Source organism: Scatophagus argus, chromosome 23 (assembly GCF_020382885.2).
Source record: "Scatophagus argus isolate fScaArg1 chromosome 23, fScaArg1.pri, whole genome shotgun sequence".
Lineage (NCBI taxonomy): Eukaryota > Metazoa > Chordata > Actinopteri > Scatophagidae > Scatophagus > Scatophagus argus.
Window position 1 is genome coordinate 15955779 of NC_058515.1, and position 66455 is coordinate 16022233.

Consider the following 66455-nt stretch of genomic DNA (forward strand, 5'->3'; position numbering starts at 1 on the left):
ACACCTGGACACACCTGGACACACCTGAACAAGATGCTGCAGCCTGCTGTGTTGGTGCTCAGCTGTTTGCTGCTGCGTTTGGGTTCCTCAGCTTCAGTAAGAAACTTCAGCTTGTCTTTGTACTTCTCATTTACTTTTATTTTTGGTATTACTACAACTGCTGATATTCTGCTAAAATAACTTTGGCCACAGTGACAGTAAACCATATGAACCTATCAGATCAGATCAGATCTGATTTGATTTGATTGCCAATAAAATAAAGTAATTGAAAAATGTGCCACTTTGGCCCTGAAATCAAAGTAACTAAAGTAACATAAATGCAGTGCAGTAAAAGTACAACATGTACCTCCAGAATACAGTGGAGTTGAAGTAACAGGAAATGGAAATATTTAACTAAAGTAAAAATAACTAACAATTATGATGTAACAACAGACAGAACAGCTCTGAATACTTACAGTACTTCTTCTTGATTATGTGTAATATTTTGTAGTACTGTGTGTGTACTTTTAGGGAAAGAATCTGAATGTACTGAACTTATTTTCCTTCAGAATCGGCTGTCAGCATTAATTCTGTTTTAAACTGACAAACATGTAGACTCAGCAAAGCCAGCAGGACGTCAGTGTGTGTGTGTGAGAGACTGTGTGTGTGTGTGTGTCTATATTTGCAGGCTGTGTTTGACATTCAGTGCACTGATTAAGAACAGTCAGGAAACACACACACACACACAGTAGTTTGTAGGGAGCTGGTGGTGTCATGGCGACCACAGACTTTCAGAGTACTAGTACGAGTTTAACCACCAGATACTTCAGATACTTTAAAACTCTGAAAGTCCAGACTGAGTGAACACACAGACATGCATGTTGACATCATTCAGAGTGATGTCACTTCCTGAAGACATCCAGGAGTCCACCTAAAAATCATGATTATGTTTTCAAGTTTGCCTCAGTATCACAGTAACCCAGTGATGGTTTGGACATCCATGGCTACACTGGAGCGGCTAACAGGAGCGGCTAACAGGAGCAGCTAAGAGGAGCCGCTAACATGAAAAGCTAACAGGAGCAGCTAACATGAACAGCTAACAGGAGCGGCTAACATGAGCAGCTAACAGGAGCTGATAACATGAGCAGCTAACAGGAGCGGCTAACAGGAGCAGCTAAGAGGAGCCGCTAACATGAAAAGCTAACAGGAGCGGCTAACATGAGCGGCTAACAGGAGCAGCTAACTGGAACTACTAAGATTAAATGTGGAGAACAAATTTCTGTCCATCACGTGATTGTGTGTGATAATAACTTATCGTTTTTGTTATGATATTTTAACTTCTTGCTCTCTTTTGTAGCTGTTTTCACACGGCGATTCTTCCTCTGATGAAGACCTCCAGGTAACACACACACACATCACTGCAGAGGTGTGACACCTTCATCCACCAACAGCCACAGATCTGAGTATGTCAAAGGTCTGGGGAGATACAGTCTGGTTTCTTTTTAAATTTGTCATAATAAATTAATTTAGATTTTATAAATGTATTTTAGTATTGATTTGTGGACCCTGTCTGTGACTGCTAAGTCAACAGAAAACCCAACCTCTTGTTGTTTCCCCAGCTGGGGCAGTCGTGGATCAGCGGTTAGGCTGGTTCGATTCCCCGTCCCGGTGTCCATGGCTGAGGTACCCTTGAGCAAGGTACCTAACCTAACCTACCTGGAGGTTGAGGACACAAAAACAAACATCTGGCTTAGTTTTGCCATCTTCATCGTCCCTGAGGAAGAGAAGGATGGGACAGATGGACGAGGAAGGTGAAGACGACTGGTCCATCTCCTCTTTATTGTTTTCATTCATTTTTAATTTATTTCTTTGCCTCCAAATCAAGCAGTGAGAGCGATGAAGAAACCAAAAAACAAGAAATCCAGTCACTTCTTCCCACTGAGACAGATTCCAGCAGCCAACCAATGAAGAAGGAGCTCAGTAATCACATGACTGATGAGCCTGTCATCAGAAGAAATGCTGGGCGATCAGTCGATGTTTGTCTCTTCTGATGAGGAGGCTGATCATGTTAACAACACTGTCCATTTGCACAAATCGCTCTCTGATGACTCTGATGATTTTAACAACAGCACAGAAAGCACAGAGATAAACAGTCAGTCCACAAGAACCATTTTTGATTACTTTGATGACAGAAACACCAGTTCAGATGATCCAAAGCCTTGGTAATTCATTGTCCTCTGAAGCCACTGAACTCAGCCGAAACCTTCAGGGTATCACGTTGAACCCAGATAATCCAAGACACAGCAGCAGCCAACTTGTTCTGTGTACTGCAGGAGGTGCTGAGTTCAAGCTCAGAGGAAAGTAGCTTGACCAACCAGGACAGGATCAGTTCTAGCTGTCAGACGGGTTTCAGTTTGAGCTCTGATGAGACTGATGAAAGTTCAGAAACATTCGGTCAAGTCACCTTTGACCAAATAAATCACACTGGTGTTAGTTCAGGTCCTGGCAGTGATGAGAGCTTGGAGGACACCAGCTACAGAGTCCAGCAAGGCACCGTGTCTAGAGATGCCACACAACAAGTTACTGGTCCTACCACAAGGTCAGTCCCTGACTTGATCAGTTCAGATCCCGATAGAAAAGAGGTTCAAGACACGTCTGCTCTGTCCATCCAAACAGGTGACACTGCTGGTTTAAACCCAGTCATTCTGGATCAGGATGTGAAACCTCCAGTCCTGAGTATGCAGAAGAATGCTTTGTCTCAGATGAACAGCGAGGAGAGTGCCAGGTCCGTCTCACAGGTGAAGTTTAGTTCAAACCCTGACAGCTCTGAGGAGAGTCAGGAATCTGCTGGTGCACAGGAAGTCACAGGTTTGATGGCTTCTGGCGGGGGTCACTCCAGAGTCAGTAGTTCAGAGGTCAACTCCAGCAGTGAGGAGGTAATGCTGACTCTTGCCTCCTCATCCTGTCCTCTTCTGGTTTCCTCACCTGTACCCTCCACCCAAACCCCAACTGAGTCTGTAAGTTACAGCTCAGAATCACAAAAGTCTGACTTATCAGGACCTGATTCAGAGAGCAGTTCAAAGAACACAAAACGTAATCCCAATGCTCTCCCAAAATCAGATTCTAATCTCAGTCCGGGGTCCAACTATAATCCCAGTTTTGATATGAACTTTAGCTCAAGCTCTGAAATCAGTCGGGGACAGTCTGAAGAACTGTCAAACACGAAGTCTCTGCAGATGCTAAGCCGGATGCTATCAGAGCAGCTAATCCCACTGTAGACTATGGGACTCTCACTGCTAGCATAGCTGCCAGCTCTGAAGCTAACATGATCATGAAACTTGAGAATGGTGTAAAAGAAGCTGAGGCAGATTTAACTGATTCTGGTAACAATGTTAGCACTGATGCAGAGCCCACCACTGCTGCTGTGTGTAGCACAAGTCTTCCCAGCATCCATGTTAGCTCTGGAGTGAGTACAGACGCTAACACAGAAGCTACTGCAGAACCTGCTGTTAGCATGAAACCAACCGTCACCACTGAGTACAGAAGAAATCCTCCTGACTCCAGAGCTCACACTGATGCTCTCACTAATGTAAAAAGGGACCCAGCAGGTGCAGATGTTAGCACAGAGGCTAACTCAGATGCTAACAGCCCAGGTCCAAACCAGTATGCTAGCAGTGAGGAAAACATAGCCTCTCCTCCTCCTGCTCCTCGTCCACGCAGAAAGAGACCTCATCGCTTTGGTTTCCTCGGCCTCATCAACCATTCACACGACACCCGAGCTTCATCTCACGCCACCGCCAGGGAAACATTAGCAGTTCATCAAAATGTATACTCAAAACCCCCTCCCAGCTTGTTTTACAGTCAGTACAACACAGACAGAGAGCGCCGCCAACAGACGGTCAGTCAGGCGGGAGGCACATGAGGGTTAGCAGAGCAAAGGCGGCTAATCGAAGAAACCACCTCGTGGAGATACTGTGCTTTCCTGTCAGCTGAGCTCGGTGTGGTGGTTGTTTTAAGATGCTGGCACACACACTTTACCAAATTCTTAGATTTTTTTTTTCAAACTTTTATAAAGTTTATCAGTCGTCGTGTCATTCTGGTCAGAAAATATGCCCACACTGCTGGAGCAGGATGAAAAATGTCTTTATTCCACTTGTTTGCTCCTGAATGCAGCAGGTTCATTTATTTACTCCTAAGATTCATGGATAGGATGCATATTTTTTCCAGTATTTTATTTAATTGAAATTTGTAGTTTTTCTAAAATGTGTCTTCAATGTGAGGATTGACACAAATTCAGACAGAAAATGTAAAAACTATTTTCAAACTGCTCAGACAAAATAAATTCAGTCAAGATGTAAAAGTTCCCATCAGGTCAAAAGTCTTCATTAAAAAAGGATGTATATTAAATACTGACGCCTCATAGTGTGTCCACTGTTTAAATTCTGTATAATCTTTTTATTAACGAACAACTTATTTAACTTTGATTTAACCGGTTATGACGAGTTAACGAGTTAAAACCTGAAGATCAGAAACAGTCTGATGTCTTGTGTTTCATTCCACAGCTCAGATGAAGCAATCAAACAGTATCTGCAGCTTTAATCAATCGATCTGCTTTATTTTCACAAAAAAACCAAAACAATAAAATATAATTTTGAAACGAACGACCTGCCCAGACGTGCCACTTCCTGTCAGTGTCCAGAGTTCAGGACAAGAAGTCACATGAGATGGGGAGATCACCCACAATCCTTTGCTTTGGCTGTATCAACCAGTCACATTCACAGAAACCATGCTGTCCAATCAGATTCATTTATTCTTCTCGGTCCACAGTCCAGCCCTGTTGACAGGAGGGTGACTTCCTGTGATGCATCGGTGACCTCACTTCCTCTGGGCGGAGCCTTTGTGGAAGAGATAGACTGGTCGATGGTTACCTGAAAACACAGAGACAAAGTACAGGTAAGACTATCATTATGTGTACCTGTGTGTGTGTACCTGTGTGTGTGTGTGTGTGTGTGTACCTGTGTGTGTGAGCAGCCTGTATGAGGTGAAGCCCACGGTGTCAGTCAGGTAGCAGGTGAACTGCTCAGGTCTCAGTCTCACAGTCCGGTAGTGACGATATGTCGTCTCCTAACACACACACACGCACACACACACACACACAGTGAACTTTGTGTGTATTTCCACACGTCAACATGTTCTGTACACACTGATGTGTGTTACCGAGGCCCTCTTGCTGCGGCTGTAGCTGCTCCACAGTTGTGGCTCCAGGATGAATAATCCGCCCGGCAACAGGCTCTGATAGGCCCGTCGGAACAGTCTGACCACACCTGTGTCACCTGACTGAAGCTGCACCCACTTGGTCACACCCAGGCACATGATGACATCATACTGACCTTGCCCAGGCCACGCCTCCTGCTCTGAAGCAAAGTCACCCTGTGGGAGGAGTCACAGCAGTGATGTCAGCAGGTTGATGTCACAGTGCCGAGGTCTGAGGACAGAACAGGTGGACTCACCTGTATGAAGGTGATGTTGTTGGGGAACCTGGAAAATGACGTTGATGGGGGGCGGAGGAGGGGAGGAGCAGAGAGAGGACCTCGACTGACCCGAAACGAAAGGGGGAAGGAGAGGCGAGACAGAGCCTGCTGGAACTCCTCCATCACCTCCTCAACATCCTCCTCCTGCTCCTTCCTCTCCTCCTTTCCTTTATGCTCCTCCCCTCCCATCTTCTCTTGGTCTTTCTCACTCTCCCCCTCCTCCCTCTCTCCTCCCCCTCCTTTCCTCCTCCTTGGAGAAGAGGACAATGACTTAGCTGACATTCCTCCCCCATTCCCCCTCCTCTCTTCCACCACTAGGTCATGTGACAGGAAGTGCCTGACATTCTGCTTGGCAGCATGGACCAATCGCTCATCCAGCTCCACCCCCAGGATATGAGTGGGGTCAAACCTCCGTGCAATGATTAGCGTCATGTGACCAGTGCCACAGCCCACATCCAGCACCTTTTTGTCTCTGAACCAATCAGCTTCCAGGAGGCGGAGCCTTGGGTCCTCCTCTGCTCCAACCCGGCCCTCCCACCCATCTCCATAGAAACCATGGTAGTTATAGTAACAGCTGTGGTTGCCATACTGATAGCGGTGCTTGTCCTTCTTCTCTGGTGGAGTCGAGACAGGATGCAGTCCTCCACACCTGCAGGGGGCAGCACAGAGGTCATGTGACCAGGCAGAAAATGAGATTACAACGTTTTAATTCACATCAGGGACACCTTCATCATCAATAAAATATCTAATTATATGGAGACGGTGGTGCGTTGAACACCCTGCAGAATTTTCCTGCACGCTGCTGCTGATAGGGCAACAGCTCTGACACGCCCACCAACACCAGAAGTCTACAAACCTGTTAACACACGGTTTCACACAGTTTCCAGGAAACATACTGTTCAACTCGGAAAACTGTGAACCCACCTGCCAGCTTTTGTCCCTCCCACCAGCGGTGTCTGGAATTTGGTTGGCTGAGCCGTGGTTGTCACGGTTGTTGAGGTGGTGCGGCGACGTTGGTGACCATCACGCTGGTTACCGGGTTTGTGGGTGTGGCCTGGTGGAGGATGGGTGTGTCTCCTAGGGAGGATGGGGGGCGGTGCTACATCATCTCGACAGGTGATGGCCGTGTTGAGTTCACAGGGGAGCGGAGATGCTGAAACACTGCCCTCTGTGGTCAGCAGAGGAACTGCTTCACAACAAAACAGAAGAACTGGATATTAGCTTGCTGTTAGCAGATACTGCACACTGATTCCTGCAGCAGTATGAAGTAGTATGTCATCGGCGGGTTCTGAAGGTACACAAGCCTTGATTCTTCTGATCAACTCAACTGCCTCCCCCTGCATCCACCGTTTTCCTCTCCTGAAACTCATTTCTGACTCCTTTGCTGCAGTATCCACCAGGTGTCAGTGCGGCTCACCTGTCAGTCCCGCGGAGGAGAGAAACAGTCGAGCTGGTATCACCGCCTTCTCTCCTCCTGCTGCGCCGCCTCCATGCTGTCTGTTCCTGTGTCGCCTCCTGGACTTCAAGGGGGACAGCAGGAGTCCACCTTCTCCTTTCCCGTCCTCACCTCCTCCCTTCAGGTTCAGGGGGTCTGTGATGTCACGGGGAACCAGGATCTCTACAGGATCTCCGCCTCGTGATGGCAGGGGTGAGCACTTTGGTGTCTCCTGATTGGTTGCCCTGAGGAGGAAAAGAAGAGTTTGATGTTCATTTAAGACTTAACAACATTTTCAGAATAATAAATTGATATCTTTTCATAAAAATTTATTTTATTTATCAATCAATCAATCAAACATATTGCATCTCACTTGCTGACATCTTCATCCAAGAGCGAGTTGAGGTTCAGTGGGTCAAAGATGTTCCCACCCAACAGGAAATGACTTGGCAGAACAGGCTCTGATTGGCTGTCACTGTTGGTACGGCGACGCCGCTTGGCCAGCCCCTTGAAGCCAACGCCCATGGAATATCGTCTCTTTGTGATTCGCTGTGTGGGGGGAGCGGACGCAGCGAGTCGGGGCTGAAGTCCGTTATTAGGATGGATTGGGCGGGGCTTATCCAGCTGTGGCTGCTCTGATAGGCTGATGGTGGTGGGGAAGATGGGGCTGACCTTGTGAGGGAGGACAGTGTCTTTGTCCAATGACATCCTGATCATCCTCCACCTTGGAAAAGACCGACCAATCACAATGATCTACAGAGAGAGGAGGAGTTAGTTTGACTGACAGGAGGCACAGCCAGTCAGGTTCTCCGGTTCATCATAATACAGAGAGATGAAAGAAGTGATTGGATAAGCTCTGTAAATAACTTTAACATTGTTGTCACTGACAGTTTCAGTCTCTTCCTCTGACAGTCACAGTCAGCTGACGAACTGTTTTTAATCGCCATGACCGCGTCTGCTGCTATCTTCATGTGAGATAACATGAGGATGTTGTTGTTCAAATGTTATCTGGCAAATCCAAATCAGCAGTAACTAATTCAGACTACATTTATAATTACAGCATGTCAGCATCGCAGGCAGCAGGTCCAGGTGAGTCTCATTCTTCTTCTGTTTTTCATTATTTTGTGTGACATCTTTATGATTCTGACGAGTGACACGTTTCAGGGGACAGCAGTCAGATCAGAGCTGCAACAACCAATCAGCTGTGAGGCCGCCAAACAGTTTGAATGAAATAAAAACTAATTGATGGTTCTGTTTTGTCACATGACAATATCTGCTGATTTCACAGGTCGTTTTGCAGGTCACTTCATTGTTCAGGTGTAACTAACAGTTAGTTACATTATCCATTAACCTGACAATTATTATTGATTTGTGCTTTTCATATACCCAAAAGGCCTGCAGATCTTAATCTGAAAGGAGCCCTTCTGCTTTACTCTGAGTGACAGAGTATTTCAGCTCTGTGGTATTTTCTCCTGTTACTTAAGATCTGACTACTTCTTCCACCTGTCAATGAGGTACCTCATCAATAATCAATCAGTCATACTCACTCTGTCGTGCAGTCCACTTGTCGTCCACCTCTCAGTGTGTGTGTGTGTGTGTTGTTGCCAATATTATCCACACACACATAAACAGGCCTGTTTATACTCCCCCTCCCCCTCTCTCAAAGCCCGCCCTTGGCGCTCACTCCACCAATCGCAGAGTGTCGTCATGAATAATTCAACCAACTCAAGAGACAAACTGGTAAACAGTTAGCTTCTCCAACTAGCCACGTCCGGCTACCATGCAGGAAGTAGCTAGCGTGAAGCTAACACACGCCCCCTAAAGAAGACAACTACCAAAACATCCCCGAAAACCCGATGCGTGAAAGCGACCCCCCTTCGAGCACTCCGTGTGCGTGTGCGGTTCGATGAGTCATGACTTCAACTAAGACGGTAGCTTTTAGCCGACATTAGCTGCTAGCTGGTGGTGTCTTCTCACTGTGCTCCAATTCCAACCCCGAGACTTTCTATGCCAGCCGCGGGGCCACGTGAGGGACGACAGAACTCACCAATCGAGTGCCGAGCTGAGTCCCCGCCCCCCCGAACAACATCAAATAAGAGCGCCGCTTGGTTCGATCAACTGTTTGATTGGTCACACATCGGGGAGGCGGGAGAATGGTCGCCTGGAGGCGTCCTGGTCAGTGCCTGACTGAAAGACGAATACTGTTGAAAATAAACCGTTTAACGATATGAATAACCATTTCAAAATATTTACCCACTGTGAATCTGAACACACACGATGAGTGTGTTAAACAGATTTTAAGACGAGATATTTGATTTTCAGCTCCTTCGAGCCCCACAGACGGCGCGAACCCGGGCTGCTCTTCAGGTCCTCAGACGAGCTTTACAAACAGCGTACCGTGTAACCTCCGCTCTGGTGACCACCGAGTGAGACTGAAGTAACTATCAAGTTCACAGTTCACCAGAATTGATCCTAATATAACAACAAGTCAGTCTGAGAGGTATAACTCAGGGCCCCACCACAAACCATCCATCAACAGTAAGGTTATTGATCTTTCAGTTATCAGTATGTTGATTCAAGATGTGTTTTAAATTAACTCATTATTGTAAATGATTGGCCCAGTTACTCAACAATCCTCACGTATTTCTGTCATCCCCTGCAAAGACAAGTGATGTGGGATGTTCTTAACTAATGGTGATGAGGGACCACAGGTGATGAAGGGCCACAGGTGATGAGGGGCCACAGGTGATGAAGGGCCACAGGTGATGAGGGACCACAGGTGATGAGGGACCACAGGTGAGGGTTGTTAAAGAGCTGAGGAGGTGGACCTGAGTTTGACATCTGACTGTCAAAATTAAACTGAAACAGAAAATTAAATTTTAATCTTTTAGTTTTCTGTTTTAAGATAAGATGAACTTTATTGATCCCGCAGTGGGGTAATTCACTTGTGGCAGCTCACAAGGACAGAAGAGGAGTGCAAAAAGTGTGCAAAAACAGAACAAAAGAATGTAGAGGTAAAATAAATTAATAATTTACAAGGTAAGTAAACACAGTACACTATACAGCTATATGCAAGTCCTCATAAGGGAGGAAAGAGGACTAGACTGTTGAGCTGTACAGTCTAACAGCAGTGTGAATGAAGGAGCTGCTGTAGCTCCTTCCTACACTGAGGGTGTAGCAGTCTGCTGCTGAAGGAGCTGCTCAGAGCCTCCACTGTCTGATGCAGAGGGTGAGAGGTGTTGTCCATGATGGATGTCAGCTTGGCTAACGTCCTCCTCTCACCCACCTCCTCCACAGAGTCCAGTGGGCAGCCCAGGACAGAGCTGGCCCTCCTGACCAGCTTGTTCAGTCTCTTCCTGTCCCGGTCCCCAACAGACCACAGCGTAGTGAATAGCAGAGGCTACCACAGAGTCATAAAAAGTCCTTAGGAGGGGCCTGCACACTCCAAGGGACCTCAGTCTCCTCAGAAGGTGGAGGCGACTTTGGCCCTTCTTGTACAGGGCATCGGTGTTATGTGACCAGTTTATGGTTGAGGTGGACACCCAGATACTTAAAACTGTCCACCATCTCAATGTCCGAGCCCTGGATGTTCACTGGTGTATGTGTTAACGTCCTTCTCTGGAAGTCAGTCACCATCTCCTTTGTTGTACTGGTGTTTAAGCACAGGTGGTTGCACTCACACCAGTCCACAAAGTCCACGATGACTGACCTGTACTCCGTCTCATTCCCCTCAGACACACAGCCAACAATGGCTGAGGCGTCAGAGAACTTCTGGAGGTGACATCTGCTGGTGTTGTAGGTGAAGTCCGAGGTGTAGAGAGTGAAGAGGACAGGTGAGAGCACCTTGTGCTGCAGACCACCACCTCAGACACACAGTTACGCAGTCTAATGTTTAATGTTTATTTTTTCTTTAACTTTATTTCTTTTTTCTCCTCCTCATTATTAGCACCTGTCATGTCCATATTGTGATTATGATTGTGTTTGTCTGGTCCTGATCAAACATACTAAAAATCATTCAGATGAAGTTTGACAGAGCTGTCAATAAAACTGTGACTGACAGCATCGTCCAATCCGGTGATCTGACCGCTGGGTGGGGGCGGGGCTACTACCTGCTGTCCAGAGGGCAGATTAGGACTTCATTACCCAGCATGCAGCGTGTGTGTTTGTAAAATCCCTAAAGAGGATTTATGTGGATCAGAGGGACGACATGCCGCTGAAGAGAGAAGGTGAGATGTTTTTATCGACATCATCGTCCTCACACACACCCAGAGTGTGTTTAGTGTGTGTGTGTGTGTGTGTGTGTGTGTGTTGTCTGCCCTTGTCCACACTCTCCACTCTGTTTCATCTCACACTCAGTGATATGTTTTGTGTTTTTGGTGGGTGATGTTGCACTCTGTCCTTTGACCTCAGATGGCAAACAGGAAGAAGAAGAAGCTTCGTGTTTTTAGTTCAGTGTTTGTTTGTTTGTTTATCAGGCAGCTTCCCCTCATCATGTGGCCTGCACTCTGCTGCTCATGATACTACAGTCACTACTATCACTGCTGTTAGTACTACTGCGTACTGAGCTACTGCGGCTGTGTATTCAGTGTACCCGAGTCCCAGAGTGCTGCTCAGAAGAAATGAAACGTAGAAACGTAAACGATAAAAACTCCTGGTGGTCGACTCGCATTTGGCAGCTTTGTCTTTATTCTGACAGCAACTCCACTTAGAGACCAGCAGAGTCCAGTCAGGTCCAGCAGAGTCCAGGCAGGTCCAGTCAGGTCCAGCAGAGTCCAGCAGAGTCCAGGCAGGTCCAGTCAGGTCCAGCAGAGACCAGCAGAGTCCAGTAAAGCCTGTCCTGGTTGTTCTCCTCAGATACTGAACGTGCTCTGCAGGTGATGGAGGCCTGTCAGGCTGGAGCAGCTGAAGGGGTCAAAGGTCGTGCGGAGAAGCTCCTGAGCATCTTCCAGAGTGACCTGTTCCAGGCCCTGCTGGGTAACACACACGCTGCTCTGTTGGCATGGCAACAAACACAACCACATGTATCACAAACTGAAGCTGTTCACTGATCTAGAACAGGTCGCAGCTCACAAACCGGCTGTGACGTAGACCTCCAGTACCTGCCAGGTGTGACAGAGCTAATGTTAGCATGCTAACACCTGACATGGAGCACCGTCAACATGTCTGAGCTGAAGCTGTTTGATACTGATTTAAAATGCCAAACTAACTAAATGAGCAAACAGCAGTTAGCTTTGTTAGCTTAGCACGGTCACCATCATAAAGTGTGTGAAGTCTCACCATATGAAGTCAAACAAAGAGCGACGGCTCTAAAAGATTCACTTTGAGCCTCTGATCTGTCGTTTTGGAGGTTGTGCTAACTTGATGCTGCAGCGACATCCTGTTTGTGATGGCGGCTGATTGGACAGAAGCAGCTGGTCTGTGTTCACACCTGATGAAGAGGTGCAGTGCTGTTTAGCTGCTTTAGCGATGGATTAGTCCTGTGTGTGTGGTTTAAAACTCCAAGGGCCAATTAAAATTAAGTTCATCAACAGATACAACTTAAATATTACTCTGAAATCCTACGCATATTTGTACATGTTCATGTGTATTAAATACACACAGTATTTATTGTGGCTATTCCTGAATAAACTCAGTGAAGTAAAAGTACAACATGAACATCTGAGAGGTACAAGTACTCTCTTAATGTACTTAAGTACAGAAGTGGAGTAAATGTACTTTGTCAGAATATAACAACTAATGTGTGTCTGTGTGTGTGCGCGCAGACATTCAGGAGTTCTACGAGCTTACGGTTTGTGAGAACCAGACAACAAGCCAACCACGCACACCTGGACAGGTACGAACACAACACACACACACTTTGCTTGCTCTGTCTCTCTAATCCACATGGCAACACCCATCACTGTTACCTAGCAACAGCTGCAGCACCATTACCGGGGCAACAGCTGCATAACACCATGGCAACAGGAGCCCTACCCCCTCCTCCCCCTCCTCTTCGTCTTTTTGTCGTCTACCAGCGAGTGACTGGAGGTGTGCACCCCCGCCTCACCTCCAAAAAAAAGAAAAACACACACACACACACACCAGCCTTCATCTGTCTCGCTCGCCCCTCTCTCTCTCTCTCTCGCTCGCTCGGTGCTGATAGAGGAGGCGAGCGAGTGAACGACAGACGAATGAGGACAGAGAGAGAGAGAGAGAGGGGGAGGGAGACAAAGAGAGAGATCGAGGATGAATGTGTGAGTGTGTGTGGAAATGTGTGTGTCTGAGTATGTGTGTGTGTGCGTGTGAGTGTGTGTGTGTGTGTGGATATGGACTGCCTCTGCATTGTCACCACCAAGGTAAGAGCAGATCGCCAGCATGCAGCCGCTGCAACACACACACGCACACACACACACACACACACGTGTGTGTCCTCATAAAACATCACAGTCAGTTTTCGTGTGTGTGTTTGCTGCTTCGGTCATGTTTTCATGTTTTTGACCACCTCGAGTGTCTCTCTTCACGTGTGTGTGTGTGTGTGTGTGTGTGTGAGACCACATTAGCACATATGTTAGCTCAGGCTAACTCCAGCCTGCAGCTGTTAGCGTGGACGTAAACATGACGTGGAAACAGGATGTGGTTTTCTGAAGCTTCCTGTCATTCAGGTGTGAATGAAGACACGAACGTGTGGTCCGTCCTGATTGGTCTGACTGACGGTGGGGGTGCAACAGGTCGTGTCTGTCGTCCGGCTGTCAGTAAAATGCCGTGTCACTCTGATCTGCTGCTGTCAGTCAGTGAGTTCTCAGGCTTCATCAGTCGGTTGGAGGCGACTCTGAAGGGACTTCAGGAGCTTCACATCCTGGTTTCAGTTCAGACCGTTTGCTGACTTTGTGAAGTCCGACGTCACTCAGACCATCAGGTCAACAGTCTGCAGGCTGCGTTCACATTCACTCAGAAGTGAAGCCTATGTGACTTTGTGATGTTGTTGCACAAGTTTATAACTTCTTTGAAATCGTATTACGATGTCCACATGATCTATAATCCTGATTATATTATATTGATCACATTATTAACTTGTAATTTCTGCGTCCACACAAGTTATGTTTGCACACATTTTTCTTTAAGGTTTAATTTCCACAAGAACTCAATAAAACCACAAGCTTCACATGTGAGACTTCAACCAACAGTTTGGTGTCACACACACTTCACTGATTCACTGACTGGACTGTGAGAGGCTTTGTGCTGTTTCAGACCCGGTTTGGTCACGTTTATCAGTGTTTACACTTATTGTTTTATTTTAGCATATAATTGGTCGTATAATTTCAGGTGTTTTAGCTCTAGTTTGGTTTGTTATTTGTTTGTGTTTTTTATCCTCAGTTTCCTGCTGGAATATTCTTCTATTTTCTACTCAGATGGATGTGTTAGATCAGAAATAGCTTCTTCTATCTTCAGCTCCATCAGTGCCGCTAATGGACACACACACACACTCACACACACCCACACACACACTCTCTTAGAAGTCTTGTTGTGTATTCAGACCAAGACTTCAGCTCTACTCACTACTGATTGGGCAGCCATCTGTTTCAGTGGACCAATAAGATGACACCAACTCAATTACATCATCACTGGGACCAGTTCAGACCAGCTAAGACCAAATCCAACCTGGTTTCAGACCAGTGATGACCAGTTCAGGTACCCTGAGACTGTTTCAGTCCAGTTATGTCCCTTTTTGCTGAATGCTGGCTTCCTGTTGGACCAGCAGCTCCAGTCTGGTTAAGAGCCAACAACCCCCTCATTAGCTCTAAGTGAATACTGTATGAGTCTGGATAGACCAGGATGTGAAATGTGAACTGAAAACTGAAACTGACTGGTTGGTGGAGGCTTACAGTCAGTTTGAGTTTCTTTGTTTCAGTTGAATTATGTTTAAAGTTCATGAAGTTCGATAAATGTGTGATGTTTCCAAACTGGAGGAGGAATCCAGTTAAATAAAAATGATGTCAGTGTTTCTGACGAGTTCAGACCTGCTCAGACTGGACCCTGATCCAGCTCCTGGTTTCTCCTGGTGCTTTGTGTCTGGTGGGGTCCACAGTCTGCAGTGATGTGAGCGATGAGTCTGAGTGTGTGTTGTGAGTGTGTTAAACAGTCTGACAGTGTGTGTGTGTGTGTGTGTGTGTGTGGGGCCACATGTCAGTCAGAAACACGCGTGTAAACACACACTGTAATTATCAACAAGGAATACATTTCCAGCAACACGTCAACACGCTTCACACAGACACGTATTTACAGATCAGGACAAGCCAGGAGCTGGATCAGGGTCCAGTCTGAGGAGGTCTGAACTCAGATCAGTTTCACAGCAGGCGTCACCAACTTCTCTTCATTCTTCTTCATGTGATTTAGTGATTTACTGCTTACCTTTAACTGGTTTACACTGGACAGACAGACAGACAGAGACAGAATGACACACAGACAGACAGACAGACTGACAGGCAGACAGACAGACTGACTGATAGACAGACAGGCAGGCAGACAGACAGACAGACTGACAGACAGACAGGTCAACAGACAGGCAGGTTAAAGGAGCACACCACTGACGTTCTGTCCTGTGTTTCCAGGTGTTGGGGAGTCCACTGCATATAATTTTGATAATTCCTTTAGTGTCTCCAGGGGGCGCCGTGTGCGGTCTGATTAATGTCCTCATGTGATGTCACTTGAGTCAGTGTGTGGTGTGGAAGTGAGCTCATCGACTTCTGGACCTGCAGTCTACGTTAGCTGCTGTTAGCATCAGTCCTCTTCCAGGTCTCCATGGTGAAGAAGAGCTCATGTGACTCTGTGATGTATATCCCCCTGAATTGAGTTGCATTATGGGTAATGTAGTCATTGTGTTAACAAGGAGGATGTGTGGAATCAAAAACAGGATAAGTCCGGTTTTAAACTGGTTATACTGAGTGGTGACGAGTCTGTTTGAAGGGTGATGGAACCAGTCTGGCCCGGGTCTGTGGGTCAGGTCTGTGGGTCAGGTCTGTGGGCCATGTCTGTGGGCCCGGGTCTGTTCCAGACTGGGTTACTATCTATCTGTCTGTCTGCCTGTCTGTCTCTAGCTCCGCCTCCATCCGATGATGTCAGTTACCAGGCAATGGAGGCTCACAGGTCCTTCTTGTTACCATGACAACCATATCATCATCTCCTCTCTCTCTCCGTCTTTCTTTCCTTTTTCTTTCTTTTCCTTTTTCCTTCCTGTCTCTCTGGAGCAGGTTTGGAATTAAAATGAGTCTTTAGGTCACCTTGATGTGTGTGTGTGTGTGTGAAGATATACAATAGGTGGTCACAAGTATGTGGACAGGAGTCTGGTGTGGTTTTGTCTGCTCCTGGTTCTGGCCTGTCTGTTCCGATGAAGTTAAATTTTAGGTGTTTAGGAGTTTATTTTATAATCATTATGATTGTTATTGTTAATCATTATGATGTTTTTCTCATGTTTGAAACAGAGCTTTTGAACTCTCAAACTTATGCTTGTGTGCCTGCTAGTAAGGATGTATTTTAATCTGTGTACGTACTGCAGGTCATTGAGGAGGTTTTGGAAGTCCTTGGGGATGTTGTAGGGTCTAAATACAGACAACATTGTGTAGTGTCAGTATCAGTGAAGAGGTTTGGGAAGGTCTGGATTAACCCAAACCCTGGAACACTGGACATGCTAATGTTCACATTCGTGTTCTGTGGTGCTAATGCTAACAGCTAATGCTAACAGCTGGTGTCATCTGTGTCTCTGCAGAAGTATCGTTACCAAGACGATGAGACTCCACCTGTTGACCCCAGCCCTGGTCACGTGACCCACGGACGCAGTACTGAGCTGAGCCACGCACACCTGGACGGATACACACACCCTGCTGCTCTCACTGTATGTACACACACACACACACACACCAGTCTCTCTCTCTGTGGTGGTGCTGCACTTCACTTCCCTGTTAAACGGAGTGGGTTAGCATGTTTGAAGGACGCTCGTGGAGGTTTTTGAGAAGGTGCCAAAGGTCCTTGAAGAGGTTCTAGTGTATTGTGAGAAGACTGAAAGGTCCTTGAGGACAATCTTAAGTTGCTTGAAGAGGTCTGATGTCTTCCAGGATGTCATGGGGTCCTTGGGGACTTTTAGGAGATCACTGAGCAACGCGTGGGAGTGTTAAAAGGTCCAGGAAGGGTGCTCCTGGTGTGTGTGTGTGTGTGTGTGTGTGTGTGTGTATGTGTACAGGCTGATGCAGTGGTTTCTCTCAGCTCTCCTGTTTCTTTGAGCAGAATCAGGTTCTCTCCAGCAGAGGATGCTGTTTACTGCAAACTGAGCTCAGCACTTCATGCAGCACAGACTTAAGTGATGAACGATGAACGTCTGTTATAAAGTTCTGTTTGTGCTGTAGCCAGCAGGTCCTACTGGCTTTGTTACACAGTACACTTGAGAAGTCCTTGAGAAGACTCCTGGGGCCCCTTTTGGGCATTGTAAAGACCCTGACGAGATTTGGGATGTCCTTCAGGAGCCTCCAGAGCACACTGATAGGGGTCTAGAGGTCCTTGGGATGCTGAGGAAGCTCTATGGGTCCTGGAAGAGTTTTGAGAGATGTCTGAAGAAACTCTTGGGCTCCTCACGGAAGGTTCAGTGGCCTTTGGGGAGGTTCTAGATGTCTTTTGATTTGTTTTAAAGGTCATTGAGAGATTATGGTGGTCTGTAAGGATGTTTCAGAGGGCCTTCAGCAGGTTTGAAGAGTCCTTGAGGAAATTCTAGAAGTTATAAGTGCTTGAGGTCCAACGGTCCTGGGGGTGGCTGTAGATGTCCCTCAGAGGTCTGTGGGGTCGTGGTGGACCTTCTTTGGGTCACTGAGGAGCTTCTCAGGAGGCCTGACTGGTCCTTGAGGAGGTTCTAGGGGTCTTTGGTAAAATTCCCAGAAGTCCTTGAGAAGACTCAAGGTGTCCTTGAGAAGTGCTTGAGGAAATGTCTGACATGTGAATGCAGAGCTGGTTGGTGTGTGTGATCTCATTAATTACTCATTAATTACTGACACACACTCAGCGTGGGCTGCCTCTCATACATCCCTCTGCCTTTTGCTCAGCCGTCGCCATGGCAACCGCAAGAAAGGAGGGAGATGGGGGGGGGGGTGTTACCATGACAACAACATTAATCTGCATGTGTGTGTGTGTGTTTGCTGAAATCAAGTCTCTCTCTCGGCCAACGGCCAGGTGACATCACAGGGGGGAGGGGATTCCTTCAGAGAGAGAGAGAGGGAGAGAGGGAGGGAGAGAGAGAGAGGGAGAGGGATAGAGAGAGGGAGAGAGAGAGAGGGAAAGAGAGAGAGAGAGAGAGAGGGAGAGGGATAGAGAGAGGGAGGGAGGAAAAGAGAGGGAGGGAGGCAGGGAGAGAGAGAGGGAGGGAGGAGAGGGGACAGAGAAGGAGAGAGAGATGTGCAGTGGAGCGTCAGGAGGGTCGAGCAGAGAGATAGAGAGAGTGATCGGGCGAGTGAGCGGAGGAGGAACGAGGGATGACAGAGAGGGCGAGTGATAAACAGCCTCTCCCTCTCTCTCTCTCTCTCTCTCTCTGTCTATTTCTTTCTTTCTTTTTTGGGAGGATTTGTTCGCTCTTCGTTTGTCTCTGTTCATCTGAAGTATTCTTCTCGTTTTCCTCCCCTCTCTCTGCTTCTCTCTCTCTCCGGAGGAACGAGGGATGACAGCGTGATGTGCTGAGCTGTCAGTCATGTCTCGAGCTTTCTGCTTCGTTAACGCGTCCAGGAAACGACAGCTAACGAGCTTAACGGGTTTCTGCTGAGAGCCTCGTCTCCCTCTGGTTGTCTTTTCTTTTCAGTTTGGTTGTTAATTATTCATCCGTCACTCCATCAGTCTTTATGTAACAGCCTGGAGAGAGAGAGGGAGACAGGCAGAGAGAGAGACAGGAAGCAGGAAGTGATGTTTGTGTCGGTGTGGTACGCTAAGAAGATGGGAAGAAGATTCATCAACAACGTGAGGAGAGCGAAGCGACACAGGCAGAGGATGATGGTAGGACCCACGGCGACATCACAGCTTTCATAGCTCTCATCAGCATGTGATTGGCTCTGGACTGAAGGGGGAGGGGCCTTTAGTCTGACCAATCATGTGGTAACAAGGACACCTGCCTCTGTCAGGAGGCGGAGCTAATGTTGCATTCACATCTGCTCTGATTGGGCGAATTTAATTTGGTCGCGCAGAGGTCGTGTTAATTATCCTTGTTGTTGTTGTTGCTGTTGTTGTTGTGCTCAGTGTTTGTTCCAGTGAAGAGATGTTTTCTCAGGGCAGGGGTCAGGTGGAGGTCAACATCCTCCTCTGGTCACTGCACCATAATGTTGGAGGAGAGGAAAGTGTTGGTTTAGTTTGACTGGAACTGTGAATCTGTTCCTCCGACTGATCTGAACCCATCAGATCTCAGTCGAGTGTTGCAGGTGTGACAGATGGATTCTGGGTATTTTGTGTCCGGTCTCACCTGGTGCACCTGTGGTCCTCATGTGGATGCAGGCAGAACCAAAAAGAAGACTTTATATGACAGACGGGACCACATTCACTCCTGGACTCTGGAAACTCCTGCTGTGGTTCCCAGTTGGGGGCAGTCGTGAATCAGTTAGGGTGTCGGACCCGTAACCGGTGGATCGCTGGTTCGATTCCCCGTCCCGGTGTCCATGGCTGAGGTACCCTTGAGCAAGGTACCTAACCCCCACTGCTCCCCGGGCGCTGCACGTGGTCGCCCACTGCCCCGGGTTTGCTGTGTGTGTGTGCACGTCACTTGGGTGGGTTAAATGCAGAGCACGAATTTCGTTGGAGTGAGTTCCCTCCAATGACGAAATATGTCACTTTCATCTTCATCTTCTTTTGACTTGTGGTTCCCCAAACATCTCAGCTTTAGGTCTGTTCATCTGCTGCTCTGATCCACATGCTGTGTTTTAGTGGAGCCAGTAACTCCATCAGCTTCATCAGAGGTTAGTAGCCTTACAAGACTTCAGTTAGCCAGGAGGACGTGAAGCTGCAGATAAAACCAAAGACTTTTATCTGGGATTCCAGTTAGCTTCAGGACTGTGAGCTTCAGTTAGCTGATAGCCTGTTAGCATTGACTTTAGCTTCCATATGTTTTCAGCTTTGCCCTCAGTTAGGTGTTAGACATGTAGTGGATGCTAACTGTCCCTGTGGTCCAGGTCTGTTGTGGACTGTGGGTCCAGGTCAGTGGTCCTGATGTCTGTGCTGTCTGAACTACAGCCCTCCGTCACTGTACCTGGTGTGTGGTGCAGACACACTCACAGACCTGATGAGGAATGAGTTTAATTAATTCACAGAGAACAGGCTCTCTCTCCTGCTGTCAGTCTACCTCTCTCGCCCCCTCGCTCTCCCTTATGTAACTCTGTTCAAACTCACATTCTCCAGAGACACAACGAGCTGACAGCTGCTGAGGCCGTCAGGGACCCAGTTCACCGTGTTACTGACAGACAGACAGGGAGGGAGACAGGCAGACAGGGAGGCAGGCAGACAGGCAGGCAGACAGACAGACAGACAGACAAACAGGCAGGCAGACAGGCAGGCAGGCTTTACCTCGTTATCAGTCTGTTGGTCTGTTCAGTTGTGTCTGTCCGTCAGTCCTCAGGGACTGATGTTACCTGTGCAGGTGCAGCTCGTATCTTTACCTGCTCGCACACAGAAGTTGAGGACTCTGATCTTGTGTTTGAAGGTGGTGGAGGAGTTTCTGTGGAGCTGCAGTGTTGAGACTGGAGGTGTGATGGTGTTGGATGGATGAGTTGGGAGGCTGAAGAGCACTGATCATGTCAGTGCTGGGGAACAGGATGTGTGTGTGTGTGTTTATGTGGGTGTGTGAGTGTGTGTGTGTGTGTGTGTGTGAAACCACAGGCTCAAACCACACTGTGTCGTGTACTTCTGTCCCGATCTGCTTCTCGTTTTGAAGCCACATTACGTGTTCCTGACACCACTAACATATTATAACCAATAAGAAGAACCTGAGACATACTGAACTGTGATTGGTCAGCCCTCCTGACCAATCGCCACTCAACTGGCTCATGTTGAAATATTTCTGTATTTTTCTCCTTCAGGTAACTTTTTGTTCCAGGAAGTGATGTCATAATCATGACTGTGTGGATGAGATGAAATGAGAGAGGTAGTCGCTATGGCTACAGTTACAGTTGCCTTGGTAACTGGCCCCCTGAGGGCTCAACAGCTGTTGCCGTGGTGTTGCCGTGGAGATTCTGGATCACGTGATGAAAGTTTTTCACTGTTTTTCCAGATGAACGGGTCAGAGGGGGAGCTGGAGTATGAAGAGATCACACTGGAGAGGGTGAGACACGCACCTGAACACATCAACACCTGTCTGTCTCTCTCAGGTGTCTCTCTGTTCTGTTTTTAGAAACCGTCACAACTAAACTCCACCCGCCTGACAGCAGCTTGTTATTTTTATCTCCACTTATTTTAGGAAACATTTCAGAGATAAAACCAAATCTGTCTCAGTGTGATGTGAGCCAGTCAGTTTGGAGCTCCATCATTGTGAAGCATCACGACACCAGTTAATCTGTGTGTGTGTGTGTGTGTGTGTGTGTGTGTGTGTGTGTGTGTGTGTGTGTGTGTGTGTGTGCGTGCAGGGGAACTCTGGTCTGGGCTTCAGTATTGCAGGGGGAACTGATAATCCTCACATCGGAGACGACCCGTCCATCTTCATCACCAAGATCATCCCTGGAGGAGCCGCCGCTCAGGACGGACGCCTCAGGTTCACACACACACACACTCGCAGACACACGCACATCTCTCTATACTCGTCAGAACCCCCATTAAATCTTTCCTGGCCCCTGACCTGAACCTGGTTCCAAAGGGAGCATTAAAACCAGGTCTGAACCTTGAGTGTGTCTCTCTGTCTCCAGGGTGAACGACAGCATCGTATTCGTTAATGATGTGGACGTGCGAGAGGTCACTCACTCCATCGCCGTGGAGGCGCTGAAGGAGGCGGGGCCTGTCGTCAGGTTGTATGTGCTGCGGCGCCGCCCGCCCAGTGAACGCATCACGCAGATCAAACTGATTAAGGGACCGAAAGGTAGGAAGACTCTGACAGACTTCAGAACCTTTAAAGCTGTCAGCCTTTGTGGTGCTTTGAAGAACCATGTCAGGAGGTTCCTCCAGTCATCAAACAGCAGAACCTTTGTGGTGTGTTAAGTAATCCTGTTGGGAAGGAGTTCTATTGATTTCAGAGACCACAGAGCCCATCAGAAAGGTTCTCTGTGGATGTTTTCATGTTTCAGAACCTCATGTTTCTCTGAGGAACCCTGTTAATGAGGTTCTGCTTCTACAGACAGAACTTAGATGATGCTTTGAAGAAGGTTCTGTGATCCTCTGCAGAACCTCGTGTGTTTTTAGTCTTAATGCTGTGAAGAACCCTGATGTGAAAGATCTCCAGTGTTTTTGGTGCTAAACAGAACCCATCAGGAGGTTCTCTTGAAGGTGTTGCCTGTTACTCAACACGTCTGTCCGGTCCAGGTCTGGGCTTCAGTATAGCCGGCGGTGTGGGGAACCAGCATGTTCCCGGAGACAACAGCATCTACGTCACCAAGATCATTGAGGGCGGAGCGGCACACCGTGACGGACGGCTGCAGATCGGGGACAAAATACTGGCTGTATGAAAAACCTCCCACCATGTGCAGTCACATGTTGTTAATCCACTGAGCTCTGATCTGACCTTTGACCCCGGCAGGTGAACCACGTGTCTCTGGAGGACGTCCTGCATGAAGACGCCGTGTCCGCCCTGAAGAACACTGGGGAGGTGGTCTACCTGAAGGTGGCCACGCCCACCTCGCAGTACATCCACCCTGCTGATCGATACAGCCCCCCTGACCTGACCAGCTGTACGTACACCTGAGCTCACACACTTCCTGTTCCACCTGCTGACTCCGCCCCTCTGGTTTGAACGTGACTCCGGTGGAGTCTCAGCAGGACTGTCTCTGTGTTTGTCTGCAGCCTACATGGAGCCGGACTACATGTGCGATTACCCACAAGCCCTCCCTCCTCCGTCACCACGACGATACTCACCTGTCCCCCGTGGCATGATGGGAGATGACGATTATTCCCGGGAGCCTCGCAGGGTGTGTGTGCAGCGCGGCTCCACCGGTCTGGGCTTCAACATCGTGGGTGGAGAGGACGGAGAGGGCATCTTTATCTCCTTCATCCTGGCAGGAGGACCAGCAGACCTGAGCGGAGAACTCAGGAAAGGAGACCAGATCCTCAGTGTGAGTACAGGAACCAGGTCCTCAGTGTGAGTACAGGGACCAGGTCTTCAGTGTGCATACAGGGACCAGGTCTTCAGTGCAGGGACCAGATCCTGCACTTTATCATGTTCTGAAGTGACAGTAAAACTGAACCATAGAAATTAATAAATCAGTTCAGTACCTCAGACTTACTGTTACACTGTGTGTGTGTGTGTGTGTGCGTGTGCGCAGGTGAACGGTGTGGATCTCAGGTATGCGACACATGAACAAGCGGCAGCAGCTCTGAAGAACGCTGGACAGACTGTAACCATAGTAGCACAGTACAGACCTGAAGGTGAACACGCACATGCACGCACGCACACACACACACACACACACACTTTCTCTTTAACATGACACGTGTGTGCGTGTGTGTGTAGAGTACAGTCGTTTTGAAGCTAAGATCCACGATCTGAGGGAGCAGATGATGAACAGCTCGTCTGGAAGTCTGAGAGCCAATCGCAGCTTCTACGTCAGGTAAACAGCAGCTGCACACCTGGACAGGTAGCTCACCTGGAGCCTCATAATGAAATCAGTGGTGATGGTCTGACTGTGCGGGGGTTTCAGGGCCCTGTTCGACTACGATAAGCAGTGGGACTGCGGCGTCCTGTCTCAGGCTCTGGACTTTAACTTCGGGGAGGTTCTTCACGTGGTGGACAGCGCTGACGACGAGTGGTGGCAGGCCAGACGAGTCAGCCAGCAGGGGGAGCTGGAGGAGCTGGGCTTCATCCCGTCCAAACTCAGGTTCAGAGAGTACACACAGATACTGTAATACTCCTGCAGTACTGACTCCTGAACGAACTGCGTGTGTGTGTTTCAGAGTGGAGAGGAAGGAGTGGTCACGCATGAAGAGCAAAGGCAGAGAAGGTTTCATTCACAGCTACGAGCTCATCACTCAGATCGAAGGTCAGTGCACGCTAACCTCTGACCTCACTGAAATCAGTCTCACTCCCTGTTGCTATGGAAACCAGTCTGTCCAGCTTTCGTCTCTCTTCACGTGTTTGTGTCCTCCAGCTGTCTGTTAATCAGCTGGTGTCAATAAAGTTTCCTGTCTCTCTGTCCCTAGTGGACTACGCCCGTCCTGTGATCATCTTGGGGCCGACCAAAGACCGAGTCAACGACGACCTGCTGTCCGAGTTCCCAGACAAGTTCGGCTCCTGCGTACCTCGTAGGTGTCACGCTGCAGACGTTGAAACAGGAAACAGGAAGTGAACAAGCAGGAAGTGGCTGATGTAACGCTTTCCCTCCACAGACACGACTCGCCCTCGGAGGGACTACGAGGCCGATGGGCGGGACTACCACTTTGTGTCGTCACGGGAACAGATGGAGCGGGACATCCAGTCCCATCGCTTCATCGAGGCGGGACAGTACAACAACCACCTGTACGGGACGTCGGTGCAGAGCGTCAGACAGGTGGCCGAGCAGGTGAGACACGCCAGGTTTGTGTTCCAGGGAACCCAGTACTTCAAGTAGCTGCTGCTACTTTACTTGCTAATATTGGACAATAATAATGATTTATTTTGCTTAACCGAAACCTGGCTTCGGCCAGAAGAATATGCCAGTTTAAATGAATCCACTCCCCAAAGTCATATTAATGCTCACATTCCTCGAGACACCGGCCGAGGAGGTGGAGTTGCCGCCATTTTCGACCCAAACCTATCAGCCCAAAGTCAACTACCATTCATTCGAAAGCCTTATTCTTAGTCTCTCACACCCTTCCTTGAATACAATACAACCAATTTTTATTGTTGTAGTGTACCGCGCTCCTGGCCCATACTCTGAATTTTTACTGGAATTTCCAGAGTTCCTATCGAGTCTGGTCCTTAAAACTAATAAAGTTATTATTATGGGTGATTTCAACATCCACGTGGACGATAGTAATGATAGCCTTCGCGCAGCATTTATCTCTCTCTTAGATTCAATCGGCTTCTGTCAGTGTGTACATGAACCCACTCATTGTTTCAATCACACTCTTGACCTTGTTCTGACATATGGTATAGATGTAGAACATTTAACTGTCTCTGAACAAAATCCTCTTCTGTCTGACCATTGTTTAATAACTTTAGAGTTTATACTATTTGACTTCATACCACCAAGAAAAAACTCCTACACTAGATACCTGTCTGATAGTCCTCTCAAATCGACCATTTCGTGGACAGTGCTGCAAGTTTACTAAGGACAACTTTAGACTCTGTTGCTCCGCTAAAAAAGAAACTCATAAAGCAAAAGAAACTTGCACCCTGGTATAATACAGAGGTTTGCAAATTAAAGCAAAATGTGCAAAAACTTGAGAGGAAATGGCGTTCCTCCAAACTTATTGAATCTCGCTCAATCTTGCAAGACAGTCTTAGATTATATATGAAGGCCCTACGGACTGCCAGAGCAGCCTATTACTCCAAATTAATTGAGGATAACAAGCATAATCCCAGGTTTCTCTTCAGCACTGTAGCCAGGCTGACAGAGAGCCACAGTGCTATTGAGCCTTGTATCCCTGTGACCCTCAGCAGCAATGACTTTATAACCTTTTTTAACGACAAAATCTTAAACATTAGAGACAAAATTCAGCACCTACTGACCTCAGCTGATCCTGATGTAACATCAAACACTAGTGTCTTAGAACCAACAGTAGAAACAGATAATCATCTTGACTGCTTTTCACCTATTGATCCCAATCAGCTATACTCACTCGTATATTCATCCAAGCCAACAACATGCCTCTTAGAGCCCATCCCTACCAAACTTCTCAAAGAAGCTTTACCCTTACTTAGCACCTGTCTATTAGACATGATCAATCTGTCCCTGATAACAGGCTATGTACCCCAGTCCTTTAAAGTAGCTGCAGTCAAACCTCTCCTTAAAAAACACACACTTGACCCAGAGGTTTTAAACAATTATAGACCAATATCTAACCTTCCATTTCTTTCCAAGATCCTTGAAAGAACAGTCGCCAATCAGTTATATGACTTTCTTCAAAATAATAACTTATTCGAAACTTTTCAATCTGGCTTTAGAGCTCATCATAGCACAGAAACAGCATTGGTCAAAGTCACAAATGACCTCCTCCTGGCATCAGACAAGGGATTTATCTCTGTCCTTGTACTGTTAGACCTTAGTGCTGCATTTGACACCATTGACCACTCTATATTACTGCACAGATTGGAACACCTAATTGGCATCAAAGGAACTGCATTAAGCTGGTTTCAGTCTTATTTATCAGATCGATTTCAATTTGTTCATGTTAATGATACATCGTCCACACTCACAAAGGTTAGTCATGGAGTTCCCCAAGGTTCTGTCCTTGGGCCAATATTATTCAGCCTGTATATGCTCCCCATTGGTGATATTATTAGGAAACACTCCATACATTTTCATTGTTATGCGGATGACACACAATTGTACTTATCAATGAAACCAGATGAAACAAATCAGCTAGTCAAGCTTCAGGCATGTCTTAAAGACATAAAAACCTGGATGACCAGCAACTTCTTGACCAAACTGAAGTTATTGTTCTGGGCCCCGAACACCTTAGAAACAAACTATGCAGTGATATTGCATTGATAGATGGCTTAGCCATGGCCTCAAGCTCCAATGTAAGAAATTTAGGAGTTATCTTTGACCAGGACATGTCCTTTAACTCGCACATAGCAAATATTTCTAAGACTGCATTCTTTCACCTCCGCAATATCGCAAAGATTAGGCACATCCTGAGTCAGAAAGATGCAGAAAAATGAGTCCATGCATTCATTACCTCTAGACTGGATTACTGTATCTTCCTTCTATCAGGCTGCCCCAATAAATCTATAAAGACTCTCCAGCTAATCCAGAACGCTGCAGCACGACTACTGACAAGAACCAGCATGAGAGACCATATTTCTCCTGTTCTGGCTTCTCTACATTGGCTACCTGTAAAATTCAGGATAGATTTTAAAATTCTCCTCCTCACATATAAAGCCCTGAACGGTCAGGCACCATCCTATCTTAAAGAGTTAATAGTACCCTATTATCCCACCAGAACTTTGCGTTCCCAAAATGCAGGACTACTTGTGGTTCCTAGAGTCCTCAAAAGTAGATTGGGAACCAGAGCCTTTAGTTATCAAGCTCCTCTACTATGGAACCATCTTCCGGTTTCGGTCCGGGAGGCGGACACCCTCTCTATATTTAAGAGTAGACTAAAAACTTTCCTCTTTGATAAAGCTTATAGTTAGGGCTGGCCTAGGCCGGCCCCTAGTTATGCTGCTATAGGCTTAGACTGCCGGGGGCCCTCCCATGATGCATGATCAACTTCTTCCCTGGAGTCCTTGTGCTTTCTTGTCCCACAGATTCCTAACGATCATGACTGGACCTCCTGCTGCGGTCCTGCTGTCGTCCTGCTCAAATCCTGCTGCAATTACTGCTGTTTAGTCATAATCTGATTTAAATCTGTTACGACTCAGTACAGCTACTACCGTTATTGTTACTACTATTGTTATCAAAATCACCATAATACCTTCTGTATACTTCAATGTCATTATCATTATCTATATTCCGATACTTCTGGTATTATTACTGCTGCTATGCATCTGTGCTTGTGTGCTCCTTCTCTCACACCCCACCCCCTCTCCCTCCCTCTCTCTCTCTCTCTCTCTCTCTCCTTGTCTGTCTCTCTCTCTCAACCCAACCGGTCAAGGCAGATGGCCGCCCATCTTGAGTCGGGGTCTGCTCTGAGGTTTCTGCCTTCTAAAAGACAGTTTTTCCTCGCCACTGTTGCCAAGTGCTTGCTCAAGGGGGAATGTTGGGCTCTCTGTATTACAGTTTAATTAAAGAGTTTGGTCTAGACCTTCTCTAATTGGAAAGTGTCATGAGATAACTTTTGTTGTGAATTGGCGCTATATAAATAAACTGAATTGAATTGAATTGCTGCTAAGTAACATAGGAGTGTGTGCGTGTGTGTGTGCGTATGTGTGTGTGCATGTGCATGTATGTGTGTGTGCGTATGTGTGTGCACCAGGGGAAACACTGCATCCTGGACGTGTCGGCCAATGCGGTGAGGAGGCTGCAGGCGGCTCAGCTTCATCCCATCGCCATCTTCATCCGACCGCGATCCCTGGAGAACATCCTGTAAGTCAGTGACGTCATCAGTGATGTCATCAGTGAGGTCACATAAGGGAACATGAAAACCAAGTAACTGACATTGCATGTGTGTGTGTGTGTGTGTGTGTGCAGGGATCTGAACAAGCGTCTGTCGGAGGACCAGGCGAGGAAAGCTCTGGATCGAGCCATCAAACTGGAGCAAGACTTCCTGGAGTGTTTCACAGGTAAAAACACACCTGATGTATTTCTACCTTCAGAGCAGCAGCTGGTCCCAACGTGCTGCAAGTTTGTCAGAGTTTGGTGGTGAAACGGTGACCTTCAGGTGACTGTACACACTGTAGTGATGTGTGTGTGTGCGTGTGTGTGTGTGCGTGCAGCCATCGTGCACGGCGACAGCTTCGAGGAGGTCTACCACCTGGTCAAAGCCGTCATTGAGGAGCAGAGCGGCCCTTACATCTGGGCTCCAGCACGCGACAGACTCTGATTGGCCGCTGCCAGCCATGGAGCACCGCCTCCTCCTCCTCCTCCACCTGTCGGTGGCACCACCTGATGGAGAGCAGACGTTGGTCTTTCTACAGTTTTTCTTTTCTTTCTGCAGGAGGATGATGTGTGAGCCCTCTGATTGGATGATGGACCTGTCTGTCTCTCCACCTGTCTGTGTGTCAGAGGGACAGCTGGCTGATTGATTGATCAGTTGTAGAGTTCAGTTGGTATTGGAGTATTTATATTATCCTATTTATTTATTGATTAATCTATTTATTTATGTGATGTGAAAATGCTGTGTGTGTGTGCGTGTGTGTGTGTGCGCGCGTGTGTGTAATGTACATAAAGACTTGTGTGACTGTAAATAAAACAATGGGGCTCAACACACAGTCTATTCAGGGCTTAAAGTATCAAACACTGGACTACAAACACTGGGGTTCATCTCCCACAGTCCCTCACACTCTCTGCACAGACTAATCTTTCTGCTAGACTACAACACCCACAATGCATCACGGATTGGGCAACAACATAAACGCCTCTCATTTGGACTACAAAGCCCATAACCCCCCTCTGCTTGGACTACAAGACCCTAAAATCTCTTCCTGTTGCAGTCAGGAGAGTTTTTAGTGAAACTGAAACTGAACACTACATTACCCACAGTTCCCGGCTCCAGATAAAGATGACATCACAGCCCTTCTGAGGACGACCTGTCCACTCCCTTTTGAAGTCGTCGTACTGAAACTGGCTGCTTCACCTGAGGGGCACTCGTGAGGTCGTCCTCTGTGAGCGGGAGTGAGTGGAGCTAAGTGGCTAAAGTAATTACTGACACATTCTAGACAAAGGAAGCCAATTTTATTTTAGTTTTTGCAAATATGGTATTGATTTTGCGTCAGAATTGAAAAGAGAAAATACTAAAGCCTGTTTTTCTTACATGGGAGACGGTTTTGCCCATAAAGCGTTAGCATTCCGCTAACGTGCTAATTGATGGGTTAAAGTTTACAACTAGCAGCGTTACGTTACTGTAGGCTAACTTCAATTATTATTACATGAACCACAATAATATGGTTTCAGTTACATTATAGTCCTCATGTAGAGAGCGACAGCAGACATTAGCAGCCTGGTTAAAACAAAATTGATGAAATTGATTGATGTATGAAACCAAAATGGTGACTGCAGTAAACTGGTGTCACAAATACTTTAATAATAAAACAGAGAAGAATTTCATCACCAAAAAGCCATGAAATTTTAATCTAACAGAACTGCATCTGTTGTCTCTACTACTCAGACTAAATAAATAAAATATAAATAATTATAAATAAAATTAGCAGAAAAAAAAAATCAGCACCATAAAAGTTTCATTTTTTGCTGCCACAGTTCCATAAGCCCCCATTCATTCTGGACTAACTCGTGAGCGCCCCCTACAGAACCAGAAGTGTAAGAGAGTGAGAGCTCTTCCTGTTAGAGTTTCTTTGATTACAACACCTACAAATATCTACAGCACAGACGGACTACATTACCCACAAGTCCCAGCTGCACAGCTTCGAGCCACAACCCCCCGGGTCTATGCTACAGGAAGCTGTGGGGGAGGAACGTCACATTTCCTGTGGCTTGTGACCATAGCAACCGGGACTGATGGTGGATCCAGCATGGCCGCTGCTGCTCCCAGACTGGTTTCTGATGGTTCCAGTGGGTGTTTTTGGACTGAATATCAGGGTCCTGTGAATAATTATTAATATAATTATTATACAAATAATCATAATTATTGATGATCACACACACACAGCGTGGTTACCTGAGGTCGTCCTTTCTTTCTGAGCACTGACAGAATTCATTTTATTAAAGCTACAAAATCATATCTGAATATTTATTATCTTGTGACACGCATATACTGACACACACACACACACACACACTCAGAGGAGGCTGCTGGGTTGATGACCGGCTTGTTGTATAATGAAGTAATTAGTACTAAATGAAATTATTGAAATAAATTCCTTATGAAAGCTGATGGTTGTCTGATTCAAGCTGCACACAGTGAGGACTCAGACAGGATCAACATCATCATGTAACTGCTCTGTAACAGACTGGACACTCAAAGACATGTCCTCCACTTCCTGAAGACATCATCATCTCTGCTGTCCATCCACAACAAGCATCCATCACTTCATCCATCAGGAGCAGCTAACAGGAGCTGCTAACAGGAGCCGCTAACAGGAGCAGACAACACAGGATTGTCCCCCACAGCCGAAGCCTTGGGTCCACAGTGAAAGGCCAGAGAGCTGCATCCATCCTTCAGAAGGCCCAGAACCAACTCCTCAATGAACGAGTAAGACGAGTTCACTTTACCATCGAGGCCCTGAATGTTAAGCTCGACCAACTTCTTGAGAAACTTACTTCTCTTCTTCCTGGTGAAGTTTAGGAGGAAGTTTCCAAGTTTGTGAAGAAGGCACAGACGATCCAACACAGCAAGGGTAAAGAACCCCAGAAACTGAAGTTCCAAACCCTACAAGCTGGACAGACCAGAATTGAAACCAGAATACAATCCATCAGGGACCCCAACATGACCACACCAGACTCCGAAGAGAAATGGGTCAAGAACTTGTCAGATGTCCTGGCGAAAGGCTTAAACTTTGCTGTCTCACCAGAACAGATTCCAGTAGTGGACATCATTACGATAACAGAAACAGCCATAAGGAACAGCCAACTCCCCAATACAGAAGCTGAGCAACTCAGACAGAAGGTCTCAGCAGCCCTCTCCAGCACCAAACCTCCACCCTCCAACTTCACCATCCCGGAGGAGAACACACTAGCATCCTTCCAAAGGGACGAGAACATCACCAGTCTCCCAGCGGACAAAGGCAGATGCACAGTTGTGACTCACCTTCTTGATGATCCCGTCACTTATGAACAACTGAAGTGAGATCCTACCAGCAGCTACAAGAAGAAAACTACCGACCACCTACAGCAGCTGGAGAAGGAACAAGTCATCAACAAACGGCTATGTTACCGGTTATGTCCAGGAGAAGCCGTTCCCTACATCTGTGGCCTTCCAAAGATTCACCAAGAGGGGCCCCACTCAGACCCATCATCAGCAGTATCAACTCGGTCACCTACAACATTGCCAAGCACCTGGCCGCCATCCTTGTGCCTCTGGTTGTGAACACCCAGCATCACATCACAAACTCACAGGACTTTGCCAACAAGGCTAAGGACCTCACACTGGACCCTGATGAAACTGGTCTCCTATGACATCGTCTCCCTCTTCACCTGCATCCCCACTGTTGAAGCAGTGAACGCAGTAAGGAAGTGCTTACAGCATGACAACACCCTACCTGAGAGGACCAATCTCACCACAGATCACATCTGACACCTCTCTATAAGGAAGAAGTGGAGAACAGAGCTTGGCACTCATTCAAGGGAACAGCACCCACCCACTGGTTCAGGTGCGTGGATGACACCTGGGTTCAGGTTAAAACCCAGGAAGTCAAGGCTTTCACAGACCATCAGATTCACCCGTGGGGACATCAGAGACCAAACTTTGGCCTTCCTGGACTGCTCAGTCCACATTGAGGAGGACAGGCGCCTCAGCATTGAAGTTTACTGGAAACCCACCCACACAGACCAAGACCTCCTCTTCAATTCGCATCACCCTGTAGAGCACAAACCTTCAGGACCCATCAGGACCCTCCAACACAGGACACTCAACATCCCCACAATGCAGCATATGAGGCATATTCAGCAGGTGATGCAACTCAACGACTCAACGTCTTCATCTTCATCTTCACTGTCAGCAAACAGGAAGAAGAACCCGAGTTAAAAACTCAAACCAAAGTGAAGTCGGCTCAGACTGAACTTCCTGTTCGAACTCAGCATTTTGAGCTCAGAGATCAGAACTGATTTCAACTTTGATCAAGTAAAAACAAACTAAAAGCTAATTACACATTTTTTCAAACGTCACCTGAGCTGAAGTTACTGACCGTCAGTCGGCGTTCAGGTTTTTGTCTGTCATGTTTTCACTTCGGAAATAAAATCCTGAGTCGTTTGTTGGTCCTGAAAGTCGAACGTGTTGTGTTAAACACAATCGATCAGACGATCAGACCAAACTTCACCTGTGTCAGTGTGTGTGTGTCGGTGTGTGTGTGTGTTGTGTGTCAGTGTGTATGTTGTGTGTGTGTTGTGTGTGTTGACAATCAGACCAAACTCCATGTGACTCAGAAACTCATTTTCAAACTGCAGACTGAATGTTTGCTCTCAGTCTGATTTTACCGGTTAATCTAATGTTGTATAAATGTTAAATTACCGTTAAATAAAAATCCTGCATCAAAGTGTGACTGCAGCCTCAGACAGGTTGAACACAGGAAACACCCGCCACATTAAAAGTCTCAGTCTGAACTTCCTGTTTGACTGAAGCAGCACGAAGATAAAAGTACAACAAAAACACTTCAGTAACAAACTGGTGATGATGTCATCTTTATTTTGACTGACAGGTGTCACATTGCAGATCATAGGTGAGTATTGATAAGATATTAAACATTAAAATGATCTCTGATATTTTAAACTTTCACTTCATCTGCCTGGCAACAAGAAAACTCATTTTACACACGAGCACCCGTGTTTTCACCAGGTGTGTGTGTGTCGGTGTGTGTGTGTGTCAGTGTGTGTGTTGTGTGTCAGTGTGTGTAGGTGTGTGTGTTGTGGATGCTCCACACGTCTCCGTTCAGGGCGTTGGCGGCTCCCTGCAGCGTCCACGTAAAAAAGGCGAGCTGCCGTCTGAAACGTTTCTCGTCAAAGCGTTCGGGGTCAGAGGTCAGCAGGGCCAGGTGCTCAGTGAGCGCGCTCAGAGTGTGGTCGCCACAGCCGTGGATCACATGACGAAACGGCGTCTCCACCGCAGACACGTACTGAGACAGGAAGTAGTATTCCACCTGGAGGACAGACAGTTAATTCAGGAAATTAATTGTTTCTTCTGATCATCAGCAGCCATGTTTGCAGTATTTGTACCCTCATGATGCGGGTGTTGTAGAAGCGTGCGGTCGTCGGCTCCTGCAGGTCGCTGTCGTCGATGGCTCTCTGCAGCATCTCAGCTGCTCGGCTGTAATCTCCTCTGGCACTGAAGACCCACTGAGGAGACAAACCTCTGGACTGAGAGACAGACAGACAGAGAGAGAGAGACAGGCATGCACACAGGGAGAGAAACAGACAGAGAGAGAGAGACAGGCAGACAGAGACAGACAGACAGAGAGACAGACAGGCAGGCATGCACACAGGGAGAGAAACAGACAGAGAGACAGACAGACAGACAGAGAGAGAAACAGAGAGATAGACAGACAGACAGGGGAAAGTATTTAAGATGGTGACTGAAAGATGCTAACAGTACGACAGCCTGTATTTACTGACTGACTGAGTTGGGTTGTTAGCTCTCCAGAATAATTGCTGGAAGTGTTTATGTTTTCAAGGCTTTCAGGCTGACTAGCATGTTAGCAGTTAGCTTGGTAGGTACAGTAGCTCACCAGCCGTCTGTGTCTGTAGTCCGTCTGTGTTTGACTCCACCATTTGAATGTCACACCACAAACTGGTTCAAAATGAGTAAAAGTAATCCTCTTTGCAGAGTATTTGGTTCTCCAGTCTTGGTGACGTAGTGACGACTCACACGGACTGAATGGGAACCGCTCGAGCTGGAGAGCTAAGAGCTAACATGCTAACCAACTGGGCTAAAGCTAATCAGGCCCAACATCTCAGAGTTCTCTGCTTTCATTTTCATCCTGCATTTTGGGCCTTCTGGCTTTCCGTCCACTCAGCTCTCAGCTCTCTCAGGACAGTCTGCTATTGGTCAGAGATAAATCCAGCCTACCTGCAGCTCAGCAGAGTGTTTGATGAGCTGAGCGCTGAACTGCAGCACCGTCTTTGCATACGAAGTGATGCGTAGAGGCAGGATGTGGTCGTGGGCCAATCGCAGCACCATCTCCCCCACCAGCTGACCTACGCTCCGCCCCGTGATCCCCAGACGACCCCCCAGCACTTCCTGTAGTCTGGAGGTGCTGTCCAATGGTGTGTTGATGAATGGGTACGGTCGCTCCTGAAGGGACACAAACAGACAGATTTGCTGTAACAAATACACCTTTTCACCTTTTCACCTTTTCACCTGTTCACCTGTTTACCTGTATACCTGTTCACCTGTATCCCGGTTCACCTGTACACCTGTTCACCTGTACACCTGTGTGCCAAAGACACCTCACATGACATCATATGAAATGCCACAGTGAGAGCCAACATGCTGAGGATAAAACCTGAAGTTACTAAACACATGTGAACCAAAGCAGCGTGACGAGAGCTGACAGGACACACAGGAGACTGGATGTGGACACGTGACATAACATCACATAAGCTGACATTCGACCTGACGTGATCACATGAGACCACATACGATGACATGAATGTTCCAGAAGGTGAAGTTCACCTCAGTGAATCTGAGCTCCACAGCCGGGACTCCTGCGAAGGCCGTGAAGGTGTAGGCTCCACTGTTCAGGTACAGCGGCTTCATGCTGAGGACAGGAAGTCCACAGCGTCAGGACACGAGTGTCTTCACTCTGCAGTCTGCAGGTTAATGTGATGCTGCTGTGTGTTAGTGTGGACTCACATCCTCCAGCTGCCTCCCTCCCTCTCCGCCTGGCTGTGGATCGTCTGACCTGCGTGTTTCGGATGCTCCACCTCACACACACACACACACACACACACACAAAACACACACACACAAAAACACACACACAAACACACACACAAACACACACACACTCTCTCACACACAAAACACACACATACAAACACACACACACACACACATTAAAACACAACAAAGAGGTGACATCACGTCCTGTCACATGTTGTAACATCACATACATGAAACACACATCATGACACAACATGAGATGGGGGGGCAGCCGTGGCCTTGAGGTTTGAGAAGCAGTTTGTGACCGGAGGGTCGCCGACTCGATTCCTCACCGGACTGGCAGGAAAAATTTGGGTGTGGTGGACTGATCCTCCCCCTCCATTAGCCGGCTGATGTGCCCTTGAGCAAGGCACTTAACCCCCAGTTTGCTCCCCAGGCGCCTGACATGGCAGCTCACTGCTCCTGTGTGTGTGTTTCACTGCATGTTGTGTGTGTTCAATCAGTGATGGTTACATGCAGAGAAGAATTTCAGTGTATGTAAAAAAATATGTTGACAATAAAGGTTTGAAGTTTTGAAGAGCTGCAGTAAACACACAACAAGATTTCATCACATCTGAAGTGTACAAACACACACGTCTGTCCTCAGTCACATGTTCACCTGTCTGATGGCTGCGTCCAACAGGTCGACCAGCAGAGGGCTGCTGTAGGCAGACAGGACATCATCACCTGCAGACAGACAGGCAGACAGACAGGCAGACAGACAGACAGACAGACAGACAGACAGGTAAGCAGGCAGACAGACAGGCAGACAGACAGGCAGGCAGACAGGCAGACAGGCAGTTTTATTTCATCTCTGGTATTGTCTGATTGGCAGGCACATGACAGAAGGTCTGCTGTGATTGGCTGAGAGCTGTGTGTTACCCATGACAGCCTGGTCCAGACTGAAGTAGGCCACAGCCTTCAGGTGCAGCATGGACAGGTAACCCTGGAAACACAGGCTACTGTGTTACTATGGCAACCAGAGGACAGAGGTCAGTGAGAGGAGCTGTGATTGGACGAACCTCCAGCCACTCAGTCGCTCCAACGTTCCCAAAATCTCCAGCATCCCAGCTGACAAACAGCAAACTCCGTCTGGGACTGAAACCTGCACAGACAGACAGACAGACAGACAGGCTGTAGCTGTCTCACATATTCCAACAGTGACATGGTCACCAGGTGAGTCGTCAGTGAGCACACCTGTCTTCAGGTGAGTCTTACCGCTCTTCACCATGGCAGAGAACGTTCGGGCCAGTTCCAGAAGGATCGCTGTTCCCACTCCGGACTTCACGGCTCCTGGACCCAGCGAGTCCCTCTGAGCTCCCAGGATGATGTACTGGTCTGACGGGGAGACAGACTGGTTACAGACAGATGGGGGATTATGATGAACTCTCTGGACCTGGTTCAGGGGTACCTGGCTCGATTCGGCCCTCCAGAGATGAGAAGATGTTGTTGAGTAGCACCGGCGTCATCACGTTGTTGACCGCCATCTTGACTCTGCGTCCAGAGCTGAAGTCTGGGCCGACCACACAGCGCACATACGGCAGCCGACTTCGCCACGAGGGAGGACAGGGCGGACCTGACAGCTGGCTGAGACCCAGAGAAACACAGTGAGGTCACAGTAACACCTGAGCAGGTAAACTGAGGGGGCGGAGCTCACCTGAGCAGCTTGGTGGCTACAGATGCACTGACTGGCAGGACTGGAATGAGTGGCAGCCCGGAGGACTGGATGGACGGGAACTGAGTATGGTTGAAGGAAGGGAAGCCGGGCGTGAAGGGGTCACCTGACCCCAAGTGGACCTGTGATTGGACACAGAGGGAGATGCTGATTGGTCAGAAGCAGGAGGATGTGTGTGTGTGTGCGTGCATGTGTGTGTGTTACATGTTCAGACACGGCGGTGTGTGTGTTGAGTCCGAGGCGTCGGGGGTCCTGTGGCAGGTCGGCGGGGTCGGGGTAGATCAAAGCTCCGCCCGCTCCGTTCCTCTCAGCCAATCCGACCTTCTCAGCGAAACTAACCCCGCCCCCAACACGCATCACCACCACACAGCCAACCACAGACACACCTGCACTCCTCAGCCAATTAAAATCCTGTGGGCGGCCGTAATTGGCGAAGACCACGCCCCCCTGCAGAGAGAGACACAGGTAAAGACTGGTGTTGTGGTTACCATGGCAACAAACTGTCGTTCTGCCTCACCGTGGTACTTCCTGTGGCGCTGTATGGACAGAAGTCAGATGGGTTCAGAGGAATCTGCTCTGAGATCAGTCCTGCAGAGTCCAACAGCCACAGAGAGCTCTTCTGAGACCTGCACAGACAGACAGGAGGTCAGGCAGACAGACAGGTAGTCGGGCAGATGGGCAGAGAGAGAGAGACAGGCAGGCAGACAGACAGACAGACAGACAGCTAAACAGACAGGAAGTCAGGCAGACAGACAGATGGACGGACTGACAGACAGACAGGTAAATGGACAGACAGACAAACAGGAAGTCAGACAGATGGACAGGCAGACAGACAGACAAATGGACAGACAGACAGGAAGTCGGGCAGATGGGCAGAGAGAGAGACAGGCAGGTAAACACACAAGCAGGCAGGCAGACAGGTAAAGAGATAAACAGGGAGTCGGGGAGATGGAAGACAGAAAGGCAGGCAGGAAGACAGATGGACAAACGGAAAGACAGACAGACAGGCAGGCAGACAGACAGACAGACAGACAGACAGGTGTCCTCTCCTCCCTCGCTCTCTGACATCATCCGTCTACCTGTGGGGGAACTGCAGCGTGGCGTACAGCGACTCGGTCCAGGTGTGGTCCATCTGCAGCTGTCTGAAGCGCTGGAGGACCTCGGAGGCCAGCGCCATCCCCTCAGCGGAGCCTGGAGGATGACTCGCTCTGCTGACCCGACTGACACACACACATACACACACACACACACACTCGTCACAGCTGCACTCGGCACTAAATCATCAGTACCTGATCGACCGTGGTCTCACCTGACTGTGTTGTGGATGTCTTCATCCTGCAGAAGCCTCCTCATCATCACTCTCAGATCACCCAGGTAAAGCCCCGCCCCCCCGCCTGCAGGTGGTTGCTGCTCATCCTCCTCCTGCCCCTCCACCTGGGAGCCGTGGCACCGCCCACCAAACACAGCGTAGGCCAGTAGGAACGCTGAGAGAGGCCACACCCACATTAATATGATAAAACTAATCAGTGACAGGTGTGTGTGTGTGTGTGTGTGTGTGTGTGTGTATACCTGTGGTGAAGACTACGACTCCACACACACACAGGAACACGCAGGCCTTCCGGTAACCATGGTGATACTGCTGCATCAACGCTGTGATGTCACTGCTCAGCTCCGCCTCCTCCTCAGCCTCTGATGTCACAAGCCTGAGCTCCAGCCTCTGAGCTCCTCCCACCTGTTCTTTCTCTTCACCCACTGAGGGAGCCTGGAGGGAGAGCAGTGTAACCATAGTTACACTGCTCTCCCTCCACCTGGCTGACGTGTCTGAGACGTGTTCTGATGGTGTCCATGACGACGACGACGATGATGATCCTGCAGGTTGGGTCACCTGCTCTTTTGTGGAGTAAACTGACACACCTTACAGGTCAGTATCCAAACCAAGCTCTCTGATTGGTCCGTCACAGGGGTCAGAGGTCGGCGTGTTGTTTGAACTGGTTAACTTTATTAACACAAAGTAAACATGCAGTGACAAAGTTCAGAGTCAAACTGCTGAATCTGATCTGAACGTCGAAGGCAGGAATCTGCTGAGTCAGCTGTTTGAACTCATGAAGAATCAGCTCGACTCGATCAATCAGCTGATCAATAACGATCAGTCAATCGAGAATCAGTGGAGGTTAATGTTAAGTCACAGAAAGTCAGAGATCTGCTCACCTCGTTTGTTCCTCTTCCTGCTCCGTCCATCCGCCTGCTGTTTGTTTTGTGTGTGTGTGTGTGTTTGTGTTTTTACAAAGTCCAGCCCCCCATGAGGTCACCTGACCTCACCTGACGTGTGACACGTGTGCAGCTTTCTAACCCTGGAAACAAGAAGCACCAAAATGTTTCCTGTTCACACACAGGAGCTCACACACACACACACTTCCTGTTCATGAACACGTGATCAGAGAGTCCACAGCGGGTCAGGGTTTTCTGGTGGTTTATTGTGGTTAGAAAACGTTTCAGTGCAGTAAAAACACAGAAATGAACAATCAGACAAGCTGCGAGCCCCACATGATCCAAACCTCTGGATTCTATCTGATTTAAACAGCAGAGTTACTGAGAGCCTCCAACACGTTGATCCACACAGTAAAGCAGCAGGAAGCAGAGTCCAGATCCACAGCCCAGACCACAACCTGATCCAGGACTGTCACACACATGTGGGAACAACCAACAGGACAGTGAGAGTCCTGGATCAGGGTTTAGACCAGCTCAGGATCAGAGGACACAGGATACAGGACCAGGATCAGGATCAGGACCAGGACCAGGACCAGGACAAGGATCAGTTAGTGGGAACCAGAATCCGCCCTGGAAGAGATGAGGACAGGGTCAACCTCAGATGAAGACTGATCCAAACTGATGTGAATACTCTGAGACTGGACAGAAACTGGTCAGAAAAGGATTTAAAACTGGTCTGAAAAGGACCTGAACCCGAAGTGAGACTGAAGTGGTCTGAAAACAAATCAACAACTGAACCCGTTACAAGTGAAACACAGTGGACTAAATAAAACAGAGGAAAACAGACCGGTCTAAACTGGTTTCAGACTGTGTGTACTGGTCTGACCTCGGGCCTTCGTCTTGTAGTAGATGAATCCAGCCAGAGATAAGATCAGACCCAGGATCAGTCCTGAGGCTCCGATGGCGATCTTGTTTCTCTCTGACTCGGGCATGGACGGATCTGAGGACAGACAGGTGGAGAGACAGACATGCAGGTGAGCAGACAGACAGGTGAGCAGACAGACATGCAGGTGAGCAGACAGACAGGTGAGCAGACAGACAGGTGAGCAGTCAGACAGGTATTTACCCCAGTCAGTCACCAGAGGTTGCTTCAGGCTGGCGTGCTCCACCACACAGGAGATCTTCTCTCCAGACCTGCTCCAACACAAACCAACACATCAGAGGGTCTGTCACGCAGAACTGGACCTGAACCAGGACCAGCACCTGTAGCTGGACTCACCTGGGCGTGTACTCCAGGTGAGAGTGGATCTGGTAATACCAATCAGCGTCTGCCAGCTCATCAGTGGAAGTGACATCAGAGGTGACTTCCTGTCCGTCTCTGAGCCAGAACACTTTGATCTGTTTGGGGAAGAAGTCGAAGACGCTGCAGACCAACATGGCCACATGTTTACCACCAGGGGGCGTCGTAGAGCTCAGGACGACGTAGGGCATCGCTGCAACACAAGTTATGTTGTTATTATAATTAGCAAAGTGTGTTCAGCAGCAGGGAGTGTGTTTGTTCTGGACGTCTGAGGCTGCCTGCATTAAAAACTTCTCATTTAATGTCAACATACGAACAAGCAGAGCCGACAGCCTGACTTTCAGTTAAGTCCTGCAGGTTTTGATGGTTCACTTCTGGCCTTTGGAGGATCAGTCGTTATGAAAATGAGTGGGACAGGGACAGACAGACGTGAGCAAAAGTTAGGATTTTCAAGTCTGTCTGGTATTCATAATTATAGCAATAATTTGTTGTGGAATATTCCAGGGCTCTCAAAGTCGTCTTATTATTTTATCTGTCCATCAGTCATCATTCCTAACATGACATTTTGTTGTTCAGGATTCAGTGTGTGAGTGTGTTGCTGTAAAGGAAAGTGAAAGTACTGAGTGGAACAAAATGTTCCTGAGGGCAGAACACACTGAACATTAATGTTGACAGTAAATATTCATCCAAATCACACAATTTATGCTGTTCAACAAACACTTCTGTCATACGTGCACACAGAAGTGGAAAAAGAAACTTCAATTTGGTGAAATAGTTTGTTTTTGAACTTTAACAGTGTAACATACCAAAAAAAATAAAATATAAAATATTGATTCCCTTTTCTACAGATGTGATTTTATTTTTATATTTTCTTTAATAATGATTGTGTGTTTGATGTTGACTGTTATTTGAAACAAATACATTTAGAAATATTGGAAACAAATTGATGTGGTTTTCATTAAACACAGTTTAGAATAAAATAAAGAAGACATGTATGTAAACATTTAAAATGATATATAAAATATTAAATGTTCAGTAACTACCAAATAGTGATTCAATAATAATATTGAAAGCTGATTCAGTAGTTCACATTGATTCAGTCAGAGTTAATGAATCAGTCAGTTAATCAATAACGTGATGATCAGATGCTGTTGGATGTGACAGAAACACAAACTCACCAGACTTTGACAGAACAGCCTGGTAGTAGATCCCAATGTTGGGTTGGCAGACCCTCTCCTTCTCACTGCTCCTCCGAGCCAGTATTGAAGGATCGTTGTTCCAGTTCTTTGCATACATCAGACCAGGTTCAGTGTAGCCAACAAACTTCCCCAAACTGCTGCTGTACCTGACGTCCTCCACTTTGTTGAAGTAAGCAGAGTAGATGTACTCGATGTCCTTCGGCTCAGTGGAGTTAAACACACAGCGCTCGACTACATATTCCAGAAATCCATCTGAAGAACAAAAACAAACAGTTTGAACATCAGCATGAAACTACAGTGAAACAGAGTAATGAGTATTGACCAGAGCATATTGATCAGTGATCAGAGTGTGTTGATCAGATTGTGTTGATCGTACCTGCCGTCCAGAGGCTGATGAAGAGGAGGGAGAAGCTGATGAAGGCTGAAGCCATGTTCCTGTGTTCACTTCACACACACACTGACTCAGTGTGACTGAGAGCTGCTCTAAAAAGCAGAGGACGTGATCACATGACCTGATCGTCAGCTGTTACCAGGCAGACGACTCTCACTGCAGTCACACAGTCTGCAGTACTGCTGCAGTTGTACTCTTAGAAATACTCGTTCTGAGTAATTTGCTCACTTCTGTGATGTTCTTTGTCCCACAGACTGAAGTTTCCATGTTGGCCTGTTGTGTTGTGAGTTCATTCATTTAATCCTGACAGAAATCAACTTTGTTCTGCTGTCGGATCAATTCAGACAAACTGAAAGTCTTTGACTTCAACTCTGAATCTGAAATCAGTTCTGATTCTGTTCTTGTTATTTGGCACAATATAAATGAACTGAACTGAACTAAAGTCGGTTTCATGTTGAGCTTCAGCTCATCATCTGTACCTGTCAGAACACCTGACAGCACTCGGAGCTCTGTGATTGGCTGTTTTCTCTCTCCACTTGTCTTCTTGTAGCTTTGACTTCTTCAGCTCACGTGAGGCCAAAGATGAACGTGAAAGTGAAAGTAAACAGGAAGTGACCCCTGAGGGCCACGACGAATTTTACTAATTTTCACATTCCAATGTTTGAATATTATAATGAATTAAACGTTATAAAATCCAGCAGAGATTGTGATGCAGTCATAAAATAATCTGAAAACATAATTTATTTCTTTGATACACGACCCGTCTGTGCATCATGTCAGTTAAAGTTTGTTTTCTGTTTCAGACCGTCAGTCTGTCTGTAGCTGTCAGTCAGTCAGTCTGTCTGTAGCTGTGGTGGACGTTTACTCCTACAGCCTCAGACCTCTGAATTTGGATAGAAGGTGAACTTATTGATCAGTTCCACAGGACTGAACTGATCAGGTAACCTGAACGATCGTTTATTGATCATTCAGTTACAGCAGCAAGTCCACATTGATGTCTCAGCCTGATCCACGACCAGACAGGTGACTCACCTGTACCGAGTTAACCTCCTGAAACACTTTGAGTGACTCTTCACTTCAGAACCTCGTTGCTCTCAACAACACAAAGTCAGTCACATCATGCGGCCTCATCAAAGTCATAAACAAGTTAAAGTTGCTTCATCTGCAATATTCTACAGCATGATAATGAAAATAAAAATATAATGTGAACACAGAACAAAATTCTACATATGAATTCAAATGTCCCACAGTCCTGCACACGTGATGACTTCAATGTTCTTACTGTGGCATCAGGATTATTCAGTGAGTGTTAAAGTTTCACTGTGATGTGGATTTGACTGTTCTGACTCTGTGATCCTGATTAAAGCTGCTGTTCACATGATAAACTGGTTTTTGATCCACTTTGAGACATAAAGATCATTGAGGCAGTAAAAGACTTTAAATTATTGTTATGCATCCTGTTTTTCTAATATTTGAGAATAAATCAGCACATTAATGTATTGATAAGATTGTGTTCAGGTCTGCTGTGATCAGCTGATCAGTTTGTCCAATCTGCTGCTGCGCTGACAGTCGACTGTCTGTGATTGGCCGGATGCTTCAGACTCCTCAGGACCACATTGTGAAGTCCTGAAGACCAGGACCCTGTCAGTCTCAGTGCAGAGCCGCAGTGGCCTGAGCGGTTCAGCTTCATGTCATGTGATGAGGTCACAGCAGCTCTTAACTCACGTCCACACAAGCTGAAACCAAACCCGTCAGTGAGTCCACACGGACGTTTGCTCACCGACAGACGCATCACATGACGAGACGCTGAGCTGATGAGGTCTGTGCTGCAGTGCAGAAACACTGACTGACTTTACCTGATGGGAACATGACGGGATGAGAGGAACTGCTCCTTTAATGTCTTTTAACTAGAGAAACTTCTTCAGAAGCTGCTCTGTGAAGGCTGGATGTTCACATGCTGGAGCTCAGCTGCCCTGCTGGCTTCAACAGCTGAAACTTACCTGAAACGTTTGAAAGATGAGAAATCAGATCTGCTGAGAAGCCTGAACTTCAAACATGTGGAGCAACTGAAGGTTTGAAGGAAGTTTACATCTTCAAAGACTTTCAGAAAGAGTGAGGACATCAGTGTGATCTGCTTTGTGACGTCTCTGGAAGTGAAAATAAAAGTAAAGAAAATAAAAAACAGTCTGAGGTGTCAGAGAAGATGAAGAACAAAGTCCAGCATTCCATCACACAACACAGTGAGGAGGAGGAGGAGACAAACTTCATCACAAGAAGCACATCAGAAGTCAAACAAGACAAACTCAGACTTTTATTTTTCTCCAGTAAATCATTTAACCAGTGGAAAGTAAAGAGAAGCTGAATCTAAAACATCATGGAGACATGAGGACAGAAGACCAGCAGAGCTCTGGGCCTCCTGGACAGGAAGTCATCAGGGACATGCAGTAACAGAGTCGTACTGCAGGGGGCAGCAGAGGGACTGAATCTGCAGCTTCAGGACGAGACGTCAGCTCATGTTTGACTTGGATATGAAGGAGAGTTTAGCATGAAGCTCATGTTGTTGTGTAGCTGCTGCTGATTGGCTCAGAGCGTCTGATCTGACTGTGACATCACTGCTTCACACAAGATCTGATTGGCTGTAAGGACATAAAGCCTGCAGACGACTGAACGACATTCTGTTGAATTAATGCAAAGAATCAGAGAAATGAGGATAAAAACAGGATCAGTTAAACCCGGATTGGTTATGTGCACAGTGAATCTGCATCAGGATCAGGATCAGGATCCGCCTCCAGCAGGACGTGCTGCAGTGACATCATCAGCCCCAGCCAATCAGCTGCACTCGTTTCCTTTGATGAGGAAGAAGGTCCCAGCAGCCACACCGAGCAGACCGACAGTCAGACCGAGTCCACAGAAAACTGCAGGTCCAACACCGGGCTGCTTCACCTCCACATCTGGAGACAGGAAACACAAACATCAGCACGTCTGTGGTTGGTCAGTTGATCAGGTGTTGCTCTGTATGTCAATGAAATAAAGTTTCCTCACCCCAGATCCTGGTCAGAGGCTGGTCCAGGGCCCGATGTCTCACTGTGCAGCTGTACATGTCTCCCTGCTGTGGGACGAACTCCAGTCTGGAGGTCTGCCTGAAGCTGCCGTCTTTGTTGGGGTAGGGAATGTTGATGCTGGTTCCTTCAGTCACCTGGACTCCGTTCTTTGTCCAGGAGACGTTTACAGGAGCAGGATAGAAACCAGTCACATGACAGATCAGGACGTTCTTCTGTCCCACCTCCACATAGTCTTTGGTGTAGATCATCGGACTGGAAGGAGGATCTGAACACAAGCACAGTGCAGCACAACACTGATTGACTGTGAAACTAATCAATGCAGGTTCCATTACGTCATCAGAAATGACTGGGGAAACACTTATTGATTATTGCTTAACAAGTTGTTACTGGTCAGCTTCTCTCTTGTTCTTTAATTAGTAAATCATTAGTTCCCCTTTAGAATTAGATTAGGAGTTACTCATTAGCTAATGTTAACTATTTGACTGAATACAATATTGATAAACATGTTAATAATAAGAAAACATGTTTTGATGTTTATTTAAGGTAAATTAATTGGAATATATATTGGAATAATAATATAATTATCAGAATAGTTATTAAAATAGCTGTCGGACTTGTCTAACTGTAAAATAAGTGTTATGTTCACTGATATGACAGTAATTAAAAGGTGCAGTCACAGTCTGTGAACCTTCTCTCTTCACAGTTCTGGTTTTACCTGTCAGGTAGTTTGGAAAGACAGAACAAATCAACCAGTTCTGAACAGGCGGGTATTGAACAGAAACTGCACCAACACAACTGATTTATAACAAAAATACTTTGAGAACAAATTAACAGGAATATTATGAAAGACTGTCAATGAAATATTAACTCACAACATGTTAGGATGTTATCATTCAGCCAGTCAGTTTGTTCAGATTTCATGGTTATTAGTTTAATGAATCAAATTGTGAGATTTTAATTTATTAAACTATTTAAAATATTCATCATATTATATGAGTTTATACTCCTGAAAACCAAGATTTATGGCTGAATGTGTGAATCCTCTCACTTACCTGATGGCCTTCAGTCATTAATATTCATTAATTACTTAAACTTGATTATTAAGGTTTTACTGATCTAAACTACAATTCATTTTGTGTGCAGGTTTATAAAGAAGAATTAAAAGCGAATATAAAATCATATCAGGTGGATTTGTGATTCACCAAACTGAAAGCTCGCTGTGCACATGATGTGAAATGTTTTTAATTTTCAGTCAGTTTTTATCTGCAGAACAGAAACCTACAAATAAGTGAATGAAAGTGACAGAGTGTATAATTTTATATTTATCTTACCAAGTTCCAGAGGAGGGTTCTTATAGGCCTCAAGATCTACTTTCAGGTTCTGCCTGCAGATCTGTTGATTAGCCACAGCCTGTTCATAAGTTCCTTCCCTGTAGCTCATATGATCTATGAAGCTGGGCTGAGGCTCCACTCCTCTCTTGTTGATGAAGTCTGCGTACCACTTCTCTTCACCATCCAGACTGTACATCACCTCTCCATCAGAGGCTGAACAGCCGTTGATAGCGAGGTCCTCATGTAGAACTGAAGAGAAAACAGAAACAGAAGACTCAGCTGCTGACTGACTGACTGAAGAAAACTTTACATTAAATTAAAACTTACAGAGTAAAGTCTGGACCTGCTCTCATTAGAACGTGTCATCAGACAACTTTTGTTGTGATTTGACTCCATAGAAATAAACTGAACTGACTGTTTGTTTGTTTGTTCAGTTCTGTCAGTAAACAAACAAACTGTTTACTTTGTTCTGAAGTTTGACTGAAAGCTGAGACAGAAACTTACTGTCAGCTGAGACACAGAGGACACAGGAGAGGACGAGGACCACCATCATCTTAATCATCTTCATCATCTTCATCAGCTCAGTGTGGACCTGAACCAGTCTGAGTCTGTGAACCAGTCTGAGGAGGACTGACACAAACTCCAGCAGCAGCTCAACTGTTACACACAGAACAGCCAATCAGAGAGCAGATGTCTCATGACATCATCAGTAACCAGGCAGACACACACCGCTGCTGCTGCTGCTCACACATGAACTGTAACACACAGACAAGATCACAGCTGATCAACCTGATCAATAATCAGTTTATTTCCAGTCAATCAAATAAAATCATTCAGTAATGTTTTTAACGTTTTTCTTTTCTCTGATCTGTCAGATGTGAGTTATGATTAAGCTGCTTCTTAATCTCGTAAATTAAATTAATCTTCAGTTTATAAAATCTTATGCTGTTTCAGTGAAACTCAACAGAATGTGTTTCTGAATAAGATGTTTGTCTTTACTGAGTTCCACTGGTCTGAAATGATCAGTGATCACATCACACTGACAACATGTTGAACAGTAGGTGATCAAACTAAATGATCAAATGTTTAGTTCAGGTTTAAAGCTGATGTTTGGTTCTTTTGAACAAACCACAAAGTGATTGTGATGGACTGGAGGCTCTTTGTCAGTTGACTCTCATTAGAACAGGGGTCAGCAACCTTTAACATTAAACGAGCCATGTAGCCTGTTTCCCACCAAATTAAAACCCACTCGGAGCCACAAAACCTATTTGACCACTAAACTGAAGGTAACACCACATAGGCCAATATAGCTTCCTTAAACTTATGCTTTATATATGTTTTAATAACACAAAACATCTAATTCTTTTGTACTTTGAGAGAAAAAGACACTGGCACTTATACATTTATTTTCAAATAAAATATACAGTCAGGCCTATTTGAGTCTTTCCCTCATTAGAATTATTTCAAACTTAAAAGAAGGCTGCCTGCACCGACACAGTAAAACTCACACAGCTGTAGCATATCACCTTTTATTAATAAGGGAAAACAAAACACGTCAGTTTATATGTATTACCTCAGTGATTTCTTCCTGTGGGCCAGCACAGTTCACATACCTGCATAACAAGGCTGTTTGCTTTACATCACTGACATCTTTTGATTTATCACAGGTGATTGACTGCACTGGAGCCGAATTCATGTCCACAGTTTGTTGACTGGTGATGTTTGCTGCCATTTTAAAGGTCCTGTCCCTGACGGGCCTCACAGAGAGGCATATCTCTAATATTCTGAATAGTTTCTCTCGTTTTTGAAGTCTGAGAATAGATGTTCTGATATCTTAATGAACGATTCTTTTATATAGTCTCCATCAGTGAACGGCTTCCCGTGCCATCCCATGTGTAACCGTGTTGAAATTATATCTGTATTTTAATGTTTGAAATATCACCAAATCCTGATAAACATTGTTTTCTATATGTTTAAAATGTGTTTTATTGCCTATATTTATGCCAGAACATTGTATTCATATTTAAGTGTTAATACCTGTACCGTCACTTTAAGAGGTCGCAGGCTTGGCGCCGTCTTCCCGGTGCTTCTCTCAGTTCGCGCCAGACTAGCTGAGAGGAGGTAATGTACTATTTTGCTTGTCATTTTTGAACATTTATTTGGATGTTTGGAGAAGGCAAACTTTGTTTTATGCATGTATAAATGCTAGTCGTTAGGTTGTGAACATGCAGTTAACGTGTCCAATGAGCATAAACTTTGTTAACGGACTTTTTGCAAGCTTTAAAAGTAGACATGTTTCCCACGGGTCGGTCTACAGGGTTTTCTTTATGGTTATCTGCTAACAGGAGTTTGAGACCTGTATGCTGTGGAGGAGACTGCATGTTACGGAGCTTTATGTGTTTTTCTGTTGATTTGTACAGACAAATCCACCATCCTGCCTTCATTAAAAAGAGCAACCTGCAGCTGGTCGTGGTCCGGGTCCTTCCTTCAGCCAACACAATACGGAACACAACGCAGAATACATAAGGGTCAGTAGCGGTTTCTCATATGGGCGAATTGGGCAGCCGTCTACTTTGCTGGGGGCGGCATGTGAGGACCTCCGCCCCGCCCACCACAAAAAAAAAAAAAAAAACTATATATATATATAAAATACTTAAATAATTAATTAGTAATTGGCGCCCCCTGGCGTTATAATTACGCCCCCCGAGAGCGCCGCTGCAGTTACTGCAACTCTACAAGAGGGGGGTGGGGTCACTCACCGAGGTCAAACCACTGGAATAAGGAGCGGGGGGGGGGCGGGAATCCTCCTAATTGTTCCACAGTTATGGAATCAAAAAGCACTCAAAGTAAATTTCATTCATAACACCAGGTAGTTGCCTACTGTAGGCCTGTTTCACATTCCGTACACTCTTGTTTATCATCTGTTAGGGTTGTGCGAAGGCCAATAATACAGTCTTACTATTCAAAAATGAGACTATCTGTACCCCACCAATGTGTTGGTTTAGTCCTGACCCCTGCTGTCCGTCACGTCAGAGGCCATTGGCATCAGCGTAACCTGTTGATTCCCGAGGCGACTCCGATTCAGGTAATAAACATAATGGACAGAAAAAGGCCAAAGCTATCGGGTGCTTATTTCAGAAAGAAAAGGAAAGAAGAAGAGGAGAAACGGTCCAAAAACAAAGGTATGTAGCTAATGTTCCCTCTGTAGTGTACGACTGTAATTACGTTATGAAAAGGGGCTAACGTTCATTGTTTAGCGGTCGTTAGCTTGTTTGCTGTTTTGTGCGCTAGTTATAGTTAACCTGAACATTATCTGAGTTAACATACATACATACCAATAACTGTGTCTACACTTAAGCTATCAGCACCTTTGCTGTCATTGCTTTGTGACCATTTGGTTATCGCTGCGTACTGTATTTGGTCGTCGGGATTTTCCGTGCAGTAAGCTAGCATTAAAAAGATGGACGTTGCCCACATTTCGTCCATTATTTTCTGTCTCAGTATAACGTTAATAGAATTTGGGCAGTGAAGCATTTCTCCCTGTTGGTTAATCTGTAGGTTAATAGCATGTAATAGGCGTAATGACATTAAGTGATAGCTAATGTATTTAAGTGTGCCATTCATGCATGTTTACAGTGATGCACTTTTCCAGCAACACTGCTAAAACATTTTGGACTCCTGCCCAGGATGAGTCTCCAGCAACAGAGGCCTCATCTGTAGCAGAGGATCAGGAGATCCCATCCACCTCTACGGCTGCTATGGCTTCTATGGCATCTCCTGCCATGTCTCAGGAAGGCCATGAGGAGTTTGCTGCTGCTTCTCCTCAGCAGGAGCCTATAGGTGGGTGGTATTTTGCTGTCGTGTGTGTGTGAAGGTAGAAGTAGCAGTGTGTTTTATCTGTGAATTTTACCTGCCTGTACACATTTTTTCCTGTTAGTTGTGATTAATCCAGTTTTGCTATTTCTTAAGATAAGATAAGATAAGATGAACTTTATTGATCCCGCAGTGGGGAAATTCACCTGTTGGGGCAGCTCACAAGGACAGAAGAGGAGTGCAAAAAGCAAAGAGTGTGCAAAAACAGTTACAAAAAAATGTAGAGGTAAAATAAATTAACAATTTACAAGGTAAGTAAACACAGTACACTATACAGCTCTATACGAGTCCTCATAAGGGAGGAAAGAGGACTAGACTGTTGAGCTGTACAGTCTAACAGCAGTGGGAATGAAGGAGCTGCTGTAGCTCCTTCCTACACTGAGGGTGTAGCAGTCTGCTGCTGAAGGAGCTGCTCAGAGCCTCCACTGTCTGATGCAGAGGGTGAGAGGTGTTGTCCATGATGGATGTCAGCTTGGCTAACGTCCTCCTCTCACCCACCTCCTCCACAGAGTCCAGTGGGCAGCCCAAGACAGAGCTGGCCCTCCTGACCAGCTTGTTCAGTCTCTTCCTGTCCCGGTCCCCAACAGACCACAGCGTAGTGAACAGCAGAGGCTACCACAGAGTCATAAAAAGACCTTAGGAGGGGCCTGCACACTCCAAAGGACCTCAGTCTCCTCAGAAGGTGGAGGCGACTTTGTGTATGTGGTAATGACCTTCTCCGGAAGTCCATCACCATCTCCTTTGTTTTACTGGTGTTGAAGCACAGGTGGCTGCGCTCACACCAGTCCACAAAGTCCACGATGACTGACCTGTAGTCCGTCTCAGTCCCCTCAGACACACAGCCAACAATGGCTGAGTCGTCAGAGAACTTCTGGAGGTGACATCTGCTGGTGTTGTAGGTGAAGTCCGAGGTGTAGAGGGTGAAGAGGAAAGGTGAGAGTACTGTTCCCTGGGGGGCCCCCGTGCTGCAGACCACCACCTCAGACACACAGTTACGCAGTCTCACATACTGTGGCCTGTTGGTGAGGTAGTCGATGATCCAAGCAGCCAAATGTCCGTCCACTCCTGCCCTCTCCAGCTTCTCTCTCAGCAGCACCGGCTGAATTGTGTTGAATGCGCTAGAGAAATCAAAAAACATGATTCTCACAGCGCTCCCAGCACTCTCCAGGTGAGTCAGCGCCCGGTGCAGCAGGTAGATGACAGCATCATCCACCCCAATGTTTGGCCTGTAGGCAAACTGCAGCGTGTCCATCGCTGTACTCGCCACAGAGCCAAAACCATGTTTTGTTCCACTGCTGTGTGCTTTGAATAATGTGCCAAATCAAATGTGCTGTTCTACAGAAATGCCTGAACCCCCACAAAGTTGTTCGCCCAGGGCGCCATTCAGGCTCGGACCGCCACTGTTTGTACCCTCATGATGCGGGTGTTGTAGAAGCGTGCGGTCGTCGGCTCCTGCAGGTCGCTGTAGTCGATGGCTCTCTGCAGCATCTCAGCTGCTCGACTGTAATCTCCTCTGGCACTGAAGACCCACTGAGGAGACAAAGTTTTAGTTTTTAAGATGGTGACTAAAAGGTGCTAACAGTATGACAGCCTGTATTTACTGACTGACCGAGTTGGGTTGTTAGCTCTCCAGAATAATTGCTGGAAGTGTTTATGATTTTCAAGGCTTTCAGGCTGACTAGCATGTTAGCAGTTAGCTTGGTAGGTACAGCAGCTCACCAGCCGTCTCCGTCTGTAGTCCGTCTGTGTGTTTGACTCCACCATTTGAATGTCACACCACAAACTGGTTCAAAATGAATAAAAGTAATCCTCTTTGCAGAGTATTTGGTTCTCCGGTCTTGGTGACGTAGTGACGACTCACAGGGACTGAATGGGAACCGCTCAGATCTCAGCTCTCTCAGGACAGTCTGCTATTGGTCAGAGATAAATCCAGCCTACCTGCAGCTCAGCAGAGTGTTTGATGAGCTGAGCGCTGAACTGCAGCACCGTCTTAGCATACGAAGTGATGCGTAGAGGCAGGATGTGGTCGTGGGCCAATCGCAGCACCATCTCCCCCACCAGCTGACCTAAGCTCCGCCCCGTGATCCCCAGACGACCCCCCAGCACTTCCTGTAGTCTGGAGGTGCTGTCCATTGGTGTGTTGACAAATGGGTAAGGTCGCTCCTGAAGGGACACAAACAGACAGGTTTGCTGTAACAAATACACCTGTTCCCCTGTTTACCTGTATACCTGTTCACCTGTATCCCGGTTCACCTGTACACCTGTTCACCTGTACACCTGTTCACCTGTACACCTGTTCACCTGTACACCTGTGTGCCAAAGACACCTCACATGACATCATATGAAATGCCACAGCGAGAGCCAACATGCTGAGGATAAAACCTGAAGTTCCTAACACATGTGATCCAAAGCAGCGTGACGAGAGCTGACAGGACACACAGGAGACTGGATGTGGACACGTGACATAACATCACATAAGCTGACATTCGACCTGACGTGACAGATCACATGAGACCACAGACGCTGACATGAATGTTCCAGAAGGTGAAGTTCACCTCAGTGAATCTGAGCTCCACAGCCGGGACTCCTGCGAAGGCCGTGAAGGTGTAGGCTCCACTGTTCAGGTACAGCGGCTTCATGCTGAGGACAGGAAGTCCACAGCGTCAGGACACGAGTGTCTTCACTCTGCAGTCTGCAGGTTAATGTGATGCTGCTGTGTGTTAGTGTAGACTCACATCCTCCAGCTGCCTCCCTCCCTCTCCGCCTGGCTGTGGATCGTCTGACCTGCGTGTTTCGGATGCTCCACCTCACACACACACACACACACACACACACACATACCAAAACACACACACACAGAAACCCACATGCAAAAACACACACACACACATACAAACACACACACACACACACACACACATTAAAACACAACAAAGAGGTGACATCACGTCCTGTCACATGTTGTAACATCACATGTATGAAACACACATCATGACACAACATGAGATGGGGGGGGGCAGCCGTGGCCTTGAGGTTTGAGAAGCAGTTTGGGACTGGCAGGATTTGGGTGTGGTGGAGTGACTAATCATAATGTCTGTAAAAAATATACTGACAATAAAGGTTTGAAGTTTTGAAGAGCTGCAGTAAACACACAACATGATTTCATCACATCTGAAGTGTACAAACACACACGTCTGTCCTCAGTCACATGTTCACCTGTCTGATGGCTGCGTCCAACAGGTCGACCAGCAGAGGGCTGCTGTAGGCAGACAGGACATCATCACCTGCAGACAGACAGGCAGACAGACAGACAGACAGACAGACAGGCAGGCAGACAGGCAGACAGGCAGTTTTATTTCATCTCTGGTATTGTCTGATTGGCAGGCACATGACAGAAGGTCTGCTGTGATTGGCTGAGAGCTGTGTGTTACCCATGACAGCCTGGTCCAGACTGAAGTAGGCCACAGCCTTCAGGTGCAGCATGGACAGGTAACCCTGGAAACACAGGCTACTGTGTTACTATGGCAACCAGAGGACAGAGGTCAGTGAGAGGAGCTGTGATTGGACGAACCTCCAGCCACTCAGTCGCTCCAACGTTCCCAAAATCTCCAGCATCCCAGCTGACAAACAGCAAACTCCGTCTGGGACTGAAACCTGCACAGACAGACAGACAGACAGACAGGCTGTAGCTGTCTCACATATTCCAACAGTGACATGGTCACCAGGTGAGTCGTCAGTGAGCACACCTGTCTTCAGGTGAGTCTTACCGCTCTTCACCATGGCAGAGAACGTTCGGGCCAGTTCCAGAAGGATCGCTGTTCCCACTCCGGACTTCACGGCTCCTGGACCCAGCGAGTCCCTCTGAGCTCCCAGGATGATGTACTGGTCTGACGGGGAGACAGACTGGTTACAGACAGATGGGGGATTATGATGAACTCTCTGGACCTGGTTCAGGGGTACCTGGCTCAATTCGGCCCTCCAGAGATGAGAAGATGTTGTTGAGTAGCACCGGCGTCATCACGTTGTTGACCGCCATCTTGACTCTGCGTCCAGAGCTGAAGTCTGGGCCGACCACGCAGCACACATATGGCAGCCGACTCCGCCACGACGAAGGACAGGGCGGACCTGACAGCTGGCTGAGACCCAGAGAAACACAGTGAGGTCACAGTAACACCTGAGCAGGTAAACTGAGGGGGCGGAGCTCACCTGAGCAGCTTGGTGGCTACAGATGCACTGACTGGCAGGACTGGAATGAGTGGCAGCCCGGAGGACTGGATGGACGGGAACTGAGTATGGTTGAAGGAAGGGAAGCCAGGGGTGAAGGGGTCACCTGACCCCAAGTGGACCTGTGATTGGACACAGAGGGAGATGCTGATTGGTCAGGAACAGGAGGATGTGTGTGTATGTGTGTGCGTGCATGTGTGTGTGTTACATGTTCAGACACGGCGGTGTGTGTGTTGAGTCCGAGGCGTTGGGGGTCCTGTGGCAGGTCGGCGGGGTCGGGGTAGATCAAAGCTCCGCCCGCTCCGTTCCTCTCAGCCAATCCGACCTTCTCAGCGAAACTAACCCCGCCCCCAACACGCATCACCACCACACAGCCAACCACAGACACACCTGCACTCCTCAGCCAATTAAAATCCTGTGGGCGGCCGTAATTGGCGAAGACCACGCCCCCCTGCAGAGAGAGACACAGGTAAAGACTGGTGTTGTGGTTACCAAGGTAACAAACTGTCGTTCTGTCTCACCGTGGTACTTCCTGTGGCGCTGTATGGACAGAAGTCAGATGGGTTCAGAGGAATCTGCTCTGAGATCAGTCCTGCAGAGTCCACCAGCCACAGAGAGCTCTTCTGAGACCTGCACAGACAGACAGGAAGTCAGGCAGACAGACAGACAGGCAGGCGGACAGACAGACAGACAGGAAGTCAGGCAGACAGACAGGTGGACGGACAGGCAGACAGACAGGTAAACAGACAGGAAGTCAGGCAGACAGACAGGTGGATAGGCAGGAAGTCAGGCAGACAGACAGATGGACGGACTGACAGACAGACAGGTAAATGGACAGACAGACAAACAGGAAGTCAGACAGATGGACAGACAGACAGAAAGACAAATGGACAGACAGACAGGAAGTCGGACAGATGGGCAGAGAGAGAGAGACAGGCAGAGTGAAAGACAAACAGGAAGACAGGGAGACAGACAGACAGGCAGGTGTCCTCTCCTCCCTCGCTCTCTGACATCATCCGCCTACCTGTGGGGGAACTGCAGCGTGGCGTACAGTGACTCGGTCCAGGTGTGGTCCATCTGCAGCTGTCTGAAGCGCTGGAGGACCTCGGAGGCCAGCGCCATCCCCTCAGCGGAGCCTGGAGGATGACTCGCTCTGCTGACCCGACTGACACACACACATACACACACACACACACACTCGTCACAGCTGCACTCGGCACTAAATCATCAGTACCTGATCGACCGTGGTCTCACCTGACTGTGTTGTGGATGTCTTCATCCTGCAGAAGCCTCCTCATCATCACTCTCAGATCACCCAGGTAAAGCCCCGCCCCCCCGCCTGCAGGTGGTTGCTGCTCATCCTCCTCCTGCCCCTCCACCTGGGAGCCGTGGCACCGCCCACCAAACACAGCGTAGGCCAGTAGGAACGCTGAGAGAGGCCACACCCACATTAATATGATCAAACTAATCAGTGACAGGTGTGTGTGTGTGTGTGTGTGTGTGTGTGTGTATACCTGTGGTGAAGACTACGACTCCACACACACACAGGAACACGCAGGCCTTCCGGTAACCATGGTGATACTGCTGCATCAACGCTGTGATGTCACTGCTCAGCTCCGCCTCCTCCTCAGCCTCTGATGTCACAAGCCTGAGCTCCAGCCTCTGAGCTCCTCCCACCTGTTCTTTCTCTTCACCCACTGAGGGAGCCTGGAGGGAGAGCAGTGTAACCATAGTTACACTGCTCTCCCTCCACCTGGCTGACGTGTCTGAGACGTGTTCTGATGGTGTCCATGACGACGACGACGATGATGATCCTGCAGGTTGGGTCACCTGCTCTTTTGTGGAGTAAACTGACACACCTTACAGGTCAGTATCCAAACCAAGCTCTCTGATTGGTCCGTCACAGGGGTCAGAGGTCGGCGTGTTGTTTGAACTGGTTAACTTTATTAACACAAAGTAAACATGCAGTGACAAAGTTCAGAGTCAAACTGCTGAATCTGATCTGAACGTCGAAGGCGGGAATCTGCTGAGTCAGCTGTTTGAACTCATGAAGAATCAGCTCGACTCGATCAATCAGCTGATCAATAACGATCAGTCAATGGAGAATCATCCATCCATCCATCCATTTTCTAGGGTCCAGGGTTCACCCTGGACTGGTCGCCAGTCAATCGCAGGGCCAACACACAAAGACAAACAACCACACACTCTCACACTCACACCTAGGGGGCAGTGTAGAGTAGCCAGTTAACCTAATGTTAAGTGATTGTGGGAGGAAGCCGGAGAACCCGGAGAAAACCCACGCAGGCACAGGGAGAACATGCAAACTCCACATAGAAGGGCCCAGACCGCAATCAAGAATCAGTGGAGGTTAATGTAAAGTCACAGAAAGTCAGAGATCTGCTCACCTCATTTGTTCCTCTTCTCCCTCCGTCCATCCGCCTGCTGTTTGTTTTGTGTGTGTGTGTGTGTGTGTGTGTGTGTGTGTGTTTGTGTTTTTACAAAGTCCAGCCCCCCATGAGGTCACCTGACCTCACCTGACGTGTGACACGTGTGCAGCTTTCTAACCCTGGAAACAAGAAGCACCAAAGTGTTTCCTGTTGACACACAGGAGCTCAAACACACACACACTTCCTGTTCATGAACACGTGATCAGAGAGTCCACAGCGGGTCAGGGTTTTCTGGTGGTTTATTGTGGTTAGAAAACGTTTCAGTGCAGTAAAAACACAGAAATGAACAATCAGACAAGCTGCGAGCCCCACATGATCCAAACCTCTGGATTCTATCTGATTTAAACAGCAGAGTTACTGAGAGCCTCCAACACGTTGATCCACACAGTAAAGCAGCAGGAAGCAGAGTCCAGATCCACAGCCCAGACCACAACCTGATCCAGGACTGTCACACACATGTGGGAACAACCAACAGGACAGTGAGAGTCCTGGATCAGGGTTTAGACCAGCTCAGGATCAGAGGACACAGGATACAGGACAAGGAGCAGGACCAGGACCAGGATACAGGACCAGGACCAGGATCAGGACCAGGACCAAGATCAGGACCAGAACAAGGACCAGAATCAGTTAGTGGGAACCAGAATCCGACCTGGAAGAAATGAGGACAGAGTCAACCTCAGATGAAGACTGGTCCAAACTGACGTGAAATCATCTCAGACTGGACAGAAACTGGTCAGAAAAGGACCTGAACCTAAAGTGAGACTGAAGTGTTCTGAAAACAAGTCAACAACTGAACCTGTTACAAATGAAACACAGTGGACTAAATAAAACAGAGGACACCAGACTGGTGTGAACTGGTTTCAGACTGTGTGTACTGGTCTCACCTCGGGCCTTTGTCTTGTAGTAGATGAATCCAGCCAGAGATAAGATCAGACCCAGGATCAGTCCTGAGGCTCCGATGGCGATCTTGTTCCTCTCTGACTCGGGCATGGACGGGTCTGAGGACAGACAGGTGGAGAGACAGACAGGTGAGCAGACAGACAGACAGGTGTGCAGGCAGACAGGTGAGCAGACAGACAGGCAGGTGAGCAGACAGACATGCAGGTGAGCAGACAGACAGGTGAGCAGACAGACAGGTGAGCAGGCAGACAGGTGAGCAGACAGACAGGTATTTACCCCAGTCAGTCACCAGAGGTTGCTTCAGGCTGGCGTGCTCCACCACACAGGAGATCTTCTCTCCAGACCTGCTTCAACACAAACCAACACATCAGAGGGTCTGTCACGCAGAACTGGACCTGAACCAGGACCAGGACCTGCAGCTGGACTCACCTGGGCGTGTACTCCAGGTGAGAGTGGATCTGGTAATACCAATCAGCGTCTGCCAGCTCATCAGTGGACGTGACATCAGAGGTGACTTCCTGTCCGTCTCTGAGCCAGAACACTTTGATGTGTTTGGGGTAGAAGTCGAAGACGCTGCAGACCAACATGGCCACATGTTTACCACCAGGGGGCGTCACAGACCGCAGCCTGACGTAGGGCATCGCTGGAACACAAGATATACTGATGGTGATTATTATTATTATTAATGTTGTTAAATAAGGTTCAGAACTGGTTCTCCCCGGTTGGGGACAGGACAGCAGGACCAGGACTCAGTGTACAGTGATGGTTTGTTCCAGACTCTCATGTGTTGAGTCGGTCTGGTTAGACGAGTCAGGCAGTTCATTCAGCTGACAAACATCATCTGTTTTTAGATGCTAACAACAGGCCTGCTTTTTGAAGTCCTAATGTTGTGTTTCCTGTACTGACTTGTAAAAGGCTGAATATGAATTAGAATTAGATAAATATAGAAATATAGATTCTAAATCTGAAACAGTTTTATGTTCATGAAGTCACCAGTCGCAGAGCCTTCCAGTGTGGATCACGTGATGAAAACACGTCTTGTTTGTTATTTTTGATTGGCTGCTGCTGGTCGTCAATAACAAAACCAAACCAACAGGAGGCTTTTGATGCTCCCGAAGTTTCTGTGGATCGCAGGATGTGACAAACTCACATCAGGCTGAGAACAGGAAGTCAGTTTGTTGGAGTGAAAATAACCAGCAGGTGGAGACAGCAAACAGGAAAAATGTTTGTGTTTTATTCCAGTCTTTTATACGTTTAATGTTTAATTATCATGTTTCTGTAATCTGGTTTTGTTAATGTTTGTTTCTGAAAGTTAATTGAAGGAGGAAGTCAAAGATGTGAGGAAGCAAACATGAAAACATTTCAGCTAATAAAAATATAATCAGGACAGTAAATGAGTTTCACCAGCAGGGGGCGACACAGACTGCAGTCAGATAAAGTGACTGTTGATTGAGTGTGTGACATCAGATAATATGGAGTGAGTTTAAGTGACTTTAACACAAACACAAACACATGAGGATAAATCTGTAAATCAACAGCTGGAGAAAACAATGAAGTGCTGATCTGAAGTTTGATCTGCGGCTGTCAGCTGATTCAATAGTTCACATTGATTAGTCAGAGAGTTAATGAATCAGTCAGTTAATCAATAACGTGATGATCAGATGCTGTTGGATGTGACAGAAACACAAACTCACCAGACTTTGACACAATGTTGTTGTACCAGTTCCCAATGTTGTGGTGGCAGTACCTCTCCTTCTCACCTCTCCTCTGAGCCAGTACTGAAGGATTGTTGTTCCAGCTTTCTGCGTTCTTCATGCCGTACTCAGTGTAGCCAACAAACTTATCCAAACTGCTGCTGAACCTGGCCAGCTCCACTTTGTTGAAGTAAGCAGAGTAGATGTACTCGATGTCCTTCAGCTCAGTGGAGTTAAACACACAGCGATTGACTGCATAATTCAAAAATCCATCTGAAGAAAAACAAACAGTCTGAACATCAGCATGAAACCACAGTGAAACATGATCAGAAAATTGATCGGTGATCAGAGTGTATTGATCAGAGCATAATGATCAGAGCATATTGATCAGTGTGTATTGATCATAGTGTATTGATCAGATTGTATTGATCAGTGTGTATTGATCTGTGTGTATTGATCGTACCTGCCGTCCAGAGGCTGATGAAGAGGAGGGAGAAGCTGATGAAGGCTGAAGCCATGTTCCTGTGTTCACTTCACACACACACTGACTCAGTGTGACTGAGAGCTGCTCTAAAAACCAGAGGACGTGATCACATGACCTGATCGTCGGGTGTTACCAGGCAGACGACTCTCAATCCAGTCACACAGTCTGCAGTACTGCTGCAGTTGTACTCTTAGAAATACTCGTTCTGAGTAATTTGCTCACTTCTGTGATGTTCTTTGTCCCACAGACTGCAGTTTCCATGTTGGCCTGTTGTGTTGTGAGTTCATTCATTTAATCCTGACAGAAATCAACTTTGTTCTGCTGTCGGATCAATTCAGACAAACTGAAAGTCTTTGACTTCAACTCTGAATCTGAAATCAGTTCTGATTCTGTTCTTGTTATTTGGCACAATATAAATGAACTGAACTGAACTAAAGTCGGTTTCATGTTGAGCTTCAGCTCATCATCTGTACCTGTCAGAACACCTGACAGCACTCGGAGCTCTGTGATTGGCTGTTTTCTCTCTCCACTTGTCTTCTTGTAGCTTTGACTTCTTCAGCTCACGTGAGGCCAAAGATGAACGTGAAAGTGAAAGTAAACAGGAAGTGACCCCTGAGGGCCACGACGAATTTTACTAATTTTCACATTCCAATGTTTGAATATTATAATGAATTAAACGTTATAAAATCCAGCAGAGATTGTGATGCAGTCATAAAATAATCTGAAAACATAATTTATTTCTTTGATACACGACCCGTCTGTGCATCATGTCAGTTAAAGTTTGTTTTCTGTTTCAGACCGTCAGTCTGTCTGTAGCTGTCAGTCAGTCAGTCTGTCTGTAGCTGTGGTGGACGTTTACTCCTACAGCCTCAGACCTCTGAATTTGGATAGAAGGTGAACTTATTGATCAGTTCCACAGGACTGAACTGATCAGGTAACCTGAACGATCGTTTATTGATCATTCAGTTACAGCAGCAAGTCCACATTGATGTCTCAGTCTGATCCACGACCGGACAGGTGACTCACCTGTACCTGGTTAACCTCCTGAAACACTTTGAGTGACTCTTCACTTCAGCACCTCGTTGCTCTCAACAACACAAAGTCAGTCACATCATGCGGCCTCATCAAAGTCATAAACAAGTTAAAGTTGCTTCATCTGCAATATTCTACAGCATGATAATGAAAATAAAAATATAATGTGAACACAGAACAAAATTCTACATATGAATTCAAATGTCCCACAGTCCTGCACACGTGATGACTTCAATGTTCTTACTGTGGCATCAGGATTATTCAGTGAGTGTTAAAGTTTCACTGTGATGTGGATTTGACTGTTCTGACTCTGTGATCCTGATTAAAGCTGCTGTTCACATGATAAACTGGTTTTTGGTCCACTTTGAGACATAAAGATCATTGAGGCAGTAAAAGACTTTAAATTATTGTTATGCATCCTGTTTTTCTAATATTTGAGAATAAATCAGCACATTAATGTATTGATAAGATTGTGTTCAGGTCTGCTGTGATCAGCTGATCAGTTTGTCCAATCTGCTGCTGCGCTGACAGTCGACTGTCTGTGATTGGCCGGATGCTTCAGACTCCTCAGGACCACATTGTGAAGTCCTGAAGACCAGGACCCTGTCAGTCTCAGTGCAGAGCCGCAGTGGCCTGAGCGGTTCAGCTTCATGTCATGTGATGAGGTCACAGCAGCTCTTAACTCACGTCCACACAAGCTGAAACCAAACCCGTCAGTGAGTCCACACGGACGTTTGCTCACCGACAGACGCATCACATGACGAGACGCTGAGCTGATGAGGTCTGTGCTGCAGTGCAGAAACACTGACTGACTTTACCTGATGGGAACATGACGGGATGAGAGGAACTGCTCCTTTAATGTCTTTTAACTAGAGAAACTTCTTCAGAAGCTGCTCTGTGAAGGCTGGATGTTCACATGCTGGAGCTCAGCTGCCCTGCTGGCTTCAACAGCTGAAACTTACCTGAAACGTTTGAAAGATGAGAAATCAGATCTGCTGAGAAGCCTGAACTTCAAACATGTGGAGCAACTGAAGGTTTGAAGGAAGTTTACATCTTCAAAGACTTTCAGAAAGAGTGAGGACATCAGTGTGATCTGCTTTGTGACGTCTCTGGAAGTGAAAATAAAAGTAAAGAAAATAAAAAACAGTCTGAGGTGTCAGAGAAGATGAAGAACAAAGTCCAGCATTCCATCACACAACACAGTGAGGAGGAGGAGGAGGAGACAAACTTCATCACAAGAAGCACATCAGAAGTCAAACAAGACAAACTCAGACTTTTATTTTTCTCCAGTAAATCATTTAACCAGTGGAAAGTAAAGAGAAGCTGAATCTAAAACATCATGGAGACATGAGGACAGAAGACCAGCAGAGCTCTGGGCCTCCTGGACAGGAAGTCATCAGGGACATGCAGTAACAGAGTCGTACTGCAGGGGGCAGCAGAGGGACTTTTGGATCATGTTTGACTTGGATATGAAGGAGAGTTTAGCATGAAGCTCATGTTGTTGTGTAGCTGCTGCTGATTGGCTCAGAGCGTCTGATCTGACTGTGACATCACGCTGACATCACTGCTTCACACAAGATCTGATTGGCTGTGAGGACATAAAGCCTGCAGACAACTGAACGACATTCTGTTGAATTAATGCAAAGAATCAGAGAAAAGAGGATAAAAACAGGATCAGTTAAACCCGGATTGGTTATGTGCACAGTGAATCTGCATCAGGATCAGGATCAGGATCAGGATCAGATCCGCCTCCAGCAGGACGTGCTGCAGTGACATCATCAGCCCCAGTCAATCAGCTGCATTCGTTTCCTTTGATGAGGAAGAAGGTCCCAGCAGCCACACCGAGCAGACCGACAGTCAGACCGAGTCCACAGAAAACTGCAGGTCCAACACCGGGCTGCTTCACCTCCACATCTGGAGACAGGAAACAGAAACATCAGCACGTCTGTGGTTGGTCAGTTGATCAGGTGTTGCACTGTATGTGAATGAAATAAAGTTCCCTCACCCCAGATCCTGGTCAGAGGCTGGTCCAGGGCCCGATGTCTCACTGTGCAGCTGTACATGTCTCCCTGCTGTGGGACGAACTCCAGTCTGGAGGTCTGCCTGAAGCTGCCGTCTTTGTTGGGGAAGGGAACGTTGATGCTGGTTCCTTCAGTCACCTGGACTCCGTTCTTTGTCCAGGAGACGTTTACAGGAGCAGGATAGAAACCAGTCACATGACAGATCAGGACGTTCTTCTGTCCCACCTCCACGTCGTCTCTGGTGTAGACAATCGGACTGGAAGGAGGATCTGAACACAAATGAGAAAATGTGACAAAGTTTTACTGCACAGTAACTTCTGCTGTCTGTTCTGTCCAGATGTTCTTAAAGCAAAGTTATCAAAGTTAAATCACATCATCTGTCTGACTGTTGAGAAAATCAAAATGTCTCAAATGTTTCCTGATTGATTCAAAACCAGTTTGTCCAAACCTTTTCTGATGACAGAAGTCATCAGGTGGTAACTGAACACATTTTCATCACGTGGTCACAAACTGCAGGTTTCTGAATTTTCACATCAGGACTGTGATTTGATTTTTACTGAACAATAAAATTTTTTTCTTTAACACATTCAGTCATTAGAACTGATTTGTTTCATTGGAGCAGAAACATTTCAGCAGATGTTGTGAAACTGGTGTGAAACTCGTCATATTAACCCTGATGTTCAGTGTGTTACGTCAGGTGTTGTTCACCTGGACTCTCTGAGTGTGACACACCTACAGATGGTGTTCAGCATGAACTGATCTGCAGTCAGTTTCAATCTGAAGAAGACACGAAGAGAAGTGATCTGAAGTGACAGAAAGTTCAGAGTGAATTTACTGACCGAGTTCAACTGGAGGGTTTTTGAGAGCTCGGAGAGCCTTCTGCAGGTTGTCTCTGCAGATCTGTTGATTAGCCACAGCCTGTTCATAACATCCTGGGCAGCTTACATGATCTATGAAGCTGGGCTGAGGCTCCACTCCTCTCTTGTTGATGAAGTCTGCGTACCACTTCTCTTCACCATCCACACTGGTCATCTCCTCTCCATCAGAGGCTGAACAGCCACCGATAGCGAGGTCCTCATGTTGACCTGAAGAGAAAACAGAAACAGAAGACTCAGCTGCTGACTGACTGACTGAAGAAAACTTTACATTAAATTAAAACTTACAGAGTAAAGTCTGGACCTGCTCTCATTAGAACGTGTCATCAGACAACTTTTGTTGTGATTTGACTCCATAGAAATAAACTGAACTGACTGTTTGTTTGTTTGTTCAGTTCTGTCAGTAAACAAACAAACTGTTTACTTTGTTCTGAAGTTTGACTGAAAGCTGAGACAGAAACTTACTGTCAGCTGAGACACAGAGGACACAGGAGAGGACGAGGACCACCATCATCTTCATCATCTTCATCATCTTCATCAGCTCAGTGTGGACCTGAACCAGTCTGAGTCTGTGAACCAGTCTGAGGAGGACTGACACAAACTCCAGCAGCAGCTCAACTGTTACACACAGAACAGCCAATCAGAGAGCAGATGTCTCATGACATCATCAGTAACCAGGCAGACACACACTGCTGCTGCTGCTGCTCACACATGAACTGTAACACACAGACAACATCGCAGCTGGAGATCAACCTGATCAATAATCAATATTTTTTTTTTGTTGAAAGAATAAAACTGTCTTTAAACATTCAGTAATGAATTGTTGTTTTGTTTATTTACCATGGAGATCATCTCACAGATTAAATCAACGTGAGTTACAGTCAGACTCCTTCACATGTTTGATATCGAGATTAATTATTTAAATATGAAATTAAAATATATTAAATTAATATTCAGTTTACAAAATCTGATGATCTGTTTTAGTGAAAACTCGTTTTGATTTAAAACTGTCTGCATGTTGATCAGTACAACATGAAGGTCCTGCTCACATGTTAATCAATCAATACTGCTGATCAGTGATCACATCACACTGACAGAAACATTCTGTAGGATGAGAACATGTTGAGCATTACATGATCAAAGTGACGTCTGATAGAAATCATCAGTCTGGAGGATCCTGACCACAGCGCTGCGTATCAGGACCAGGAAATCAGTTCAAAGTCCTCAGACTCAGAAAACTAATCTGTCTCAGTCTCATGTGACTCTTTGCTCCATGCAGACCATCAATGCAGGCCTTCAGTTCCTGGAAGTTCAGCCTCCACCCTGTCAGTGATGATCACATCCACCCAGACCTCCACGTCACAGCCAGCCACCACTTCCTGTCTTCCCTCGAAGTCCACCATCACAGCAGCTGGTTGTCAGGATCAGATTAGAGACAGAAACTTGTCTCCCATCAGCCTCTGATGACTTTTGAGTATTTTGTGTCCACACGTCTTCTTCTTTCTTCTCCTCAGTTGTTCCCAATGAGGACAGAGTTTAGTGTGTGTGTCAGCCAGCAGCTGCTGACACTGAAAGCATCCGTCATCTCCAGCTGATTCAAGGTCTTCAAGGTGAAAATATGTGAACTTTTCAAGAAATCCCAGATGTGATGGACTTCATCAACCTGAGTTCAGCAGAATGACAGTGAGAGTCAAAGGAAGAACCAGTACTGATCCAGTGTCACTGCAGCACACTGACTCACATCAGAAACTGTCATCTGTACTAACTGACAGACCTGCAAGATGTTTAGGGCAGCACGGTGGTGCAGTGGTTAGCACTGTCGCCTCATAGCAAGAGGGTTCCAGGTTTGACTCCCGGTCTGGGCCCTTCTATGTGGAGTTTGCATGTTCTCCCTGTGCCTGCGTGGGTTTTCTCCGGGTTCTCCGGCTTCCTCCCACAATACCAAAAACATGCACATTAGGTTAACTGGCTGCTCTACATTGCCCCCTAGGTGTGAGTGTGAGATTGTGTGGTTGTCTGTCTTTGTGTGTTGGCCCTGCGATTGACTGGCGACCAGTCCAGGGTGAACCCCACCTCTCGCCCGTAGTCAGCTGGGATAGGCTCCAGCTCCCCCCGCGACCCTGACGGATAAGCGGTATAGAAAATGGATGGATGTTTAACTGATGTGAATAAAACTGAATGAAAACATACACTGTATTTTCTGTGATGCACATCTCAGTCATTTGTCAGAACAAAATGACACTAAAACCTAAAACCTTCCTCTTTGATAAAGCTTA

At 46.9% G+C, this 66455-nt stretch overlaps 9 protein-coding genes, 1 long non-coding RNA gene and 1 pseudogene across 19 annotated transcripts; 4 read left to right on the forward strand and 7 right to left on the reverse strand.

Annotated features, from left to right (window-relative positions):
- The first annotated feature begins 1634 nt into the window (after nt 1-1634).
- On the forward strand, nt 1635-8208 carry LOC124054588. Of its 4 annotated transcripts, none has more exons than XM_046380779.1 (3): nt 1635-1790; nt 1865-2578; nt 2656-4212. In XM_046380779.1, exons 2-3 carry the CDS (start codon nt 2491-2493, stop codon nt 3255-3257), a joined length of 690 nt encoding a protein of 229 aa, XP_046236735.1. In that variant the 5' UTR covers nt 1635-1790; nt 1865-2490; the 3' UTR covers nt 3258-4212. The 4 variants fall into 4 exon arrangements, 1 of the variants encoding a protein (XP_046236735.1); XR_006842401.1 differs by adding an exon at nt 8006-8208 and having other exon boundaries at nt 1678-1790; nt 1865-4932; XR_006842402.1 differs by adding an exon at nt 8006-8208 and having other exon boundaries at nt 1678-1790; nt 1868-4932.
- On the reverse strand, nt 4568-9339 carry LOC124054577 (7SK snRNA methylphosphate capping enzyme-like). Of its 3 annotated transcripts, none has more exons than XM_046380759.1 (8): nt 9199-9339; nt 7319-7698; nt 6928-7190; nt 6435-6699; nt 5490-6159; nt 5197-5409; nt 4995-5103; nt 4568-4907 (listed from the first exon to the last, which is right to left on the reverse strand). In XM_046380759.1, exons 2-8 carry the CDS (start codon nt 7660-7662, stop codon nt 4855-4857), a joined length of 1917 nt encoding a protein of 638 aa, XP_046236715.1. In that variant the 5' UTR covers nt 7663-7698; nt 9199-9339; the 3' UTR covers nt 4568-4854. The 3 variants fall into 3 exon arrangements, with proteins under 3 accessions (XP_046236715.1, XP_046236716.1, XP_046236714.1); XM_046380760.1 differs by lacking the exon at nt 9199-9339 and adding an exon at nt 8493-8837 and having other exon boundaries at nt 6435-6696; XM_046380758.1 differs by lacking the exon at nt 9199-9339 and adding an exon at nt 8493-8837.
- Nucleotides 9340-9344: 5 nt separating this feature from the next.
- Nucleotides 9345-30763, forward strand: LOC124054575 (disks large homolog 4-like). Of its 2 annotated transcripts, XM_046380753.1 has the most exons (20): nt 9345-9483; nt 10680-11171; nt 11800-11919; nt 12708-12778; nt 16688-16813; nt 21203-21253; nt 21555-21679; nt 21831-22000; nt 22441-22577; nt 22655-22805; nt 22918-23186; nt 23397-23499; nt 23585-23681; nt 23772-23948; nt 24025-24110; nt 24271-24372; nt 24457-24629; nt 28192-28301; nt 28407-28498; nt 28652-30763. In XM_046380753.1, the coding sequence occupies exons 2-20, from the start codon at nt 11153-11155 to the stop codon at nt 28756-28758; spliced, it is 2286 nt and encodes a 761-aa protein (XP_046236709.1). In that variant the 5' UTR covers nt 9345-9483; nt 10680-11152; the 3' UTR covers nt 28759-30763. The 2 variants fall into 2 exon arrangements, with proteins under 2 accessions (XP_046236709.1, XP_046236710.1); XM_046380754.1 differs by lacking the exons at nt 9345-9483; nt 10680-11171; nt 11800-11919; nt 12708-12778 and adding an exon at nt 13008-13280.
- On the forward strand, nt 30390-32894 carry LOC124055053 (annotated as a pseudogene).
- A 317-nt stretch (nt 32895-33211) lies between these two features.
- Nucleotides 33212-38939, reverse strand: tfr2 (transferrin receptor 2). The gene is made up of 16 exons (XM_046380751.1): nt 38708-38939; nt 38448-38622; nt 38218-38358; nt 37656-37764; nt 37343-37585; nt 37121-37260; nt 36875-37050; nt 36682-36801; nt 36486-36568; nt 36346-36409; nt 36083-36150; nt 35395-35465; nt 35215-35299; nt 34609-34833; nt 33759-33899; nt 33212-33682 (listed from the first exon to the last, which is right to left on the reverse strand). Exons 1-16 carry the CDS (start codon nt 38922-38924, stop codon nt 33428-33430), a joined length of 2313 nt encoding a protein of 770 aa, XP_046236707.1. The 5' UTR covers nt 38925-38939; the 3' UTR covers nt 33212-33427.
- LOC124054576 (transferrin receptor protein 2-like) lies at nt 33698-56837 on the reverse strand. Of its 4 annotated transcripts, XR_006842398.1 has the most exons (17): nt 56241-56837; nt 55981-56155; nt 55751-55933; nt 55248-55356; nt 54935-55177; nt 54709-54848; nt 54463-54638; nt 54249-54389; nt 54074-54156; nt 53934-53997; nt 53719-53786; nt 53238-53308; nt 53058-53142; nt 52441-52665; nt 52311-52313; nt 51913-52045; nt 33698-33758 (listed from the first exon to the last, which is right to left on the reverse strand). XR_006842398.1 is itself a non-coding variant. In XM_046380755.1 (16 exons), the coding sequence occupies exons 1-16, from the start codon at nt 56455-56457 to the stop codon at nt 33711-33713; spliced, it is 2106 nt and encodes a 701-aa protein (XP_046236711.1). In that variant the 5' UTR covers nt 56458-56836; the 3' UTR covers nt 33698-33710. The 4 variants fall into 4 exon arrangements, 3 of the variants coding, with proteins under 3 accessions (XP_046236711.1, XP_046236712.1, XP_046236713.1); XM_046380755.1 differs by lacking the exon at nt 52311-52313 and having other exon boundaries at nt 51913-52032; nt 55751-55891; nt 56241-56836; XM_046380756.1 differs by lacking the exon at nt 52311-52313 and having other exon boundaries at nt 51913-52032; nt 54270-54389; nt 55751-55891; nt 56241-56472.
- On the reverse strand, nt 39592-42375 carry LOC124054583 (H-2 class II histocompatibility antigen, E-S beta chain-like). The gene is made up of 6 exons (XM_046380773.1): nt 42222-42375; nt 41825-42097; nt 40626-40839; nt 40473-40540; nt 40233-40346; nt 39592-39976 (listed from the first exon to the last, which is right to left on the reverse strand). Exons 1-6 carry the CDS (start codon nt 42274-42276, stop codon nt 39951-39953), a joined length of 750 nt encoding a protein of 249 aa, XP_046236729.1. The 5' UTR covers nt 42277-42375; the 3' UTR covers nt 39592-39950.
- Nucleotides 44525-47293, reverse strand: LOC124054585 (HLA class II histocompatibility antigen, DP alpha 1 chain-like). The gene is made up of 4 exons (XM_046380775.1): nt 47134-47293; nt 46630-46878; nt 45279-45563; nt 44525-45187 (listed from the first exon to the last, which is right to left on the reverse strand). The coding sequence occupies exons 1-4, from the start codon at nt 47204-47206 to the stop codon at nt 45066-45068; spliced, it is 729 nt and encodes a 242-aa protein (XP_046236731.1). The 5' UTR covers nt 47207-47293; the 3' UTR covers nt 44525-45065.
- On the forward strand, nt 48448-49304 carry LOC124054596. Its single transcript, XR_006842416.1, has 2 exons — nt 48448-48750; nt 49050-49304. It is a non-coding gene; the product is annotated as an uncharacterized LOC124054596 (long non-coding RNA).
- A 557-nt stretch (nt 56838-57394) lies between the features above and the next one.
- Nucleotides 57395-60387, reverse strand: LOC124054584 (H-2 class II histocompatibility antigen, E-S beta chain-like). Its single transcript, XM_046380774.1, has 7 exons — nt 60231-60387; nt 59768-60040; nt 58503-58716; nt 58350-58417; nt 58058-58171; nt 57798-57822; nt 57395-57736 (listed from the first exon to the last, which is right to left on the reverse strand). Coding segments are annotated over exons 1-7 (750 nt in total). The 5' UTR covers nt 60286-60387; the 3' UTR covers nt 57395-57735.
- Nucleotides 60388-62536: 2149 nt separating this feature from the next.
- On the reverse strand, nt 62537-64804 carry LOC124054586 (RLA class II histocompatibility antigen, DP alpha-1 chain-like). The gene is made up of 4 exons (XM_046380776.1): nt 64645-64804; nt 64144-64389; nt 63289-63573; nt 62537-63197 (listed from the first exon to the last, which is right to left on the reverse strand). The coding sequence occupies exons 1-4, from the start codon at nt 64715-64717 to the stop codon at nt 63076-63078; spliced, it is 726 nt and encodes a 241-aa protein (XP_046236732.1). The 5' UTR covers nt 64718-64804; the 3' UTR covers nt 62537-63075.
- Between the last annotated feature and the right edge of the window lie 1651 nt (nt 64805-66455).

What these genes read in the sequence shown, in the direction of transcription:
- tfr2 (XM_046380751.1), bottom strand. Translation starts at nt 38,924, where the DNA reads ATGGTTACACTGCTCTCCCTCCAGGCTCCCTCAGTGGGTGAAGAGAAA. An exon ending in ACACCGCCGTGTCTGAACAT is followed by an intron (nt 37,261 to 37,342) that starts GTAACACACACA and finishes GTCCAATCACAG; the next exon opens with GTCCACTTGGGGTCAGGTGA. An exon ending in GGAGGGCCGAATCGAGCCAG is followed by an intron (nt 36,802 to 36,874) that starts GTACCCCTGAAC and finishes TCTCCCCGTCAG; the next exon opens with ACCAGTACATCATCCTGGGA.
- LOC124054575 (XM_046380753.1), top strand. An exon ending in AGCACAGTACAGACCTGAAG is followed by an intron (nt 23,500 to 23,584) that starts GTGAACACGCAC and finishes GTGTGTGTGTAG; the next exon opens with AGTACAGTCGTTTTGAAGCT. An exon ending in TCAGACAGGTGGCCGAGCAG is followed by an intron (nt 24,630 to 28,191) that starts GTGAGACACGCC and finishes TGTGTGCACCAG; the next exon opens with GGGAAACACTGCATCCTGGA.
- LOC124054577 (XM_046380759.1), bottom strand. Translation starts at nt 7,662, where the DNA reads ATGATCAGGATGTCATTGGACAAAGACACTGTCCTCCCTCACAAGGTC. An exon ending in GGAGGGACAAAAGCTGGCAG is followed by an intron (nt 6,160 to 6,434) that starts GTGGGTTCACAG and finishes TGCCCCCTGCAG; the next exon opens with GTGTGGAGGACTGCATCCTG. An exon ending in CAGGCTGCTCACACACACAG is followed by an intron (nt 4,908 to 4,994) that starts GTACACACACAC and finishes CTGTGTTTTCAG; the next exon opens with GTAACCATCGACCAGTCTAT.
- LOC124054583 (XM_046380773.1), bottom strand. Translation starts at nt 42,276, where the DNA reads ATGGCTTCAGCCTTCATCAGCTTCTCCCTCCTCTTCATCAGCCTCTGG. An exon ending in CATCAGCCTCTGGACGGCAG is followed by an intron (nt 42,098 to 42,221) that starts GTACGATCAACA and finishes TTTGTTCTTCAG; the next exon opens with ATGGATTTCTGGAATATGTA. An exon ending in ACCTCTGGTGACTGACTGGG is followed by an intron (nt 40,347 to 40,472) that starts GTAAATACCTGT and finishes GTCTGTCCTCAG; the next exon opens with ATCCGTCCATGCCCGAGTCA.
- LOC124054586 (XM_046380776.1), bottom strand. Translation starts at nt 64,717, where the DNA reads ATGAAGATGATGAAGATGATGAAGATGATGGTGGTCCTCGTCCTCTCC. An exon ending in AAACCCTCCAGTTGAACTCG is followed by an intron (nt 63,574 to 64,143) that starts GTCAGTAAATTC and finishes ATTTGTGTTCAG; the next exon opens with ATCCTCCTTCCAGTCCGATT. An exon ending in GCCTCTGACCAGGATCTGGG is followed by an intron (nt 63,198 to 63,288) that starts GTGAGGGAACTT and finishes TCCTGTCTCCAG; the next exon opens with ATGTGGAGGTGAAGCAGCCC.
- LOC124054584 (XM_046380774.1), bottom strand. Translation starts at nt 60,285, where the DNA reads ATGGCTTCAGCCTTCATCAGCTTCTCCCTCCTCTTCATCAGCCTCTGG. An exon ending in CATCAGCCTCTGGACGGCAG is followed by an intron (nt 60,041 to 60,230) that starts GTACGATCAATA and finishes GTTTTTCTTCAG; the next exon opens with ATGGATTTTTGAATTATGCA. An exon ending in CACCTGGAGTACACGCCCAG is followed by an intron (nt 58,418 to 58,502) that starts GTGAGTCCAGCT and finishes GTGTTGAAGCAG; the next exon opens with GTCTGGAGAGAAGATCTCCT.
- LOC124054588 (XM_046380779.1), top strand. Translation starts at nt 2,491, where the DNA reads ATGAGAGCTTGGAGGACACCAGCTACAGAGTCCAGCAAGGCACCGTGT. An exon ending in GTTACTGGTCCTACCACAAG is followed by an intron (nt 2,579 to 2,655) that starts GTCAGTCCCTGA and finishes CCATCCAAACAG; the next exon opens with GTGACACTGCTGGTTTAAAC.
- LOC124054585 (XM_046380775.1), bottom strand. Translation starts at nt 47,206, where the DNA reads ATGAAGATGATGAAGATGATTAAGATGATGGTGGTCCTCGTCCTCTCC. An exon ending in GAACCCTCCTCTGGAACTTG is followed by an intron (nt 45,564 to 46,629) that starts GTAAGATAAATA and finishes GCTTGTGTTCAG; the next exon opens with ATCCTCCTTCCAGTCCGATG. An exon ending in GCCTCTGACCAGGATCTGGG is followed by an intron (nt 45,188 to 45,278) that starts GTGAGGAAACTT and finishes TCCTGTCTCCAG; the next exon opens with ATGTGGAGGTGAAGCAGCCC.
- LOC124054576 (XM_046380755.1), bottom strand. Translation starts at nt 56,457, where the DNA reads ATGGTTACACTGCTCTCCCTCCAGGCTCCCTCAGTGGGTGAAGAGAAA. An exon ending in GTAGCCACCAAGCTGCTCAG is followed by an intron (nt 54,639 to 54,708) that starts GTGAGCTCCGCC and finishes TCTGGGTCTCAG; the next exon opens with CCAGCTGTCAGGTCCGCCCT. An exon ending in TGGACGCAGCCATCAGACAG is followed by an intron (nt 53,309 to 53,718) that starts GTGAACATGTGA and finishes TGTGTGTGTGAG; the next exon opens with GTGGAGCATCCGAAACACGC.